We start from the raw sequence: 51,855 nt of genomic DNA, 5'->3' as shown, positions 1-51,855 counted from the left end.
TGAAGGACTATATGCTTCGCACGAGCCAGCGTAATGCGCCAAGAACATGAACCAACACAAATAGTCTTGTTTTATTTAACCTCTTTTTTTCTCTTCGTGACATCAGAGGTTATTTCTGTTGTATGGCTTCCCTTCAGGTCCCAGGCTTATTTTTAGCTTGAAAGCTCTCATGCTGGCTTTCCTTTTTCAATGATAGCTTCTTTTCCTATATACCTGTGTGCAGTCGTACTCTATATACTGTGTTATAATAAGACTGTCAGGGTCAACAAATTATGAATTTTAAAATAACTGTACAGAGTACATAATGAACACTTGTGGACATGTGAGTCAAAGTTACTACAAGACTATATAAGTGCAGCAATGCATATTAATGTGATAGACAACCACAAAGCTACATATAGGGGGGCCGGGGATTTGCAGCTCTGCTTTTTGTGAATAATGTTTTCCTTATAGCACTAAGGGCCTCCAGGGGTCTCAGTTTGCAGCTGAGTGTTATGTGGATGGAATTCAGATTAGCGCTTCAAAATCTGAAGCCGTGGTTCTCTCCTGGAAATAGATGACATTCTGCCTTCAGGTGAAGATGGAAAGTCTGAAAGGAACCATGAGACCAACGATAGATTGGTTACAGGTTCTGCAATGAACCAGTTGCTGTCAAGTTTCCGATTTACGAGTCAGCATACACCCCTACCCTGAGTGTGGTCATGAATTTTGAGTTGCAAGAACAAGATCATGGATAAAAGAAGCTGATTTCTTCACAAGCTAGCTTGACTTACTCTCCAAAATCAAGGTAGAAATTTGGAGATTCAGGAAGGTAGTAGGCTGTATACAAAAGATGAAGGTAGCTACAGTGGTGTCACCCATTGTTTGAAGACTTAAGTTGGCAATTTGGCCATCAACACCTCAGTCTTTTGAAACCAGACATAAAGAGCAAGGGGTGGACTTGACTAAGAATACATACAGTAGTGGCCTGTCAATCACTGGTAACCCCACCAAAAATCTAAATTTGCTTCATCATCTATTTGACTCTTAGCATAACTTACAACAGAAACATCATGCTGTATTCAAAAACTCATCTAACTACTTATTGACACCGTAAACTCACTAGGAAGCTCTTTACTTAAATAACAGATGAACAGAGAAGTACAGCCATTTCCTCATGACTTCAATACAATCGGACTTATCTTCCCAATCAGAGGAGTCGCCCCCTGCTGGCTGTTATAAAGAATGCCAGTTTTACATACCTTTGCATTGGCTTCACTTACCAGTTTCAGCGATTTTTTCTATTTTATTTGCAGTATATGGAATAGACCCCCTGCACTTCCACTTTGAGCAGAGCCAGATGTGTCAGTTCAGGCACCTGATAAGGAAGCCCCCTAGGCACCTCCCTTTGATGATATACCAGATGTAGTCAGCCAGGCAGAGACCCTGTGGCTGACCCAGGAGGTATTACATCTACCAGATAGCCTGGAAGCAGCTGGACATCTGTCAGGAGGAGCTGGAGGAAGCTGCTGAAGACAGGAACGCCTGGGCACACATGCATGATGGCATTAAAACGGTTAAAAAAAAAAAAAAAGATTAAGTTCAAACTTTAGCGAGATAAAACATACCTTTATGAAAAAAGAGGGACAATCTATTGAAATAATGGAATTTCATCATCTGATATGCGATGATAGCAGCGTGGCTCCAGTAGTGCATGAATCACCATGAAACTTGATGCAATCGATGATGTCTTTTAATGACTTTGGTCATTCTTTTAGCGTTTCTTTTGAAGCCACCATCAGGCTGATATGCCAGGATACTTGACACACACTGATGACGTTTGTTTCTCTTTTGTACAGTAGCCACACTCTTATGTCTTAATTTCTAAGCTACTGTAAAGAGCTAATGCTGCAAAAAGTCTCTGTATGAGCAAACATGCTTCTTTCCTTTCAGATATATGAGAAAGAGCAGCCTTTGTGCTGGAAGAGGCAATTGATTGAGTCATCAGAAAAAAAATAAGGCTAAAATTTTCTCTAACTAGCAGGATTTGAAACAGATCTGACCTTTACATCAAGAGAGTGATATATTCATCCAGCACACCATGAAAAACTAAAGGATCCCTACAATGTGATTTCTATCTAGGTAAGGTCCAGAGTCTTTCAGTCTTCCTAATTAATCCCAGACTACCTCCATGTGTCAGGATGCACACTGAAGAGGAAATGGATGATAATAAATGAAAGTAACAAATTATTTACAAGTAGGATAAACTGTTCCTCTACATCTGGGAAAATAGAGGATTAAGTGGAGACACTCATATTTAGACATTTCTTGTCACTTCCTAATTTTAATATAAGACATGTGCGTGAATGGAAATGTGCTCATTATAGTTGGCAAGTTACTTCCAGCTAACTTTAGCAGCCTAATCTTTAACAGCTACTTTAAGATTAGTGTCACTTGTAGCCGTAGTAGCTACTTCTCAGCAAACGTAACATAGTTTTACTTTAAAGTTATCACTATCATCATCATTATCTTTAATGCAATGATCTTTATCTTTGATCGAAAAGAATCTTTTATTGCTTTTATCCACAACGGCTTCTCATCACAAGTGATTCTACTGTACAATGAAGAGTTTTTAAGTGCCATATGTATACAAAAGCTGCATTTCCACCAGAAATATTTGGATCTTTTAGTCTAAGCAATTCTTTTTAAAGAACTAAATGTCATGGTCCTGGCTGCACCTACTCCAAGCCTCCCTCAACTTTCTTTCAAGACGGTTGCAATAAATTGTCCCCAACGATTGTTGATGGGTTGGGAACAAAGGTTCCTTTAGACTGCTGGTTTCCTGCATTTCAGGATTGAGTAGATTAGTCCAGTGTCGTATGTTTTATTTGCCATTTTTGCACACACTATACTTCGTTGTCAGTGTATCTGTTGTATGCTTTCTTCTATAACAGAATATTAGTGTTATGGCAGGTTCAAAAAGGCTCAGCAGCAGGAAATGAAACAGCAGACAAACATTTACCAATGCAAGAAGATATTTACAGGAACCGGAAATAGAACTCCTAACCCAGAAACCAAACTAAACTATGAAACCAGAAACCATCTAGCGGTATGGAGGACAACTACACGAGAATGACAAACTGAAACTACAGTTAACCCACGTATGGCATTAGTAAGGCAGAAGAACAACTGAAAACACAAAATCTAAACCCAGCCTAAACCCAAACTAATCCTGAACAGAAATCCCCAGACTAAAAGTATTTTATGCAAAGCATAAAAACAGAACTATATTAAGTATGGAACAGAGGGTGTAATAATTCAACGTACAAAACAATATACAAATAGTCTGGTGATACCAGGGCTTGGAAACTTAGCTGACTAATAGGGAAACAGTCCCTGGCCTGGCTTTATCTGGCTCTCTCCCTCTTTGGAACTCAATGCGTGGAGGGTAAGTTGGCATTCATGAGTTCAATGGAGGTATGCATTTCTCCCAGGGTGTTTCATCCAAGATGCAGCCTGTGGGTTCCAGGAGGAAGCTGGCAAAAGGTGGAATCCTCCGTTAGAAACAGAATCCAAGGCGGAGCGGAGGACCAGCAGACTTGAGGATCCCGGAACACAACAGGCAGGAGTCAGCGTTCACTAAACACAGAAAACAGGATTATTAAAAGTCCAAAGGCTGGTGGCAAAGACAGTTCTATTCCCCGTACTGACTGGAGATAAGATGACGGTCCAGCTTCGAATGATGGGTGCAGTCTGCTTTTATGGAGACGCCCAGAGACCAATCACTCAGCTCCCACCTGCAGCTCATCTGCTGATTAACATGCAACACACCTGCTGCCAGCTTCACCATGAACACACCTAGGAGAGAGAGAGAGAGAGAGCGAGAGAGAGAGAGAGAGAGAGAGAGAGAGAGAGAGCACTACCACAGCCTCAAGCTGTGACTGTGACAATTAGTTCCTGGTTGGACTGTAGTACTTTCAAAACAGACAAGCGTTTTGAAAGTGAGGCTTGAATTTGTAATTCTAATTTTTCAGCTGCATTTAATACACACGTTTAAAAATCTGTAGCTGTGTGTACAATTAGTTTTTCATCCATTGTGCTATGACACAACAACATGCCGTTATAGAAGAAAGCATACAACAGATATACTGACAACGAAGTATAGTGAGTGTGGAAAAATGGCAAATAAAACATACGACACTGGACTAATCTACTCAATCCTGAAATGCAGGAAACCAGCGGTCTAAAGGAACCTTTGTTCCCAGCCCATCAACAATCGTTAGGGACAATTTATTGCGACCGTCTTGAAAGAAAGTTGAGGGAGGCTTGGAGTAGGTGCAGCCAGGACCATGACATTTAATTCTTTAAAAAGCATTGCTTAGACTAAAAGTTAGGTCACATAAATCACAGTATCTTATACAACAAAACAAGTCTGATCCACTGCGAGCACAGACAGTTGACAGCTAATTTCAATGGTCAAAGTTTAAGGAGCAACATTAAGACCCAGTTGTATGCATACTACATAAAATGGTGCATATTTTGTAGAGGAGCTGCAATACATACTTAAGTATAAAGAAAAAGTATGTGATTTGTGGTCTGTTGAAAGTTATGGAGTGAAGTTTTTTTTTTTTGTAAATCCTTTGCACCATAATCTTGATTCTGTGTTCTCTTTATTCTCATTTTGTCTTTATCTGCCAGTTACTCCCTGAACAATGTGAGGGTGATTTTTTTTGTTTTTGTTTTTGTTTTTTTGTTTTTGGAAGAGCAGCGTGATATTTAAACCAAATGTAATATAAAACATGAATAATTGCGTTTAGGGTTTTGTCCTCAAGCAGATCCACATTTCATTTGTTCACGTTTAACAATTGCACACTAAAATTAACAGTCATCATCATAATCCAGGCTGTTATGAACACAGTATTCATCCTCCCACCGCCACACTGGCTGCTGTTCATTGATGCACCAGGAAACGTCTCTTTTCTGTCACTAATATAAAAAAAAGAGCCTTGAACCAAGGTGAAGGTGAGACCATTAGTGTAGTGCATGAGCATGGGCAGGTTGTGACTCAAACACACATGCAGGCGTCACTTCAGTCAGCTGAGTTTGACCAGTGAGAGGAAATTGGAAACGAGTTTCTACACCTGCTTTTTTTGGCCAACACAAAGGTGTGTTATATTTAGAAACATCCCTTTATTATTTGTGAACAATGGGAGAATAATGAGTACGACCTTGTTCATTCAGACCAAGTTCATGCCACTCAATTGAGAATGTAAAACTGAATTGAAAACAAAAGGATTTGAATGAATGAAAGACTGGATGGGAAATCTGCAGCTAGTTTTGCATCAGTTTTTCAGACAAAAGAGGAGAGCAATGAGCTGTAAGTCAAATCGATACAGTCTCAGCTATGTCTCAGTCTTTTCTTTTCTTCAAGTTTGGTGCTTCTCTGAATTGCAACAAATAGCACATATTAAGAGGAAACTTTTTCTGTCATTTATGTCTTTTTTCTCTCAGTCACTGCAAATCTAAAATTTTACAGAAGGCAAAAAAATAAACGATTCATACAGAGCTAATGGCCCTCGTGTTTTTTACATGCCACCAAGCCAAAGATCAGGGAAATGCTAAACACAGTTTCCAGCAAATCGTTATATTGGTATGATTATAGCCGATCTGCTCCGATCAGTGGTTAAACTGAGCTTCCACCTCCTGCACCCTTTCAAATTAAAGCAATCACCAAAATACCACAGTTAGCAGAGAAGGCATTTGCGATGATAACTATAATTTTGCTCCAGTGGCCAGGCTGTTTTCCCAGCCAAAAGACCAGTCTGGTGAGACACAAAGTAACAAATGCGGCACCATTTGTGAAAGAAAAATAGCTTATGTACACCAGCGATACACCTGGGGGCCACTTTTGCAAAACGACAGGTGGCCAGCAAGAAAATACGCCCATAACTCATTTTTCTTTGAAATGACTTATATTATAATTACCTTAGTATCCGCTAAACAGAAAAATCCCAGTGTGAATCCGTTTATTTTTACTTTCATTTAGAAATAGGCTGTGTACCAGCCAGAACCCTATCACCAGCCCGCCGGCCGTAAGTTGAGCATCACTGGCTTACATAAAAGCATTTTCTCATGGCTGTTCTGTCATCTTCCAGCTTTTGTTTGGTTTCCAGGAGATACATTTCCATACACATGAATTGGCATTGAGGCGAGTGCAGCAACTGATTGGCTGAAATGATTTACCTCAGGAGGCTGTTTGCATTTTAGAAATGGAAGCATCCGTTTACATGTGTCTGCCAAACTTCAACTTCCAGCATTCCACGTGGTCTGGTGGCTGAGGATAAGCTCTCTTTGCTTAAAGGCTTACCACTTCTTAAGGGATAGTTTGCACTTTAGCTTGGCTGCCACACAGTAAGCAGCAGTGAAATGTGAAAATGCAATGTGTGTTGTGCATCATAATGAAGATACATTGTGGTGACAGCAATCACATTGACAGCCAACTTGATTTTCTCTCCACTGAGGTCTGAGAGAGCAGTCTGCCAGCTGTGGTGCAGCCACTCAGGTGTCATCTTTTATACTTTATAGCTGCACATTCTCATCTATGTCTTCCAGATAATATGATGCGAAATAGCAGGAAAAGGTTCCACCTTGACCAACTGTGACATTAAAGTGGTCTTTTTATAACTCCTGCAGACAAGCCACTTCCCAAGATTCTCTGCAGTCAGTTGCTTAAACATTTTCAATTAGTGTGAAAGTACATTCTTGACACTGAAAATTTGATCTTTTTCATTTTTCATTTAAAGAATGCAACTTTCTTATGTAGCCTTAATGATATTTTTTCTGACACTTTAAGCCATTTCGTATAGTCTTCCTCAACAGAAGGAAAATATTTGCCTCCTATAGTTCTGTTTGATGGTTATGCTTGAGGGCTCTGAGAAAAGCTACTCAGTGGATCCTGAATTAAAGTTGCCCAAGGTATAAATCTGGAAAAGTCAAAACAATCATAAGAATGTTAACTAATGCCAGAATTAAACGTCACCACTTTTCTGTGGCTTCACCAAGGATTCAAACTCCACTCTCCAAAGTCAAAGTCCTCTGTCTATCCTACTGTCTAACACACTACCTGTTCTCGGTGAAAAGCTCTGTGACTGTGATTTCTAAAGTCTGAGGAGTTAAAATGAGGTGCAGAAGGGTAGCTTCCTGTCAGACAACTTGAATTACAATGAAAAACTGCCTACTACAGCTTTAGGGCAGTTTTTTCTACATTGTTTATTGTCCACGAAGGAACGCGGCGGAATTATGTGACAATCAGCGTACATTTGTCCTTCTGTTAATCTGTCGTTCCGTCTGTGCACAACATTACTCAAAGGTGGACAAACGGATATGGATGAAATTTTCAGGGAAGGTCAGAAATGACTCAAAGACCAAGTGATTAGACTTTGGCAGTGATGTGGCTTATGGTCTGGATCCACAGATTTGTTAAAGATTTCTGTATCACTGCGAGATAGCGGCACGGTGTCACTGTAGCTATGACAACAATTGAACAATTTGTTAGCTGTCTGCTGCTCCAAATCGACTGTTGTGGACTTATCGGGACTTATCCATTGGAAATCATACAATGACTGAGCAGCCTTGGTGGAGCACTGTGCTTTCTGAGTGCTTTTCTTGTTTGTAATAAAACTACTGAATTGAATATCTCTCTTTTAGCTCCTTTTTGGTCTCCTGGGGGTATCGTCTGTCTTTTCAGTTCTAAAATGCTCCACTGTGTTCACTCACTAGTTGCTAACTGTGTTGGCTTTCATTTGATGCTGAGCAAGTACAGTGAACAGTAGATTTTTAAAAATTATTTTCTCAGAAAATGGCACCAATGATGCCAATAGTGGGTTGAGAGTCAACCAAAACAATAACGGTAAGAAGATACAGATTCACAGTTTTCACTTGTAATTCTATACATTATTATCTAAAAATTAATCTATAGCTGCTTAAAGTAAAGGATCTGAACACTTCTTCCGCCACTGGTGAGAACAACTCTCTTTGTTTTCAGAGGTGACTTTTGCATTACTGGCAAAGTGACAAAGCACACAATTACACACAGCAGTGGCTTGATAAGCAGGATCAGGCTGGATGATGGTATGACTGCATTCTCTCTTCAAGGACAAACAGCGAGGCTCCTTTTTCTTGACTGAATGTACTGTAAGAGTGCAGTCAAGAAACCATTATGATAAACAAAGCACCGACGATGCAGAGAAAGCTCTGCAAGCTTTTCTATTCCTGATGTGAGCTGACGAAAGCGAGACAGCGTGAGATTGAGCTCCAGTCAGTACACGAGGTTTTTAACTGCCCTGATCAGATCATCTGACACTTAGCAGAAGGACTGAAAGTGATGCTTCATAGTGGGAACAATGCGACTGTACCAGAGTCAGTGTCAGCATCTCCTCTTCCACTGAAACTCATCAGAGCCTCCAGGTACTGCATGTGGATTAGAGCTGCAGCTGAGAAAAGTGGTGTCCATCTGTGACAGAGAGCTGCTCCTCAGTCACACCTCCCAGAGGTAAAATTAGCTCAGCTGAATGCTATTTCACAGTGAGACTTCACCTTTCGTCCCAATACAATCTTGTTTCCGGAGTGTAAAATGGTTATAGCCATCAAACATATGTAATTGAAGGCTCTGACATTTTACACAGTCTGAAAAAAAAAGAAAAGTGGACAGAAGAACTTTGAAACTTTGGTTTCAGTATCATGGGACTTGATGTCTTGCTTGTATGGAAGGCTTCTCACGGCTCAACATTCGTGAGTCATGCGTGAATGAAAAGTGAACATACTGTACTTGAAAAATGAGGGTTCATTTTCAAACCTGGCAATTGGTGTTGCAGCTACAGGCCTTTAATAGCTGTATTTTTAAGATAGATTGAACCACGACCATCAGACCAGTTTGCCAGTTTGTCCATCCATCCATCCATCCATCCATCCATCCATCCATCCATCCATCCATCCATCCATCCATCCATCCATCCATCCATCCATCCATCCATCCATTCATTCTCTACTGCTTATTCTGGTCTAGGTTGTGTTGGTGGTAGGAAAAGTCACATCCTCCTGCATCTTCAAGGCAGTCCCAAAGAATTAAAGTCCACCTGGGACACATAAACCTTCCCATGTGTCTACTTCCAGTTGGTGCTTGGAGTACTGTCTGGAATACCTCCAAAGGGAAGCATCCAAGACCAGGAGACACCCTAACCAGATCCAAAGATTGTCACCAGTCCTCTGAATGAGCTCCTCATTCAATCAAATGTTCCTCCTCCACTGACATTTTAAAGAAAAGTTTCAAGACATAGATTTATTTAATGGCTATTTTTTTTTTTTGCTCTTAGTGGTCCTAATGTTATAGCATTATTATTTACATTATATTAGAAATAATCTTGCCTTGTCTTGGTATTTTGTTCTTGTCTTGGTATTTTGTTCTGTTTTATTTTGTGTTTACGAGTTGATTTTGCAAATGTTTTTTGCACGTATTTTTGTTGCTCACTGAGAACATTGGTCAGATCAAGTTGTTAAAATGCATTTATATACCTAATATAAATAAATCAGATTTTATTTGATTTGGCTCCATGCAGACTAATAAGAGGTATAATAACTACAACTATGTATTCATGGCATTAGCAGCTGTCCTTGTACACTTCTGCAGAGGAGTATAATCAAGGTTTTATTAAGACAGGAATTTGTACTGATATGTGGGAATATGAAAGGTTCATTGTTATATTGTTAACCGAATATTATATATATTTCATAACCATGCATCTCAGGAGGTGTTACACAAAGTAGTGCAATGAGTTGTGTGACAATTCATTTTCTACAGGGACTAACAAAATAAAATAATGCATTACTCTTTATAAACATTGTGCATAATGTGTAATACACTCATTTTGACCATTGCAAAAGTCAGTAGATGCTTTATTTGAACTCATCAAAGCCATGCATTTAAAAATTCACAGTGTTTTATGTACAAAACTACATTTGTACAATAAAACGTTTCACTTTAATAATCCCCAACATTGTCAATAACCTGCTTCAGATTCTCCTGAAAACCTGCTATCGCAAAAACTGTCACCAAAATGTATTCTCATATTCATATACATTCTAATAATAATAATAAAAACTATAATAGCAGCACAGCATGTGTTTCTGTGTCCATGCATTAAAAGTCAGAAGGTTGGCCCAGTTGAAAACATACTGCCAAGTTTAATAGAGTAAATATCTCACCAGTGTACAATCAGATAATCTCCCTGATAAAATGAAATGTGACACCTGTTTGCTGTAGGTTAAGCCCACTGCTGAGTTGTTTTTTTTTTAAACTGCAGGAAGTCATCAGACACGTTCACGAGCAGCAGGCTAGCAGAGGATTGAGACGAGAAGAAAAATGACTCGCCAGAGGATTCGTAAAATAGAAAGTTAATAAACCTGGGTCTGGATGTTTGGCCTTGCACAATAACTGATGATGGACTTGCAGTTTAGGGGCTGCTTTGGGACACGAGTATTGGGATTCTAAAACCATCTCAATGAGTCACTGTTGCCCAGTTGGAATACAGTTGTTGTTTTTTTACCTGCTGTACTTTGACAGTGATTGTCTGATTTTTTTGTGTGCATGTTGTTCTTTCTCCCTCAGCTAAATGTCTGCAAATGTCCTTTAAAATCAGATTATTCTTGCTCATTACTCTTAAACAAAATCCATCTGACTCAACTGGGAAGCATTAACATAATTCTGCTCACCATAATAGTGGGTTGTGGACGTATCCTTTTCCTTCAAGACATGTTGAAAACAGAGGATCCTAAAATATCTACTGGAGTCTTTTCCTCTCTCTCTTAGTCATGCACAGCCTCCAGAAGCAAATCATCAGCATGAACATTTTCTTTTTCATGGACTTATAGACTCTAACAGAAACTGTGATGGTTCAGAAGTGGAAACACTGCTTTTGTAGTTTCCAGCTGGAACTTTGTGACTGTGCTTGCTGCTGCTTTGCAGCCACTTCAGAGTCTGCAGAGAGAATCACCTCCAGCACTGCGAATCCAAGCCCATAAGAGCAGCATGAGCAGAACGCTATGTTACATTATACTGGATGATACTGGATCATTTTTAAAGTCCCAAGTTTTCCTGTTTTGAAGAGAGATGACACAATATGCTTATGGGATTGTCTGGTGTAATTACATCACTGGTCTCTCTGTCCGTGGAAACAAACAGATCTGACTGCAGGCATGCTGAGGCCCAGCCACGGACAGCTGGTGCAAGCCAAAGGCACACTGAATAGATTTATAGAGAGACACTTATATTCCCTGAACTGAAAATGAACTTTGCCTTGTTTTGCCTATAGCTTCGGTGCTGTCAGTCACAGTTGCGATCCTGAGAATCGGTGGAGTTCACAGGCAGTAGCTGGTTAACTGAAAAAAACTACATTTATTTAGATTCAGTAACTATACAGGACACAGTGAAGCTGTGTGGTGCAAGTTCCAAAATGGAAAGGCAGGCTGGAAAATCAGTACATGAATGTATGAAGAGAGAAACTGTTCCATAATGAAACTATAGATGTTTTTCCTTTTGGAATGTTTTATTGTACTCATCCACCAAAAGCTACAGTAAGTGGACCGTGGGAATAATTGTTTTAGGTGTTTACTTGCTCTTTATTGATACATTTCAACATACTACTCTGTTTTCAACAAATGGTGTATAATAAGCTACCTGAGTTCTTGTGTTTAACCAGCATACACAAATACAGGTAATGGAAAAGGAATTCTCCAGTTTTTGTGGCGTTTTTTCAAGTGAAAATTACTAATCAGTGTAATATCAAATGTAAAGAAAAAAGCATAGGACTGCAAAATACAAATTTGTTATTGTTGTAACAAGTAACATAGTGTGCTAGTTTTGCAGTTCAGTAATCAGCTATTTTGGTACAATTTCAAATATACATTCCATTACTGTTGCCGCAAAAATGAAATAAATAAAAATCCCAGATGACCAGATGAATTCACATTGTTTCTGTTTCTTTCATACTCCCTGGATAGTAGCTGTGCACTAATGAACTGGTTCATTTGTTGCATTTCGAAATATGATCTACTGTTGCCCATATGAGCCCAGGTTGGCAGCTGAGGCCAATACTATATGCCTTCATACAGTCACTGGAAGCCAAAAACCTATCAGATATCCTCAACCTCTATTTAATCTCATGTACTTCAGATAATTACACTTCCTTTTTTGCAGTTAGATTGCAAAGAAGTTACATGCTGTAAGAGCTTGTTAGGTTGTCTGCATTGAGCCACATCTTCTTGCTTTTATGTAGTAGTAAAACATAATACCATAACTGTTAACAAAAAGCTGCAAAGAGGACACTGTGTTTGTGATTCATGTTGCTACCCTGTAGTTTCAGATTCTGGGCTGTACATTATGTAATGAGACAGAAGCACTTAAAGGCAGATGTAGGCCACATGCTCTCTGGACAATCTGTGAGCAGGAATCTTATAATGTAATAAATTACTTTTTAAAGTAACATTACACAACGCTGCTAACAAATTATTTTCTTACTGTTAACTATTTGGGCTGTAAAGTCTAAAGAAAAGGATACTCTTTGTACTGTTTTTCTATTTGCTGCTAATCTATCTATCTATCTATCTATCTATCTATCTATCTATCTATCTATCTATCTATCTATCTATCTATCTATCTATCTATCTATCTATCTATCTATCTATCTATCTATCTATCTATCTATCTATCTATCTATCTATCTATCTATCTATCTATCTATCTATCTATCTATCAAATGCCTTGTTTTGTTTAACCAGTTCATCCAAAACTTCAGAATAGACAGACTATCTTAGGAACAGTATCGCTGCTGCCACAACCAAGAGTTACAGAGAGTAGCAGACACCATCTGCATTGGCATCAGGTACAGCAAGCAGCAACATCCAAGGAAATACACAAAAGCTGAGTGTTTACTGGCAGCTCCTGGTTTACTCAGGGAGACAACAGAGGTTTTCAGACATCACATTTACACCAGACATGGTCCTGTACCAATGGTTCCCTGGAAACACCAGATTGAGGAGTCACAAGAAAGGAAAAGGGCCAAGAATGCTAACCTGGTAGCTGGCTGTGTGCAGAATGGCTGGAATGTCCACTGTGAGCCTTTCAAAGTAGGCTGCAGGAGCTTTGGAGTTAAGTCCCTACACAGGGTCTAAGGACTTTGGGATCTGTGACCTGCAGATGAAAGGAATCAGAAAGAGCACATTAGAAGCCACTGGAAAGGCTCCTCAATATCAGAATTGGAATATCTGTTGTTATCAGACCAAAATTCTGTTAATGCACATTTCCCTTCATTGGAGAAAGTTAAGATTCACCTGGGAGCAATTTACCAATTCGGGACAGATTTAGAAAAAAAGTCTAATGGAAATGTATAGAAATGTATTCAACAGAGACCCAGTATAATACATTTTGATCAACATGACATAAGCAATTATATACATTACAATGCAGGAAACAGCAGAGAATTGTACATAAAGATTTGAACAAGCAGTTTGGAGAATTTCATTTCTGATCTAAGAAATGTACCAAAGCGACTGAGAAAAACTGTAATAAAACCAACTGGGGTACTTCAGAAAGTCTTTTGGCATTACCAGATAAAGGGACAAGGCAAAGCTTGTTCTTGCCTGTGTGGAGAGACAAATTATTCTTATTCTTGCTTCCTCAGTTGTCATAATTCTGATGCATAGTAGTCCCTATTAAGAGTTTGATCCTTTTGCAAGAAGTCAATCATGAACAATCCCTTACTGTCCCAAAATACAAAATCCATCATTTTGCCAACAGATGCCACTTTAGAAAACTATTAGTTAGGTGGACAACTGTTATGTTTCCATTGTTTGCCTTTGAGATGTTGTGATAGACAATGATACAAGGCTCAGATGTGCCCCAAATTGGGAGCTGTGCCCCTTCTTTGCTAGTAAGGCAAAAAATCCTTCGAAGTTCCCTCATAAATGACAATGAAAACCTGCAGATCCTCACGTTTTTAAAGCTGGAGCCAGAAGACTTCCAATGACTTTGCTTGAAATATGATTAATATCGTCATAGTAATCTTGCCTGCTCAAATGATCTGCTCAGCCCCAGTCAGTGTGTTTCATTTAAATTAGCTGTGTTAATCAAAGGGCAGAAGTCACAGCGATAATTGTTGTGTGCCTATCGCTGCATCTTAAAGCAAACACTAACAAATTAATGGGGTAATGCCAAGATTTTATCATACGTCTGTCAGCTGAGCGTATTGAATTTATGCCTGCAGAGTTGGTGACTGGCTGGTCTCTGCTATAGAAGCTTGTTAGCTTAATTAAAGAGACCAGATTAAAGGGTTTATCAGATCCAGTGGATAAACTCACCTCTAAATTACTCCGAGACAGCCTGAAAACAGCACGCCTCACCTCATCGCTCTAACTCCAGCCAAGAGAAATTCAATGTTAAAAAAAAATAAAAAATTGACTGCAAGACGACAGCACTCAGCTTTGCTTGCTGAGTTTTTCACATTTGTATGATTTTCTGAAAATTTTACAGCAGGTTTGAAAAGAAATCTAAGATAAAGACAGCACAGTTGACAGCGTCTATTCCACATTGGCATCTTCACTAATGGAAAGACATTGTTTGGTGCTGTGCTGCCCCACTGCTCTTCCATCTTCACATCAATTGGATTAGCCCGATTACATCATAGATCAACATTGTTTTTTGGTGCCAGAGAACAGACTCAGTAGACCATTTAGATATTTTAATATCCTTCTGGGTCTTGTCCAGACAAACACTGTGCTACTTTCAAGTCTTCTTCCCTGCTCATCCATCACGCTCTATTCATTATCTTGAATTAACTCTCTAATCATTTTACCAAGTAAAAAACTCTATCAAAAAATGCCACTGTGGTGCATCTTTTGCTGGATTCCAATCCAACAAAACTTTCATTTTCCAAAAACCATCTGCAAGCCAGTTTACTTTAATTGAATTCCAAACCTGTCAGTCAGGCTCTGCATTTCTATCCTCCACAGCAGGAACGGCATCGGAATCAAAAATACCAGAGACATTGCTTTACCATTGGCCGGCCCACAGCCAAACCTTCACAGAATATCAAAGCAAACTGACAATGCCATGCAGGTGAATCCACGAGGTATGACTGTGTATTTTTTCTTTCTTTTACAACACTATCTCCTCTCGTCCATTTAGTTTATATTGTCACCTCACATTACACAGCCCAGCTCACGGAGAGGGACAGAATAATAACTTGCACAGTCTTTGATGTCAGCTCTCAGTGAAACTCCTTATCAGCACAACCAGAACTCAGGAATTTGCATGCACACCTTTGCACAGCACCGTGAAGATTGTAAAATAAATTTCACCCAGCGTCTTTTAACAGCTTCCTGCTTATAGAACAGGTGTCCAGCAAGACTGAGCTTCCCAAAGAACACGGAGATAGTCGGACAAAATACATTATGAACACTCCCCTTTGTGCACATATACAGTCATGGACCTGGTTGCTGAATGAACACACGCCTGCCACTCCTCACCCATCACTAGCAGCCATCTCACCCCTGACACTCGCACCCCTCCGGAAGACTGCTCGAGCTACCTGTCACTTCGATTGTGGTCACACAAGCAGATTTGCACTTGCTGTTTCTGGATCACTGTATATGTTGCCTGCTTCCCTTAGCAATGTGCAAATGGTGATTGTAATTTGAAGGGTTAAAAATAAGTGGCCTGGAAATACTTTGAAATGATTGAATAGTTAAATCTGTTTTCTCATTGTGCTGATGGCACTGTTTGGTATGCATTACCTGTATATTCACTGTTTTCAGCGCAAAGATAAGAGAACTGAATGAATGGCCAAATCCTTAAAACAACACGCAGTTCAGTTATCCTGCCAAAGAACCTCCTGTGATTCTGTAATTAATTGTGCTAGTCAGAAGCAAAGGCACAACATAATGCACAACAAAAGAACAGTGTGTCCGAATTTGACAGTTGAGCCTGTTCTATCCCATCTTCTACCAACGGTCATTTTTTTAAACATGACCATAATTTTTACTACAATCAGTAATTGTAGTTACCCAAAATTAAGGCTGCACTTGTCACTATTTCTATGAGGAAATTATAAAGTTTAATGTGAATACTGTCACCCCAGAAACATATCACCAGCTGCTGTAGTTCCTTCTAACAATAGGAAGCATTTAAGCAGCTTTCAGCTCATTATTTCAGTTTTACAGCTCACAGCTTTATTGTTTTATTTCATTCGTAATAATAATTTAAGCTTTTGCATCTATGTGTCTGTAAGAATCTGCAGGAGTTTCCCTCTGTGGACTGTCCGCACTGCAAGCCTGCTGACTGTGCATGTGCCAGGAAAACAAATGAGGCACAAAACATCCATCCATCCATCCATCCATCATCTATACACCGCTCAATCCTCATTAGGCGGGGAGACTGGAGTCTATCCCAGCTGACTTGGGGTGAAGGCAGGGGCTTCCCTGGACAGATCGCCAGTCTACCGCAGGGCCACATATACAGACAAACAATCACACTCGCACTTACACCTACGGGCAATTTAGAATAATCATTTAACCTCAGCATATTTTTGGACTGTGGGAGGAAGCTGGAGTACCTGGAGAAAACCCACGCATGCACAGGGAGAACATGCAAACTCCAAGCAGAAAGATCCTGGGAAGGCCGGGACGCAAACCGGGAGATCTTCTAGCTACAAGGCAACACTGCTAACCACTACACCACAGTGCAGCCTAGGCTCAAAACAAATGTTTGTTAAAGGCAAAGACATCCACACAATTTAGAGTTCATAAGTAGAAGAGTCACTGTCGGAGTTTTGTGCTTCGGTTTGTACATGTTTTTCATTAATGGTGCCCAAACACAGCTGGAGATTCTAAATTCTCCAGAAGTCCTGTGCTCTGTCTACACAATTTGCACGACACAGCTGAGGAATAATGATTGACTTGGTGCTATACAGCCCACTCCATAAACAGCTGGTGTATTCTGTAAAAGTTACATAAAGAAACATCCAGGGAAACACAGTTTCTGTGTTTGATAAGAGGGGCAATGTGACAGCCTGCAGCAGATGACTCATAGCTATTATAGTGTGAGTACAACCATGTCCACTTTCAATGTCTGCATATATCATGCAAACAACCATGAAATAACCTTGTTTTCCAGCTGCAGTCATACTTCCTTGGCACCAAATGACAGACAGACATAGCAACTTGTTGGTGGAGCATATAGTAACTGCAAAACTGTGAATAAAAGTAGAGTGACTATTGAACTTCAATCCACAAGTGCGTGTAAGTGAATCCTAATGCTGGTCTTTGTCTTTTGGATGGAGGCACTTTTTGCTGGTTTGTTGGCCATGTCATCATAAGCTAATAATGTCAGTGCTGAAGCTTGTTGTGTTGCTCCCCGGTGATAGTAAAGTCAGTTCATGCAGGTTTAATCAACGAAACGGTCGATAAAGACAAATGTCTACACAAAATGTGAAATTTTAGTTGATTTCTCTGGTAATTGCCTTGAGATCAAAACCAGTAATATAACACAAAAATAATATCCCACATTATGTTTTGCAGCTACAAATTATTTTCTAGAGAGCAAAAGATCATCCGGCAGCTTCAGCTATAACAATGATTTCCAATAACACAACAGAGAATACAAATTTGTGCCTTTACCTCAGGATATACTCCACAGTATACAGTGATCGTTATGTTAGACATCTTAGAGCACCCAGGGGAGAAGCATCCTATACAATTACTGCTTATTGTGTCATTTGCTCTACACTGAAGCCCTCACATCAAACATATAAGTCATTTAATGGCCTACAGATTACAACAGGGTCACATAATTGCACCTCTGAAGCAAGTAATGTCTCAAAGACAGTTTTTCTAAAAATATAATGTTGTGACTTGAATGTAGATGAAAGTTATCAGGAAATGAGAAATCCAGCCACTGCTGATGTGTGAAGTCTGGTTTTGGGAATGTCACACAAACAATACAATTTCCTGCCTCATTATCTGGAGATGTTCTCTTCGCCGTTACAGAAAAAGTGTCCACAGCACACACAGTACGACAAATAAGTACCAATTTGAAGATATAATCACCGTAAATATGTTATAAAGCAGCAAGGTACAGCATGCCTTTTGTAAACTCATGCTTATTTTACAACACATTTCCATCACACTTTAAAAAATAAGATTGAAAAAGAAATATTTTCAGCTGTCTATGATGTCTAGTTAAAGACAGGTATTGTAGTCAGTCTCAGAATTAAAAGGCACAGAAAAAAAATCAATGTCTCCCGTGACGGCAGCATCAACAGACCATAATGCAACACAGTCAGAGGACATGGGGCATTATGAGTAAGAAATGTCACTACTTTGCTCTCGCCCCTTGAGCTAAAGTCTGTAACACACAGCTGAAGACACAAGTTGACATCCTTTATTGGGCGCTGTCAGAAGTAATTTTGAGGAAGTTGCCACACCTGAAGAAGATGAAGATAAGGCAGGCTGGGAGAAGGTGGGAAAAAATTACAACACTGTACCATAAAACAATGATTATACATAGATAATTATAGGGAGCAGTGTGTACATTAGTGTTGGATTGTTTTTTTCAGAATTTATTCTGTCAAACATTGTGCTTTTATCAATAACCATTAAAAGGTGTGGGTGGAGTGTTTCCTTGCTCTACAACAAATACATCTTCATACAATTTTTAATCTCTGACTCTTAAATCAGTATGTAGAAGGTACCTGAGAAGGCTGAGTCAGTATCTGTTGTAGATTAATTTATTCAGTCAGACCACAGATGGATTTCAGAGGCAGCTGGCTGCTTCTCAACACCATTATATCTGGCTCAAAATGTCACATTCACAAGGTGAAAGAGGGAAGATCCACAGAGCTTTTACTCTAATTGGTGGCTTTATGAGTGCAACAGACAGAGCAGGCAGCACCTCCTTTAACAGCCTCCTGACACAGCAACCCTCCACAGGGGCGCCAGCTGCCCAACTTTGATTGTAGCCAGAAATAAACTTAAACGTGACTTTCGTGTCCTCACTTTCCTAAAGTGAGCATCCTGTCTGAAAGCACAAGCTTGAGGCAGAGAGCTGCAAAAATCCAGAAACCACATATTTGATTGAGGTTTTTCTACTGCCATTACCAAAAAGACCAAAATCAACAACGGGCTAGTTTGACTGTCAAGACTTTTCAGCTTCCCTACCTGATCTAGGGCACCACAGATTCTCACAAAGCTTTGAAAAACTGGCCTAGAATATATACTTTTATATCTGAAAAAGATTAAATAGTTTCCTAAAACCGCTGGTCATTGTCGTGTTGAGCAAAAGTTCCTCAAACATTAGTAGTAGCACTTTTGTTAGGGACTATTTTCAGCTACAGACTGATACATATTTCTTGCCTGAGTAAGTGTTTGCCAATTCTTTTGTCAGCGAAAAGCATTGATATTGGATGATTCTGAAAACTCCTCATAGCACTGAATTATGTATTTATTATTAGACTTGAGCAATTAAAAACTTCAGGTAAGAGAAAGATTATGACTGTGGGTAAAAAAAATAATAAAGGCAACCACAAACACAAAGTGAAGATGGACAAGATCCAGAGGTAGTTAACTCCTTTGCTTAGGGCAGCAATTTATCCTCAATCCAGAGGAAGCAATCCTCTGGTTAAAGATCAGGAAAGGAGCTTGGACATCCAGAGAGAGTTCAGAGTAGAGATGCTGCTCCTTTGCATTGAAAAGAACCAGGTTTGAGCATCTATCTGGGATTCCTCCTTCCTTTGGAGGTTTTCTGGACACGTGCCACTGAGTCGCCACTGGGATTGCATATCTTATCTGGCCTGGGAATGCTTTTGAATCTGCAAGGAGGAACTGGAAAATATTGGTGGTGAGAGGAATATCTGGAATGCCCTGCTTCACCTGCTGCCACTGCGACCCATCCTCCATAAGCAGAAGAAAATGGATATATGGATGGATGGACAAACACAAAGCCTCACTGACGTCTCACTATAAAGAACACACTGCTTCCTGTATTGAGTTGCTGTATGTTGGCATTAATTCAAAACAAGCAACAGCACCTTTTTTATAGCCATGAAGCAACAGGTTAGCCAGTGCAACTGTGCTCCTCACTGTTTGTTGAAGAACAATGAAATTCTGTGGCTGTTAGAGGGTTTGGATACATAAGCAGTAGTTGTTATTAGGATTTCTTCATTGCCGGTTTCAATATTGTCATTGGATTTGTTCACAATAAGATAAATATATAATAATGCAAGTCAAAGTTTTCAAATTGAAAACTCAATTTTTCTTCGAAGTTTGTGAGCTCAAGTTTGATTGAACTTGCCTTGAAATGTATTATAACTGAATAGAGTCAAAGTTTTGATTTGGCCAATAAATGAAATTGAAAAGCATCAATGCCCACAGAAAATAAGTTTTCTTCTTCATAAATAGGAATTCAAATACAAAAGCTTTTCATTCATGTATTGCTGTAAATGAACTGCATTCAGAAATAGAATATTGCTCTCTGGTCACAGCTTTTGTCCTCCGTGTGCCATTGTTATGATTGTGAGTGTTGTGTCATATTTCTCTGAGGTATTTGTCACTGGAGATATCTATTGACAGCTTATATCTGACATTTTGAAAATGCTAAGCTCTATAGCATGATAGATTGCATTTCTGGATTTACAGCCAAGGTGTCAGAGGCAGTACCTCGCCCTGCTGGGATCCACGTTCTCCCATGATCCTTCATCCCCCTGCTGTGAATTTACAGATGAATCAGGCCTGTCTCGGTGGAAGATAAACAGTGGGATGTGGGAGGCAGGCACATCAGGGGATCATGCCCACTGCTAGCATGATTATTCACTAAATCACTGTGGATTGATATCGTCACTTTTCAAGTCACCATGCATGTTAAAAGGAACATCACAGATAGGCGTTGCTGCAGCAGAATAAGCAACAAATAGCAGCAGTGTTTCAAATAAATTAGACTGTTTTAGACCGACTAGGATCAAGAAAGACGTCATATTATTTTCATACAGAGGCATGAGGGAGGTAAAAGGGAGAAATGTGTTGTTGCAATGGGAGTATTACAGAGAAAAAGAAGACATGGAAACTTTTCAAAGGTCGCTTTTGGGGAATTTTAACCGGATCATGACAGCAAAGAGGAACAGGACCACTAAAAAGGACTGAGGTGCTGACATGCAGCTCAGCTCAGAGGCTGATCTGAACCTGGGATGTCATGACAACACGCCACCAGAACATCCCTCTTTAATTGGTTTAATTGTAAGAAATAGACAGTCCAGACTCAGACAGCACTTCTTCTCAACCGGTAGACAGTCACTCAGCTTGTTTTTGGTTCGGCTGAAATGTCGTCAGTAGCACATGGTTGAGAACTGATGCCGCAGAAAAACACCAATTAATCCCTTTCTTTTCATCGCTCTTTCTGTGACGAAAGCTCTGACGCAGCCTCAGATCTTGCTTTTGAAAGCTTTTTGAGAGACTTTTCTTTTCTTTTGGTGCTCCCAGAAAGCACAGATAGAGAAAGAGAGAAAGATTGTTCCGGTGTTGAATTGCAATGAAATCACCAGAAAGATCTGACTGCAGGGTTATAAAGGCGGCGAGACAATAGAGAATGTAAATCGCTGCCGCCGCTGATAGGAAGCTATTGGAAATCAACAACCAATTTTCGTTTATCCGAGAAGGCACGGGAAAAGTTCAAACCCCCGTGTCACGTTTTATATGCATGTAGATCACAGTGGAAGGATGTCGAAACTCAAGTGAAATCAACTGCTGCCGTGAAGATATGGCATGTTTTGAAAATGACTCATTCACCTTGACATTTTGTTGATGCCAATTTGATTAGATTAGTAATAGGAAAGGGACTGAGAATGGATTCTATTTTCTAATAGTTTGCATGATGTCGCACAAGGTGAAGCTGTCGAGGACACTTCAGATGTGGTTTATTGTCACTCAGTGAATCCCTGGCACCAGAGAAGGCTTTAAAAATGAATTTATAAGCCTTTGTGTAGGAAAATAAGACTTATCAAAAGTAACAATCAATTGATTAAATAACATACGTATATGTTTTGTGATCTAATTCACAAAATTTGTGAATGACTTTGTGCAGTTATGTTTTGCTTGTTATTTTATTAGTTCAGAAAGATCATTTTTGAATTTTGGGAGGACTTGAATGCAGTATTTCAGATTAATTCTTTATTGTTTAATTTTTCTGTGGCATATCTTTTGTATTTTTGTCTCATTTATGCATGTATTTTTTAACAGGAATGTCATTTTTTCCATACATTTTTTGGTTGTTGTTTGTCCATAATAAAAATAATAAAAAATATCTTAGCTGTAGAGCACTTTAGTCAAAGTGCTTGTGAATAAATTGACTTGACTTGACATTTCTAAAAGAAAATGTATGTGGGATATTTATTAAAAAATAATAGAAAATCTCTTCTTTTGACTACTATCTACTTTTATCTTGTCATCTTTTCTACATTTCACTTTATTTCTGAGAGGATGGCAGGTGCATGTGGATGGAGTTGCGGCTGTCATCATCCATTTGCAGTTCTGAAAGTGTTCAGTGGAAGCAGATTGAATTCAAGGCTGGAGAGCTCTGAATGAGCGGTCCATAGAGGATTCTTAAAGTGTGTGTAATGTTTCAGCACACTCATGAAAAATGACTTTGCTCTAAATCAACCTTTTGTCATTTAACCGGGAGAGGAAAATTACTCGTGTTCATCGATTCCGTTTTGCCAAAGATTATTCTTACTAAATGTGTTATGCTGACATGGGACCATACTTGGTTGAAGCTGTCAAAAGGAAACTGGAATTTTAGATACAAAGGCTTTTTTCAAGGCTTTTTGCTCCCAGAAGCCTCATCAAGATGGCAACCCAGAACATGATTCCCTGTTGTACTTTGTAAAATCCATTTTGTTTCATCCTCTGATCCAACATAGATCTAACATGGACTTTTCCTCTGAGAATACTTCTTTTGTCTAATCAAAAGATTAGACAAGACTGTAGGTGAATGTGATGAGAATAAGCTGGATGTTGGTCATTAGGGTGAAATGTCTACATGTACTTAAAATACTCAAGTGAGACAAAAATATCTCATTGATCTTATTATTTATAGGGAAATAGTTGAATTCTAAAAGGAGTGATGTTTGAATTCTTCAGAATATATGATTTTTGTCATCAATAATGACATAAAAACATTTGTCTGTATTTCTGAGTTGAATCAAATGACTTTTGGATTTCATAAACTGTAAAGTAAAAGTTACTGTTTCTACAAATTACCGACGCATCAAACACTTTCTTCCTTTCTATCTTTTTAAAAATATTTTTACAGTAAACTGGTCAGTGCTGCTACACACTGCTTTTGCCCATACTAGGTAAATATTGCTGTACTGGATGACAAATACAAACTGCACAATTTTTCCAGCACAGACTCTTTTCAACAAATTTGAATGAACAAGGACAAGACTGGTCACTCCAATTAATGCCATCTCTCTCCTGGGCTCAAATTTCATTTGTAGGTAAAATTGTTATTCGCTGCATGCATCTAAAAAAGTACAATGCTTTTATTTTCAGTGATGGTTAAGCTCACTTCATTCTTCTTTCTTTGTGAACTCAAATAAAATACCCTGCCTCCTGCCCAGAGTGGCTCTTTCACAGCTGAAGGCAATAATTTCACAGGTTTTTACTTCAGTCTGTTCCCCAGAAAAGCGTGTACAGAATAGCACTCAAAAAGGGTTCGTATAGGTTGTTTTTTCCTACTCTGTGGTTTCACCAATTGAGCAGGATCTACAAGACATATAACCCAGCTGAAAATGACTGTTAAAAATACAAAAACTAACCAACAACCCTTTTGTAATTTAACAATACTATGGTACATTTGTGGTAAGGTTTTGGGACAAAAAAGAAACTTGGTTAAGTCTTAAAATAAACCTTTTGTTGGAGTTAGAGCTCCGTCACTGACATGATTATCATTAAAGGAATGCAGCTCATGTTTTGAGCCAGTCATGTTTAAAAGAAACAACATTGATTGGTCGGTTTGAAACAGAAAGGAACTATGACCCATCCATCCACCCCAACCTCCTTCGTTTTACTTTGTAGCTCTGTAACTTTGTCACTTCTGGTTACTAAATGCGAAGTAATTTAAAACCTGTTCATATATTTTTCAAGTCAGTCATTTCATTCACTGGTGATGTGGAAGTAGGTGTTTCCGCTGCTCCAGTTGGACATCTTGGTGAAGGGATGAGTGGTCAAGATGCCCTTGTTCTTCAGGTCGATGAGACTGACTCCATGTTTGTTGATGACATCAGCAAGATCTCTGGAAAGTCTGGTTCTGTGGTTTGCTAGACCGGAAAGAAGGCGGAGCCAAAGGTCGGCCATTTGTAGATGATCTTCAGGAACATGAGTTTGGCCTCTTCTCTGGATTTACCGGCCTGCTTGTTGAAGTATGGGACCACAGACCTTTTCCAGTCATCCGGTGACATCTGGCGGATCGGGTCCTGGGGAACCAGCTCCCGAAGCATCTTGGGAATTGTAGGAAAGTGGGATTTGTCGTCCTCAAACTTGACGCGGTATATGAGCGCCGCAAGTTGGAAAACCTCTTCTCGTGAGCACTTGTGGTAGCCATGTAGGTATCTACGCAGCTCCAGGACCAACTACAACACTATCCTGTTTTCCTAACCTTTGACAAAATTCCTCACCTTTTCCTTGCTTGAATGCCACCATAAAAATTATTCCTATGCAGTAATAAATCTACTAAATCATAAAATAGTCCGTACTTACCTGCTCCAAGGCCAGATTTACTCTTTAAGGCAGTCAAGGGGGGAACTGAACGGTGTATCTAGCCTCCACACACACATTCTCCTCAGCTTTCTGGAGACACCATCCTGAACAGATGCAACTTCATGTGCTTGAGAATGTTTGAAAAAGGTGAAGTTTCCGGGTCTGATGCTAAGCAAACTCAAAGTTCAATACATAAAGCATGTAAACAATATGACAACATGGAAACAGTCTCTCAAAATGTCATACAGTAAACAGAATTTTTTTTTTTTTTTGGACACGAATGGTGTCATTGTGTTGCACAATGGACGTGTATATCATTTATTGTCCCGATGTCTTAAACACTGACTCCTGTGGATAATTTGTCAACGAAAGTGACTCAAAGTCCTGCTGTAACTGTGCCATATGTGTCAGTATCTTCTGTCAACAAGGGTGTAAACAGGATGTAAAACACACTGGAGGTACAGCAGCTGCATGGGAGCAGGGAGAGGTGGGGAAGGAAAGTTTATCCTCTGGTATGCAGCTCTGTCTGCTGTTTGTTGTTTAATTCAGGATACATATTTATCCACCAAAACACTCCCCTCAGAAAGTATTAAAAGCCTTTAATTCCCCTGCCCGATCAATTGAGTCTTTGTGTGAAAAATTCAAATGAGCATTAAAAAATAATTTGAACCAAAACCTGAAAGAATTCCCCGACTCTCAGAGGATGATCCATGGTACAACACAACAGCTTTATTGTCACTGAGTTTATATATTAGCGAAAGTGCAGCCCCCAAATAAACGCTCAGAGCCAGTTTGAACAAAGGAAGGAAATCATACTGAATGCTTGAAGTCTGTTCCAAGAACTGAGACTCAGACTAATCACAGAAAACCTGTATAGCCTTTGTTCAAACAAATGAATCCATGGCATGCAAAGCTGAGTGAAGGCAAATACTGTGTGATTTATATACATGCAGCCAGGTTTCTCAATGACGCCGTTTCTTCCTGCTGCTTTAATGCAGACTTACAATGCAGCCAGTCAAATTTGTTATTGAGAAATGTAAACACTGGCTTATATTGATTTGTGCTGCCTTTTGGACTTAAGCTACATCAGAAATGCACTCTGCTCATTTCACCCATAAATCACCTCTTTGCAGAAGAAATTGCACAACAACTGCTCACATCAAAACATTTATGTCTAGAGGGAGTAAAAATAAAAGGCTGTTTGTATCTGGCTTGAAGCAGAATACCTCTGATTTACACTTGCAACTGAATTTTTAGTGTTGAGTTCGATCTTACAAAAGTTTTACTCATGATCCAGGAGTGATATCTCTGCGGATTAAAACAAAAACCATCTTTTCACTTTTGCAACTCGACATCTGGGAGGAAACTGTATCAAAATGCTCATCGATCCTCTTCAAAAACAGACCAGAGAAATAAGTGTGCTATCTGTCGTGGTTAAATGAGACATTACTGTTTCAGATACCCTTATGTCAGATGCACTAAGGAATAACAGAGTGAGGAAGAGAGTGCATTTTGTCGGTGAGGGCTAAGATTAAGCTCTGTGTTAGGCAGACTCTCGGGAACACATTATTCAGTGCCTGTCTTACTACTTTAAACCGACTTATCCGAGGATAGGATTCTGCCTTCACCTCAAGGCAGATGCACAGCCCTTTTATTTCCTTCCGTTACTGATTAGGCGAGTTCTATATCCAGGCTTGCAGCATAGTACTTGATTTTGGGGACTGAAATATCTCTAACTATTGAATGAAGTGCGATATTTAGATGTTTCCTGTGGGCGATGTTGAGGCTAATGCATCGCAAAGTAGCACATCGCTGTAATCCAGTTACATTTTGTCTGTAATGCAGTTATGTAATGCATTTTTTAAGCAACCATATCGCATTACTGGGTTTAAAAAAAAATAAATCACTAATCAAGTTAATAATCAGGTCAAATGTTGGGTGTGGTTTTGTTTTTTTTTTTTAACAACTTTGTTCTCAGCTTTGAGGCACAACTTCATAAAAGAACATAAAATGCAAAGCTTGTAAAAAAAGTAATGTAGTGATTTAAAAAAATAGGTAATGTGTGATAGTCATTTGAGTTGAGCATCTTGATTAACATTTGGTAATTAAATACAAATTAAAGCTGAATACTGTTTGTTTTGCAGACAACTAGTCAAAAACAACAAATCAAATTTTGACCTGATAATAGTGCAACAAAAAAGAAGTTAAGTTGAAGAATCGCCCAAGGTATTAAAATTCATCAACCCAATAAACAGTTGCACAGACAGCTCACTCACAACCACCAAGCTGATGGTGGCGCTAGGAAAGGTCAGGGCATCAACTAAATCATTAGAAAAATTAGAAGCCATAGAAAGCATTCACTCATTTTAGTTGGCATCAGCCGTCAACTGTTTTGCTCTGTGCTGTCAATCGCAGACACAGAGAGTCTTCTTCCTGAAGTGGGTGTGGACAGCGGCTACATTTAAAGCTAACCTCACATTGGCAATGACTGAATTCCTACAGTTTAATAATCCTCTTCACTTTTCTTGGCGAGACAAAACCTAGCTAGTCCTCAACAGACTCTGAGCGTAGTCATAGAAACGGTGTTTTCTGCATCATGTGACTTTGCTTCTGTACAAAGTAGACCAAAAGTGAAGCATGTACTTCAGTCAAGAAAACTAAGTTATCACAATAAAGAACTATAAAGAATATAAATAGTTTCTACTGGAAAAAAGCACTGCTATTACAAATTAGGCAAGAGAGGAATGTTGTTAGTGGTATAAGAGTACATGTTTATCTTAGCCCTCGTAATGCGCATTAGTGCTCTGAAACATTAAAGATCAAACATTTAGGCCTACAAAAAAACTGCATGTTCTAAAGGAAAGACAGAGGCCTAATCATTTTTGGCTGAAAACTCATTAACTTCTTTGTGAATGCATGCTATGTTCAAAAATAATGCCTCATTTACTCCCAGGAAATCTGAAAAACGCTGCACTCACACTTCTGTGGGATTCCTCACACTTGGATTTTTGGGCCGACTGAGGGCTGTAAAATTTAGATGCTGTCTCCAAATGCATCCACTGTGATCCCATTAATGTTAACATTTATACTGAATCAAGTCAAACTTTTCTTCATGTCAAAAACTGAATTGATAGAGAAAAAGACAAGTGTTAATCTATCCAAGAACATCTTAAATCAATTGCTAAAGGAACATTTTGAGAATTTCCAATAAACACAGTTTGACTTAGTAAAACCAAAAAAAAAACTTGGTTTCTCCTTTGCTCTCCAGCATATGAGCAAGCATTGTTTTAACTCATCTTAGATTGCTCACTCCCCATGTTTCTAGTATCACTACAACACACTGAACAAGTGGAAGTTGTGCCACAATCCAACACAACCATTTTATAATCGTCATTCTGAACATGAAACCTTTCACAAACAATTCACTTCAAACCTTCTTTTTTTCCACAAGAGCAGAGCTGCTGTATCTCAGACATTTCTCTGCACAGATGTTGCAGCACAGGCAGCATATTTGGTCATAGACATGGTTTATAATTAAAGACCTGGGAGGCCATTCCAGTGTATACTCTGGTGGTCCGAGCAGCATCTACTCTTCTGAAGGAGATCCTGCCCTGAGGCGAGCCGGGCCGCTGGTGCACCATGCGCAGCTAAAACTAGACATTCAGAAGTGCTAAATTATCAAACCGGCTTGCTGCTGTCCTACTGTGGATTCTTTTTTCTGTATTCAAAGCATGGACGTTGATTACTTTAATTCAAATGGCTCTATTGGGGTGTCCACTTTAGTGATGGGCATTTTGTAGCCTGCAGAAACAGACAAAGCATTTCTAATAGATAACACAATGATGTTTTCAGAACAATGCTGCATGTGTGTTACATTATGAAGTAACGGCTACATGACTGTGTGACGAGTATTCAAACATGAGAGCACAAACTCAAGGTTATGGTTTAAGAAACATGTGAGTATCAGTGTATCATAAACTATTCAAGAGTAAAGTGGGGGAGAAAAAAATTAGATTCTCTTACAGAAGCATAATTTGGTGTTCGTGAAGTAGGTTAGTAAATGTTTCATGACAGAGCAGGTCAGACTGACTGCCCTGATTTTAGTGCGAGCCACGACCTCTGCCTCATATATAGCCAACATACATTACCGTTTACCATAGTTAATGATTTTTCCCCCTTCATGCCAGCTTTGTGCAGACTTACTGCACCTTGATCAATGAAAACGTGTTATTTCTGAACTGAAATCCATTTTCCGATTGTGTGACCTGATCAAGAATTTCTGCAGTACGTCAGTGGTTAACACTATTCATCTCTTCATAGCCGTTACCATTATACTCACAGCAAGGTGCAATCTCAGATATGGAAAGCTGTTTCTGTACGGAAACTCATCATTCTGAAGTATCAGATATCAGGTGAAGCGTTATACACTAAGCTATATGCTGTCACAGGTATCAAAATCTGTCTCTCTTCCAATAATCCCTGAACATAAAGGGATCAGTGTTTCACCGACAGATACCAAAATTTGTCTAAAAATTATGGGGGGCATCATTTTGTTAATACCTTACAGATAAATGATGACAGGGACATTTTAAAGAAGCCTGAACAAAGTGGGATAAAGGCCCTTGTTATTTCTTCTGAGATGCCACATACTTATAAATGCTTGTCATAAATTCTTAAGGCTACAGTTGTTTCTCTGACTGTAAATTTCTAGTCTCTCTAACACCAGTCGAATAGCAACCCTCAGCGCATGCACAACTGAGAAATCTACTCGTCTAAACTGCCCGTTGTAGTGAAGAGCCACTTCTTGTGACAACACAAAAACACTGCATGTTCATGTTAAAATTGCTTCCAATTTTCAAGTACTCGCAGTTGAGGTTTTTCTATTTTTTTTTGCTACTTCGTACTTCACTACATGTCAAAGCAAAATACTGCACTTTTTTCCCCAATGCGCATATTTGATTACTAGAAAACTAGATACTTTGCAGATTAAGCACTACCTATAAACATGATGACCTTGTGTTTAAGATTAAATGACCAAACAAGATGTCAATTTCTGTAAAATTACCTTTCCCTGAACATCTACAGCTTTAAAATAATACTTAGATATGAATTGACCTGTAGTAATAATATATAAGACATTTTACTTATGCAGTAATTCTAATGTTTTTGTTTTTACAGTGCAGTACTATTAATCTGCTTCAGTAAAAAATCCATTCCCTTCTTCCACTACTGCCTCTTTGGCACATTTGATAGTTTCAGACTTCTAATCAAAACTAATTCCACATATGTAAATACCGTTTCAAACTATAACTACATCTGACAACTCAGTGTTATACTGGTGTATGATGATTAACACACAACTTACTGCAGAGTGCATGAACTGGGCTGAAAACCTACATATGCAGTCATGAGAAATGGTCAGATAAAGTTCAATGAAAATAACACAGCAGGACATTTTATTTCCACGAATCTTATAAATCTGCAGCATAGCTTAGGATCAAAAACATTTTGTTGCAAAATTACAACCCATTTTCTATTTACATTCTATATTTGAATAGTGAAAGTAAGACCATTTAAATCATTACTCTTTCAGACTAAACTCTCTGCTAATATCTGGGTGAAGTACAGCACTGCAGGCTGAGCTGTTGCATTTTGGATACTGTAGGCATGTCCTGGGAGAAAAGAAGAAATCAAGAAATGCAATTATTTTTCTAAGTATACATCAAAACTTGTACAGTTACAATGACAATAGATGGAAATATGTGGTCACAATTAATAAAATAACCAACTGTAACTATGATATCATATTCTTACCACACTCCACCATAAAGGATTGTCCTGGGCTGAGGTGGGACTCACTGCCATCAATGATCACATTCACAGAACTTGTTAATAAGTTAAAGACCTTTGAAAAGACAGTAATGAAAGAAATGAATAAAAGACATAAAAGAAAGTGAACAATTAACAGTTCTTAGGAACAGAATGATATGTGAAAATCAGAATAATTAGTATACGGACTGTTGTAGCGCTGTGATCGACCCAGAGAGGCTTCTTGGCGTGGGAGCCCAGCAGGATCTTTCCATTGCAGATGGAACCACTGTTCAGGTCTGCCTGGAAGCCGATAACTCTGTCCTGATAGAAGTACCAGTCAAACAGGTCTGGAGTGATGTCAGCACTGTCTGCAACAACAATAAACAATACAAAATAATCAGTGGCAGTGTGGCCAGTAATTACTTAGTTCAAAACACAGAATAGAATATTTTATTAGAATGTTTACATTACAGATAAAAAAGCAACTATCTACTTCCTTTTAACTTTAAGGTACAAGAATCATAACATATATTTTGATGCTTTGTGGCAAAAGTTAATTCATACACAGTATTCATAGTTGCTTTCCTACTTTCTAAGATTTCACCTGAAGGTTTCATTTGTTTGTAATGAACAAATCCAAAGTGATAACTGTTATTGTCACAGTGATAAATACCTAATTTGGGACTTTTTCAGGACACAAAGCATCTCTGAAAGATTTCTCCTTCCACGGGATGCCAGTTAACAGACATACAAAAACTAATCTGCTCAGCTCAGTAAAGTGTGCCAATGACTCTCGGCAAATGCTGGACAATGAAAAATGAACAACTGCTTTTACAACCTGCTGTGAGATACAATATTCCACCTTAACAAAATCCAATCCTCCAAACACCAGCTGATTAAAGATGTTTGCTAAGAAACAGCATTCTGTAAAGTCAGTGCAAATTCAAATACATGTTGCTTAAAACAGTGGCTTTTTCAGACTTTATATGTTCTTACTGTCAGCAACGGTGGACCAGAGACTCTTAAACCACTCAGTAAGGTTGGCCTTATCCTTCCTCTGTAACACTAGAGGTTTGAGAGGAGGACCACAGAGATCTGATACAGAGAGAACAGCCTGGACTCTGGACGACGGCGAAGCTGAAACACAGTAAAGATAAATGCAGACATTAAAAATTATTTCTAAAAAAAGGACCGGTGAAGATGTTTCCGTTTTCACCAATCCAGACATGCACACAAGTAAAGGTTATATATTCCGATGATTATTATTCACATTCAAGTCGACAGTTAAGGAAATCATTTGGACTCGAAGGAGTTGAAAGATTCAAATAAATAAATATCTCAGTGTTGATGCCAACATTTAGAACCTCATAGAACTGTCACTTGTGACCTTTTCATTTGACCGCTTCTCAAATCCCCTATTGAATTTTCCTGGGTAGTTTGGAAAACGAGGACATTCGTTGGCAAATAAAATACACCGGTTTTATTCACGCAGTATCATACCTAAACTGAAATTCTTATTTTTCCACTGCTCTGTGACATTTATTACCCAAGTCAGGACTAATTTTTCCTTTTGCTGTGAAGCAAAATGGCACTTGCTCCTTGCTGGGAGGCTGTGCTGCAGAAGCTGCAGAGGCTGAAGTAAAAATAACAGAAACAGAACCCTCATTTAGTGAATATCAATTATATGAATCACCTAATTTTCATTATATCATTGATCACGACTTACATCACACAAAACTTGCAAGTTGTTATTTGGTTTCATAGATTTTGCTGAAGTGCATCTACACTTGAAAACATTTAAAGGTTCTATGTGCAACATTCAGAACTACTGGATGTTGCTCGAGCAGCAGCATCTCGGACAAAATCAACCTGCCACATCGGCAGCACCTCCTTCCTCCCTTCACTTATATTTACACAACAGTCAACGAAATATTACTCCACACACTACCACTGTTAAATACACAGAGTGGCTGTAACGGGTTGTTGCAGTTTGTGAAACTTTGGAATACATTTTTCTGGGTTCTTTCAAAACTGTAAAAGCAAAAAAAGCCCTATTTCATGTCCAGCTTGGAAAACAGCATAAATAGCAAAACACTACAGCTTTTCACACCTCTAACCATATGTGAAGACACCATAAGAATGAATTAAAGTGTTTTCGACTAACAGAGTATGCTTTTAATCAGGACTGTGCTTCGGTATGATGAATAACACAAAATACTAAAATAACACATTTATGAAACCGAATCGCTGCTGTGGTCTCGTTGGCTGTACCTCCGTCTTTTGCTACAGGTTCATAAAGCTGAAGTTTTGCTTTGTGATCTTTGTTTTCCTCTTTTAGACGTGTACACCTCTGCCTCAGGCCAATCACCTCCTGCTGCAGCGCCTCAGCGTCTGTAGCCAGGTCTCCCTTGTAAAAGAGATCTCTTCTGTCAATAGGACTTCCTGGTTAAATAAAGGTAAATAAATAAGTAAATGGACCATAGTGGGCATGTATGGAAACACAAACACAAAGAGTGGAGGGCAAAAGGATATTTCTTAACATAGCAGATAGTTATTTGCTGCTATATTAATGCTATGTTTATATTCAAAATGTTGCACCTTTATTCAGTCAGTTCTTTTAACAGCTGGTGTCTGTAGTGCCAGAAAGAGACTAAAAGAGACTGTGAATGAAAGAACTGATGACTGTGAAACTGAACAGATCAAAGTATTTCACCAATTTGAAACTAAATCCAAAACGTGCCTGGATTTCAAAACATATCTCTTGGTAAGTTCTTAACTACAAAAAAATGTCTTTCATTTATTACCCAAATCCTTACAGCTGCTGTGCTTTGAAATCAATGACTTGACTTTTGAATTCGTGATTATTCTGCTAAACAACCCTTTAAATGAGTGCAGCTTATACTGTGCAAATACAGTGATTATTTCTGACTTGTGCTTTTCCATCCTGTTCAAGGCTCAAAATGCAAGCAATATCATTTACATTAATAACTGATCTATAGAAGCATGCTAGTAGACAAGATAACTATTATTATTTTGTTTAATCAAAATATTTTTAGACGAAATGTGGAAAATTGTGCTTTATTATTATAAAGAGTATTTCTGGGGGGGTAAGTGTGATTAGTGTAGGGTATAATGGTGTGATCAAATTTGATAATATGCAGGAAATCTAGTTGTAAGTCTATTTTGATGTAATTTAGGACGTACTCATGTCGTCATTCTCTTCATACTGTTCCAGCTCAATCCTGGAGGATGGCCCACTGCTGAGGACTTTCAACCTGCAAAAACAAGTTGAAAATAGTTAAAAATAAATAAAAACATGCACTTACATGCAATAAGAGACAGACGTTGAGAGTATTTAGACTTTTTCTTACGTGTTGTCTGGCTGACACGCTCTACTTTGTGGGTTCTCATCGTTGTGGCGGCTGCGTTGGGATCTTCTGCCATCGTCAGCATCAGTATCGAGTGCATCTGTATCAGTGGTTCTGTGTGGCGTATCGTCAGTAGCAGAGGCGTCCCCGCCAGGATGTGAACTGACATTACGTTTGTTCTTCTGACGTGCATTTCTGTTGCTGACCACAGTCGGAGTCTCTGTCACTGAAGTGAAAATGTCCTTAAATGTTGCCAGAGAGCGTGTGACAGTCTTCGGAGCCGAAAGTGGCGTCGTATTCAGAGGAGGCACAGCAGCTCCACCCAGTGGTTTTGGTGAGGCTACCGTATTGCCATCTTTGGGAACACCAAGTCCAGGATATTTGCTCGCCTTAGACTCTTTTTTTCTTTCCTTGCGAGGTTTGAGCTGCTTGGGATGAAGCTGCTGAGGCTGTGATGCTGAGACGCTCTCCACATCTTCAGCCGTGACGTCAGCCATCCACCAATTACCAGGTGGTTTCCTCCTACGTTTCGTCGGTTCTGCTTCTCTGAGCTGATCCTTCGATCGACTTGGAGAAACTGGTGCTGGTGGTGTGACGTATAGCTTTTTATTAGGGGTGTGATGATATACTCTCTGAAATGACTGATCTCCTGTAAGAAAAGGGCACTTATTTCAGTTGAGAGGTACTTAACTTCACTGTTTACATTATATTTCTGCTCCAATACATTTTAGGTAGGAAAAGTGCTTTTAACTCTACTATCTTTATTGAACACTGATAGCTACTACGTACTTTGCAGATTAAGATATTTTTAAGAATTTGTGTGGCAGAAGTTTTATTTTATTTTCTTTCCCACCCCATTAATTATATCATAGTCCATCAAGATTTACCTCCTGACTATGTTAGAGAGGGCCAACCCTTTTTGTTGGAGGCTAAAACTACCAAACAGTATGGAAAGTTGTTTAAACTAGCTCCAACTCAACCAGCTACATAAAATGCTACATACATAATTATGCAGCAGTATTAACACTTTGAATCCCCAAACCTGCCGTCAAGTTTAAAAGGCGTGTTATCTTAAAAACACAGCAACAAAACAAATCAATCGTTTATCACAGAACCTGTAAAGAGAAAGAATCACATTTTCAACCTTCCAACAGTCTTTGAACTACTTATCTGTGACAAACTGTTTTACCAGAAAACTTAAAGCTTAAATTTGGAAAAATTAGATTTTTCAAAGTCAGTGCATTAAGAGATAGGAAACAAGTATGGAAACAATATAAAAGAGTAAACATTAAAATATCTGTAGCATGTAAAGCTAACATTTTTTCCAAGTATTGATTACACGTGGGCTTCCAGTTTTTTTTTTTTCAATTTTTATATAATAAATTTTGAAGTTCAGTATTCTTTTTTCTTTTTTATATGATTCATGGCATTCTTACTGTGTTATACTGCACAAAGGATATTTCTGACTTCTACTTCTCACCATGATTGTGTTGGTTCCATAGAGATGCAGGACTTAATATTGCAGTAAAAAATTTGCCTACAGTGAGTAAAACTGACAGGAGCAAAGGCGGAGGGTTGAGACGGTTAACAATCTAACATCATCACATGCAACAATACATTAGCTATAGGGAGATCTCAGTGGAGTATTATTGTGCTACTGGTACTTTTACTAACATAAAGGACCGGAGTGCTTCCTTTACTAGTGATCTTACCTGAGTTAAGGCTGTGGTCTCTGTGAGCAAAGACCAGAGGGCTGGACAGCTCCGGATCCAGGTCTTGATCAGGAAGCTCCTGCTGCTCCTGTTCTTCAGTCTGCTCTGCCTCAGTCGTGCTCAATACTTCAGCTCTTGTTTTCTTATCTGGCTTGTCTACTCTTGCATTTCTTTTTTTGTTCTGTTTGGTTTTCTTTTCTTTAGCTTTATTCATGTTCGGACTGGACAACGGCGCAGGCTCTTTCTGATTTCTTTTTTTATAAACCTTCTTGACCTTTACAGGTGAAGGTACAACTGAGTTGGGCTCTTTCTTATTCTGTTTAGTCTTCTTGAGCGTAGGCTGCTGGTTCTCTGTCTCATCTGTTGTCTGAGGGCAACTCAGCCACCACTGTCCCATCTGCCTTCTTTTCCTTTTCCCAAGAACCTGACTGTCTTCAGAGGAGCTCTCTGTAGACACAACCGGCTGTTTGGTTTGTTTACTCTTTCCATCTGCTTCAGATGTCAGGATTTCTTTGTCTGTGGGACATCAGGAAAACATCTGTTAGGTAAATATATATATGTGTGTGTGTGTGTGTGTGTGTGTGTGTGTGTGTGTGTGTGTGTGTGTGTGTGTGTGTGTGTGTGTGTGTGTGTGTGTGTGTGTGTGTGTTCAATGAGTTTTTAAATTAACATCTACAAGAGCAGGAGAAACTAAATAAAATCCATACTGTAATACTGAAAATCATCTGATACATTGTTTTTTCTTGATGTTCATTGAAGATTTCTGTTGTTTACCAGCTCATATGTAAAAAAAAGTACTTAATTTATTGAAAAAGACTTAAATAATTAACATAATTGTTTCACAGTCACACCACTAACTATGAAAGTGATGGAGAACCACGAATGGAAATATGTTTTACAATAGATATTTTATGTCATATATTTTCAGTGCTTCCATTGCTATATACATGTACACGTCTTAATGTGACCTCAAACACCACAAGACTGCTGCCTTAACCAATAAATACTTAGTAATTAACTTTTTCTACATTTACATTTGCCCATTATGAGATAGAGCTATCTACAGGTATTATAGCCAGCAATAACAGACTGAAAATCTACAAGAAAGAGCAGAACAGCCTCCCACAGCACAATCGGTTTGACTTCTAAAATCTCTGCAGGTGAGAGAAAACATTCATAACCTCTATAAATAAAAGATTTTGTATACTTTCTAAGGCCTTTTTGAAGAATGAGAAGTCAATGCTTTTTAAAACTTTTCAGACCATAAAATACTGTGGGTTTTTTTTTCTAGTGATAGTGAAATTGTTGTTTGGTTTGGATGCCAGTAGGAAAAGCAACTTTGTGAAGGCTGAAGAGGAGTCACGGACGAATAAGTCAAGGATAACAAAACATTAAAAACCTGTCAATACTTCATCAAAAAACATTTCTGGATGGATATTTTTTCTACACTGTAATGGCGAACTTTCCTCACTGTGGGATCAATAAAGTTTTTCTTATCTTACCTGTGTCTGAAGCTACAACAACAAAAAAAATTCATCAAATATTCACAACCTAAGTGCAACTGGAGTTGGCGATGATTTAGCTTCAAGCTTTACAGCAATTGTTCCATTCACAAATATTGATGTTAGATAGCAACACTTGGGGGGTGACAAAATTAAAACATGGACAAACATTTACACAAGATTAGCAGTAAATAACCTAAGACAATAACTAGCAGAAAGGTTCAATGCCAACACACAGGATATTTAAAGGAGGAAGAACTTACCTATAGGAGAACCCAGATCTTCAATCTCTGCATGATCCATTCTGTTCTGCTCCTGATTTTGTTCCTCAGCAACATCAACCTGCATCATTTCCTGTGCATCAACAGAATCCTGTCGCTCTTTTCTGGTCCCCTTTAATGACTTAGCCCTGTTTGTCTTGGTATTTTGTTTACCATCTTTTGAAGACTTTGTGTTCTTCACTTCAGAAGACGTTTGTTTTGTTTTCACTTTCTGGGAAGGCTTTTCTTTTTCTATTTCCCTGCTGGCTGCGTCTTTAGGCTGATCCACTGCCTTTTCACTGTCTTTCGATGGAACTTTCGTGGGTTGTTGTTTCTTTTTGTTTGGTTCCTCTTGTTCCATCAAGTCGGCTGCAGGAAGATCCTGAGGACTGGGCAAATCACCCTCATCATTTCCAGGTTCAGTCTCTTCACTGTTCTTCTCTTTCCTTATATTCTTCCTCCTTTTTTGATTAACGGTCTGACTTCCTAGTTTGTCGTTCGCCTTTTCCGATTCCTGCAGCTTTTGCAACGTCTCTGGTGAGCTATCTTTCTTTGTTTTGTCTGTTGAGCTGTCTTTCTCTGTGCTGGAGGTCCTGCTGTGCCCGTGTCTCTTACTGGCAGCATTTTTACGTGGAATAGCAACCCAAAGAGGTGTATCATCCTCCATAATCAAAAAATCATCCTCTGGCTCAGGAGGAGGAGTGAGTGCTTTAGCTGGAGACTTCTTAGAACTTTAAAAAAACACAATGAAATGCTTATACATTGTTTAGTGAAGAAGGACACCACAATTAATACTGGGTCTCTGACTGTGTTAACATGTGCAAGTTGTAGTCACTTGGAAACGGAGACAGATTCAAAATATTAAAGGTGCACTCTTGTGTCAACTCACCATGAAGCTTTTGACCGTCCAGCATCTTTAACCCTCTGCAGAAAAGCAGTCATGTCTTTGCCCACACGTGTGGAAACCTCCACGACTGACTGCTTGTGAACAGTTTTGGGGTTTTTTTCAAGAGCTGCAACTTCAGACTCCTGTTCTACTGTCAGAACAGCTGGCCCTGCGTTATCTTGCCTGCTAATAAACATAAAGAAAAAGCTACAACTGAAACACAACTGATAAAAACAGAAGAGCGTTTAACAGCTGTACTAAAAATGACACAAAATGCTGCAACACTTTTCTAACTAAAGATGTGGATAGAAATAAAGGTGATATTGGCTTATCACTGATGCTGTATATTGGAAATGTAACATGTTTTATAAGTTTAATTTTATGTCTACCGGTTGCTTATCTTTGATTATTGTCATACATTTGATGTATTTATAGTTACATATAACAACGTAATTTAATGCAATCCTGTATTACTGCTACTGCTATTGTATATTATGGCCTGACTGTTTAAAATATAAAACCGAGCACAACAAGAAGCATCACCAAGATGCATAGTAAGTGCTGTGTTTTACAAACATCTTTTTTTCTGTGCTATGTGGCAGAGAACTAGTGACACTGTTTCTAAATTAATGCACACCTACTTTGGTATTTCTGGAGTGAAATCAAACTGAAGCTCATAAATCAAATTATCTGTCTGCTGTAGGTCAGTATAGTGTTTTGCTTGATGCACTTTAATTGACATACATGTTTTAAAATATTAACTCATCATTTAAAAACTGCATTTTGTGTTTACTTGAGTTATCTTTGTCTAATATTTAAATATGTTTGATGGTCTTAAACATTTAAGTGGGGGAAATATTCAAAAAATTAAAAATTTGAGAAGGGGACGAATACTTTTTCACGGCACTGTAAATCTGAAACTAAAAACTATTTTTGGAAAGTATTCTCACTTCACTAAAGTCACTACAACTTTTGCACAGTATTGAATATGTTTACTGCCACACGGAATAATGTTCAGTGATTTAAATATGTTTATTGATTGTGATATTTTACCACACTATGCCAGCTCTTTCAAAAATGAAGGAATCCTACACAAAGAGTATGTGCTATGATTTTTGTAAAACAAATTCCAGCCCCAAATAATAATATCAGTTTGTTCTTTTACTGTCATATATTAATACTTTCAATGTGGATCATCTTAAGGGGACTGAAGTTAAAGAGAAAGCACAAAATTTATGATAACTGAACATCAAAAACTCAGCACTTCATACCTCTGCATTTTTCTTTTGCTTTTCAAAACAGGTGTTCGAGGTTTCACGGGTGTTTTTTCTTTGGCTGCAGGGCGTTCGTTGCTGCATATGAAAGTAAATATACATATGCATATTAACCAAAGTTAAAAAAGAGAAAGCGTTGAACAGAGGCACCAAACAGTTTAACTTCAAGCATTAGCAAACCAACACAGCCTGCACACTACAATGGTTCCACATAGTCCTATTTAGAGCGTGAGCATCACTGGCTCTGGAAAACAAACAAAACACAATGCTGAGTATTAAAAAAACAAAAAAAACAAAAAACCTTACCATGTTTCTGCCTTGCTTTTATTAGATGTCTTGGTGAAAGCAACCTTGCTTGGAGGAGACTCCAATTCAGTGTCATCATACCTATGGAGAATTATTGAAACATTTAGAAAAACACAATATTCAGAGACAAAAGCAAGCATGTGCAGGATTAATTCATTCCCACATTTTCATTTGTAAAATAAAGGAAATATTGAACGAATTTACATACTCCTCTGTGATATGTCCATTGCCCTGGGGTTTCTGGATGGGTAGAGGCTTTGTTTTAACTTCTTCTTCTCCCTCATCTTCACAGGGAAAGAGAACTGCAGACACAACTTCGTGTTTTTCATCATCCTGCTTTTCTTCTTCACCTTTGGTGCCCATATTCTGTTCAATAGGGCTGGATGTCTTTACTGGCCCATGTGCTTTAAATGGTATGTCACAATCTGCAGCAAGAAACAATTACTCTTCAACACGGGAAATATTTTTACACAACACCAAAAAGAATAAGAGGCTGAATATGTAATGTGTCTAATTTCTGAAAGACCACATATTTCCTGAGTAAAATACAGGCTTAGGGTCTCTTACCAGTGTCCAATTTAGGAGTGGATGATCGTTTTGCAAGATGAAGGACTTCTTCAGGACCCTAAAGAGTTTTAAAACATACATTTAATTCCTCAACACATCTAAAGGCAAACCAAAAAATGGGCCAAACATTGTTACAAACAAGCAGATAATTAGAAAATGGAAGACCATCACTTGCAACACATACACAATTTCTAACACAGCAAGATTGGACAGTTTTTGACTATATATATTTGTAATATCCGCAGAAGTCCCTGTACTGATTGACTGTACATTACCATGGGGTATTCTACAACTTCTTCCACTATGTGTCCCTCGTGTGGGACTGGAGAAGCTACTCCCGTATTCTCATTTGTCTCAGCATCAAAAGTTTGGAGCAGAGGAGATGTTGAAAGAAGATCATCATTTGAGGATGAATCTGAAAAACAATAGTTCAGCACAGGTTGACATAACAAAAAAATGCAAAACTAACGGCACAAAATTAAGGCAAGTGAATCGCACTCACCAATGTCATCGAAGATTTTGTCCACATCCTCCAACGTCAGCGGTGCTGGCCATTTGGTATATTGGCTGAAACAAAAAAGTGAGTTTAAAATGAGCAGCAATTCATAATTCCTCCACCAATGCTGAGATATCCAATAACAATGAATCTGCATTAAAATGAAGTATCTATACCTCCCAAAAAGGCAGTGTTGAATAAAGTCATTTTACAAACAATATATAAACTATTTGTGACTAATGTCTACAATCAGTGGTGTATAAAAAGTAAAAGCAGGCATAAAATTAGACTACTTACTATTTAATATTTGAACTCTGTAGTTCACAACAGGTTAGGGATAATCAAGAGCACATGGAAACTGCAAAAAGTACAAATTATAAAGCTACAAGGTACTCTATTTGAAACATTTTTTAAAAGAGATTTTTGAACATACTTTTCCTTGTTTGCCAGGTAGCACAGCTTCCTGTTGGGTCTCCTCTGTGAACAAACAGAAAATATTAACTGAGATTTAAACTGCAGCTACTGTGATGTGACCACATTACAAATTAGGATTAGGAATAGTAAATATCAACAACATCAACAGCACTGAAATCATAAACTTGGCTGCTAGGTTATATTATTTAAACTTAAAAAACAAAATTAAGTCTGTTATATAAGACAGCCCTCCTTCATGTTCTTTAGGCAGACAAAAAAAATCTTTCTGTATTATGTAATATCATTTAACAGCATCAGCAGCTGAAGTTCTCAAAGTTCTCATAATCTTAGCATTTACTGATGTAGTATTTATTGCAGTGCGGTTGTAATTCGACCATGTTACAGTAGTTTAAAATGAGTGTACTGGCAAATGACTGTAAATAAATCTTTGTACTGGTGGGATCAGCCAGCTTCCTCATTTCTGATTATCGTTATCCTCAGTTTAGACCGCTACTGTATCAACAAAAATGATTTTAAAAAAATAAATATTTTAACCTATTTCCCAGTTTTCGTCTGCATTTCCCGATCAAAACAAAGATGGCAGCCTACAGTTATGTGGGTAAAAAACCGAGTCGTAACTTAAGAAACTGAACAACAACCTTTATGGTGCTAAATATGGTTTCGTCTTGTTGATTACCAAAGTCATTCAGGATTATGGAAATCAAGTACGAACAACTTTAATTGTTTTCAAAACGACTCTGAGTTGTAAACATCAATAAAACACCCATTACCTTATAGAAACATCAACTATGTGACTTGACCGTATGTTAACAACAGTAGAGATGGAAACCTAGGCTCAGCTAAAGGCCAATTTTTCAGTTCTCCCTTTTCAGGAGCACAACTGGGAGAAAAATCAACAACACAGAAGATTTTAACGTACCAAGGTAGGATATTTTGTCTCCATTTGGGTTAGCTCGTTGTCTTTCCACAATAACACTACTGTTACCGTCAGCGATGCCCAAGTTAACAGTTAGCCAACGTTAGCATTCATTCCTTTTCCAATAACTTCTTTTTCGGTTACCAGCCGAATGCATTAATGTGAATCCGCTTTGTAACAAATATTTCGGAATAACTATATATCGATATGAAAAAAGGCGAACGAACGAATTTCTTCAACTGCTAACCAACAGTTAGCGTTAGCAAAACAATGGCGCTGTTGACAATTTGTAAGTTACCCGCGCACTCCTGAGCGACGAGATGTTTTAATGCCCTGCGTATTGACTCACAGGCAGAAGCGACGCTAAACTGGCCGATACTAACCCACAGTCTCTGCCCACGACAACATGAACGTGAGTGTAATAAGAGTACATTTAAATGTCTGACTGGTTGAACATGTTAATGTCGAATGAAGTAAAGGCTTGTCACGGACATGATGCCTGAAAGATGAAGCGCAGGGATTTATCAAACCCCTTGCAGTTTCTTCTACGTTTTAATTTCAGACTGGACCGCCTCTGAAATTGACGCTTGCTTTGTCGCCCCCTGCAGTTTATTGATATCAACTCCACACACAAAAGCGAAAAAATCACTTGTGGCATACAAAATGTTGACAGAACTGGGGTTCTTATAAATGCTTGAAAATATACACTAACATAACATTTTTAAATTATGCTCATTTTGGTAAATTTTTTACTTGTTGCATAGTTTGTTTCAATTACTTCAATCACTTGATAGCAGTAACAACTTAACTTACAAATTGGCAAAAGGTCTTAATCCAGAAAATATATCTGATATTGCTGATAAAACTTGTACTTGAACAGAAACCGATATTTGTTGTTGTTACATTCTTGCTAGTCTGGCACATTAGAGTAAAAAACAAAGTCCACATTGCGAAATCTTCACAGCAGTTGATAAGTAAGATGTGCACTTTATTTCAAAAAATATATATACCAAGATGACACAAATACAGTTTATTTTGGAATGTAAGTTAGAAAATAAAGCAAAAACAACTCTTGCAAATGATTAAATCATTCAGTCAGTCATGTGAGGTAAATTACTGTAATATTTCTGCCACTTTGTACTGTTATATGTAATAGGCTTCTTATCTGAGCCTAATGCATGTTTTAGTAATCTGTTTCTTAGAAAAAAGTCATAGAAGGTTCATAGATCAGTCGGTCAAAATTGAGGAAATTGTTGTTGATAAAATCTGAGAAAATTATGCCAGTTACCCATTTTAACGTATCACCATTTACAAAATAAAACACTTTCTTTCATGACTATCTACAAAACACTGGGGGGAAAAAAATTCATCAAATTTAGCATCAATTTCTATAATGAACCTTTATACATGAGTTGTGCGATGCATTAAAAATGCTTAGCGAAATATCTTTTTCTGCTTCTTAGCAATCTCCTTTGGTTCCATGGCTTCAGGATCGACATCTTCATAGAGCGGCTGTTTGACGTGTCTCCACATCACCAGAATGAGCCGGATGACAAAGAGCACACAGCTTAAACTCAGCAGCACGGCTAAGAGCAGAAACGGAAGTTAGTACAGCATTTATACTGATTTTTCTAGTCACCAAACTTAGTGTTGCAGGAGTCATCATAGGCTCAAGTAATTCCTCATGCTATGGGTGGTAAAGTAAACATTTGACTTAATTCTTTAATGTTGTTGATGTGTTTTCTATATGGGGAATTCACATATATTATTCAATTCTAACTTAAGCAAAGTTTTCCTCTTTGTCTTACCGATGAAGATGCCATTGCGACTGGGTGACTGAGCATCAAAGTTTTTATCCAGGTTTCCAGACAGCGCCCAGATCAGAACAGGGTAGACTATGAGGATGTACCGCACATGCTTGTCAAGAACCAAGTTTTCCAAAACAAACCTACAAGACACCAAATGCACCACTTCAGAATCTCACTTATCATATTCTATATCACCTTTTAAAGAAGCGCTTTTCAAATGAAGTGCCCTCACCACACAAGCAACACAGCACATAAAACAGAGTATGAGATAGTGGCAGCGTCTGTTGGGGACATCTTTGCATTGTAAGTAAGCACAATGGTCACGTTGATGAGTGTTGCGATGGTTGTCCATGTCGTGTAGATCATCACACCGTTCTGAACCTGCAAATGTATTGTTAAAGAGTTGTTTTGCACATTTAAACCACATTGTATGAATTGTGCATGACCACAATAGGTCTTTATAACTTGACACATGCAAGACTAACACCTTAGCATATAGGCCTCACTTATGAATGTAAATGTCATACTAACCAAAATACGGAGGCACCACAGGTCTGCTTTGTGGTATTTTTTGAGCCAGGGTCCATAAAGATGAAGTCCATGGCAGATGTAGAACACCATGGAGTAGTTTGTGGCGATGACCAGGATGAGAAAAATCAGTGCAGGAATCATCTGTCTTCATAAGGGGAAAAAAACAGCAGAAAAACACACTTTTCAATTTATCTCTTAAACTGCTTGTTTTATTTCTTATTACAATAGTTCACTGGAAACTACTTAGTGGCATAAACAGAGCAAATAAATCATCACAGCTGCTCTTTAAAACTTCCATTCATTGGAGACTCTTACCCTCTGTCCCAAACAAGCAGCCAGCCAATGTTGAAACACAGATTGACACACCAGCTAGCGAAGAATCCATAAGGCAGCACTGCAGGGCTGCAGTAAACATATCCATATCCATTCCTGTAAGACAAAAGAACCATATGTCATCAGTCAGAATGTGGGAACAGTGTTTAATTTACTTCTAATGCCATACTTGTACATTATCTGCATCTGATACAATACATAGTGTCTGATAGCTCGAACAAGTATAGCCTAAAATTTCTGTTTCCAGATATCCTTGCTTAATAGAAACACAAATCACTGTTCAGTTATAAGCTTTATTTATGTCCCTTTGAGCACAATATTTTAGCTTTAAACAAGAAAATATAAAAATTGGTCCTAACTTTCTGCAAAGACTCGTCACGATGTAGATGATCATCAACGTGAGCCAGACGTAGATGACACTCCAGATGTTAAAGGTCCATCCTGAAGGTGTGAGCTGGGTGTCAAACACAGCAGACACGTTTGCTGTAGTGGTATAATAAGGACCTACAGGGAGAAAAAACGTAAGTATTGAATCAGTATATCAGTGATATGTGTGACTTTTCAGCATTCCTGCAGTGCTTGTTCACTATGTTTCAGCATATCCTCTACAAGGCAAACTAAACTCAGCACAGAGATGATTAATAAAACCTGAACTTACCAATTCCAACTACAGACAGTCCATTGAGCACCAAACTTACTGCAAAACCAGCAACAGACACGAGTATTGCAGCAAGACGCCCCGGATTGTGTTTTGCCATCGTGGTCTACTGTGATAAATGAAAATAATTCAAAGATGTAATTTTTTTTTACATCACACAGAGAATATTTATGTTGAACGAAGGGGGAAAAAGGGATTACAGTTGTTATTTCAGACGGATAGGATACGTTTACTGAAATGTGCTGAGGTGTCCTTGAGCAAGACAGTGATGAGCTGTATCTGAACTCATCCTGTGACCTCCCAGAGGAGCAAGATATGTGATAATAATCAAACACCTTATATAACTCACAAAGAACCTATTAAATCAGTCATCAGTCAACTTTTTCCATCAATCACCAGCTTTCTAATAGTTTTTATTTAACCTTAAAAAAGCCAAACAAATCAGACATTCTTATAAAAGACTGAAAACTCAAGTTTCAAAGCTACTTTTGTAACATCACATGCGCCATCCACAAGCCGCAACTGAGTTTCATCCAAGACGATGAAACATAAGCAACATAATATAAACAGCATCTGGAAGTTTCGATTAGAATAAAAAAAGACGTACCTTGTTTTGCTCGTCTTTATGCAATCCAGCATCAAGTAAAAGAGTAACTGTGCAAAGGACAGGGGTCTGGGCCCTGTTATATACAACAACTAGTTGTGCAACAGGAATGCTTTACGACCATTCAAAGCCTCACGTGCATCTCTTATCTTGTATGCATTTCTCCCCCAGTGCAGTAGATCATAAAACCCTGGAAAAAACACGTCTCCCCATGCGTTTCATGATTAGAAAATGCACGGATAGGCATAGTTTCATTATGTTATATCATCGTATAATTATGTAGCTTCATTTTGTTACATGGGTTTATTAATTTATTACCTTGTTGGTTCAGTGACTTATTATTTCTTTAGATATGACAATCAAAGCAAAAGCGTACATGAAATATACAGTAGACACGTTATTATGCAGTACTTTCTGAATCTGAAAATGAGTTCTCGGTTCACTTACTTTGAACCACACAGAAAGTACAAAAAAAACTAGTTATTCTCAAGGTCAGCTGAAGCGTAGGAGTCGTGTATTTTCATAAATACAGCTCCCATTCCCCACCGCATGCATCACAGAATCTCTCTTATCAGCCTGTGTGAGCAAGTTACTGCATTCGATTCTCCCCTTGTCAGCCACTGTGTGTTTGCCTTCCTGTAAACTATCCTACAGGTTGTGTTTCTGTATGTCCTGCGTTTTTTTTTTGTTTGTTTTGTTTTGGGGGTTTTTTTGCGAGTCATGTAAACGGTTATGCATTTGATCATGTAACTCCCACACTGTGTAACTGATGACATAATGTTACCAGTGGGTGGAGGCGTCCAAGGTCTTTGGATCAGAGTTTATTTGTAATTCTTTGCTTCACGCTTGGTAAAACTTTGGGAAAAACCTGAGCAGACACCTACAAAACTGCAAAAACCACACAAAAAAAATATGTTTCTTTAAAATTGCTGAGATTTTTATAGTCACTGACAATCAAGACGTAGTATAAACCACATAGATGTTCAAATAATGTTAAATAATGCTAAATCCACACGGGAAACAGAATTGGGAGAGGAAATAACTGGAGAGCAATGGGAAGAGGCACTTAAAAGAGTACATACTCCCTCTATTTGTGACTGCCATGGACTCTTACAATGTAAAACCATTTATAGGGTACGCAGGACCAGGGCAAGATTATCTAAAGTGTATCAAGACGTGGAACCTAATTGTATAAGATCTAACCCATGCAGTATGTAGTTTTATTTACATGTGCTGAAGCTATTAATATTGAGAAAGTCAGTGAAGGATAGATCATTTAGCCAAGAATGACTGATCAAATTAGGAGAAGAAGCAGAGAGGGAGAAGGACAAGATTGGAATCAAAGAAAGTCATATTCATACATCATCATATTGTCATTACTCTCAACAGTGTTCTGCTTGTTTACTGTGAAATTATTCCACAAAAGCATACAAGTAAGTAACACCAATCTTTATTTTTAACAGTTTTACATTTTACATATAAACCAAACACAAAAGTCAAATTGTATAAACAAAAATATACAAATGACAGTAGATAAACTGACACATGAAATGTACATTAAGCAAATTTTTATCAACTCAGATCTATCAGTGAACACATGATTATACAGTGTGGTAACTGGTAAAGTGTATTAACTTAAAACATACAAAGCATTTAGAGGTGCATGTCATACAGAAAGCATGTCATCTTGTTACTCAAAAGGTTTATTAGAAATATATATGATCGCTATGCTCATTTGTATATTATTTTCAGGTTCTCAGCGATCTCCATTGGAGACATTGCATCTGGGTTTACATCTCTGTAAAACGGCCTTTTCATTTGCCTCCAGACGACCAGGAGTATCCGTGCAGCAAACAAGACACAGGCTATAGCCAGCAGTGCAGCTGTAGGGGAGAGGATTTTTAAGTATTTTTCAGCATATGCAGTCGGTGCAGTAGTTTAATTGAGACTGATTAAGACACTTTTCCTCACCGATGAAGATGTTGTTGCGAGTTGGAGCTGCAGCGTTGTAGTTTTTTGTATACACCCCAGTCAGCGCCCAAATCACAGCAGGGTAAATGGAGAGAATGAACCTCACGTATTTGTCGAGCAGGAGGTTTTCCACGACGAACCTGTGAAACACATTTTCTTCAGATGTTTGCTTTATTTCATTCACTAAAGTTGCTACAGTTTGTCTACTTGTTTGCACTTACCAAGCAATCAGCACTACAGTCAGAATAGACAGTGAGAGAGTGGCAGCATCTGGAGGGGACATGTTTCCATCATAACTAACCACAATAGCCAAGTTAACTAGGGTGGCAATGGTTGTCCATGTTGCGTATATGGCAACACCGTTCTGAATCTGCAACACAGACAACAGAAAACACTCAGAAATGCAGAAATGTATGCAGCGCATCTTTTAAAAGAAGACAGAGTATAGAATAGTGCTGGCAGGTTGCAGAATTTGTAATCCAGCTGCTGTACTGACCAACACACGGTGAAGCCACAGGTCCACTTTGTGGTACTTGTTGAGCCAGGCTCCATATTTATGGAGACCATAGCAGGAGAAGAATATCACACCGTAGTTAGTCGAGGCAACTAAGATGAGGAAAATCAGTGAAGCAGCTATGAACCTTTGAAAGAGAAAAAAAAGAATACATTAATAGAATGCATGAAAGGACATTTTATGACACAACTAAACTACATGCTAGCAAATGGTTTTACATGCTTCTTATATTCTGATATTTTATGCTATTTCATGAAGGCAGGTCGCATACAGCCCAAAATCACACACAACAAATCTATCATAGGTCTTGGCAATCTGTATCACGTCTATCTGCAAGCACTTGGTTGAAACTGGGGGGAAAAAGCACTTTTAAAGAAGCCAGTAAAGAAGATATCCTTCTCGCAATGAATGTGATGTGTACTTAGGAAACAGTAAAATCCCAATATGAAAAATGCAATGTTGTGTCTGAAATATACTATACAATATCCCTCCAATGCTTATTCACTTCGTTACCCAGCTTCTCCTCTATGCATTCATTTATTCTCAATAAACATAATCAAATTTTTGTGATAGTTTGCATTTAGAGTTTCACATTTCCTCCTATATTACATACACATGCATTTTAGGTTGTCTAAGTGTCAGCCATGGGGTGAACTAAATGCAGTAGTCATTTTTTTCTTTTCTTTTTAACACATTAAAATGATGTAGAAACAGCATCTCCTTAAATGTGCGGTGCTTCTAACACATTTATGGTCAAATGTTTGCCTGTAGCAAGTAACTAAACATGGTTTCTCAAAAATATTGCACATGAAGAAAAGTTCCCATCTCACTTTCTGTCCCAAAGAAGAAGCCATCCGATGTTGAGGATCAGATTAAGGCACCAGAGAACAAAAAATCCATGTGACAGAACAGCAGGGCTGCAGTAGACGTAACCATACTCATTCCTATAGAGAGGGAATCACAGAGAGAGCAAAGTACACATAAGCCATCCAAAAACAGTGTATGAGACTGGTTAAAAGAAAACTTCATTTGTGCCCGTTCTTACTTCCTAAAGAAGCCTGAGAGGATGTACACCAACACTAAGGCCAGAAAGGTGTAGATGATTCCCCAGATGGAGAAGGTCCATCCTGAGGGTGTGATCTCTGTCACAAACTCATCTGAAATATTCCCAGTGCTCACCAAAAATGGCTCTGGGGTCAGAAATTCAACAGTTACAGAGCAGAAGAGACACAGTGCAGATACAGAGATACTGAATTTTTAGACACCTTAATTCTTATAATACAAAATAATGCAGATAAACAGAGCGTTAAAAGTCAGACTTACGTTTTCCTGCCGCTGCCAAAGCACTGAACACCATCGTGATGATGAAGACAACCAGTGCCAGCACTATGGCAGTGGCGAGAGTAATGCTGTGTTTTGCCATTATTGATGAGTCAGCTTATCTAAAAACACAAGTATTAGAAATCAGCACACCTTAGAATAAAAGAAACTAACAAGTTCTACTGTAGTTTTGGAAGCACGATGTTGCAATTTAGCCTTAAAAAGAAAGTGCATGAATAAAATCAATATAAGCCTGCATGAGGACGCCTCAGACTTACCTTACAGTGTGTGTGCCTGAGTAAATGCAGTGAACACAAACAATGCTGTCTGGGAGCGGTTTTCTTTCTTTTAAAGCGGCTGCTTGTGTAATGGTCGGCTTTTATGACACGTGCACATGTGCTTGTTTGAAGCTTATATCATCAAAGTATAGAGACTTCCTGTATTCATCCTTCACTGTGAAAATGGTGGACTTATTGTAAACCAGTTCTGTCACCTAAACTGACTCTGTTTTATAGCTGGGTATCATATCACGGAGCCAGACTTTGCCCCGGTGGTTCTGTTTGGTAACAGGTCACATTAGGTCTGAGGCCTGCATGTGGGAGCAGCAACACAAGCTCTAGGTTATGAAAAGTTGACTTGTTGCCAGAAGAAAGGAATGCTTTGTGGTTTGTCATCTTCTGTGAGTGAGTAAAAACAGCCAATGACGGGTTTGTTACTGGGTGACATAACAAAATGATTGGATTAAAGCTCCATAAAGACAGAGTAAATATAAAAGCATGAGGTCATGGATCGGTTGTAAGACAATGGCCCCACTGGGCACAAATATGTGGAAGGACTCACACCCTTTTTACACCAGAACAAGATTCAGCATGTGAGGAAAAAAAAGGAAGCAAAAAAACAGCAACTGACTCGCTGCATTAGCTTATTTTTGAAATGAATGAAAGTTTGTGATCATTTAAAATATATTTTGGGTCTGTTTGTGGTAATTTTGCATTTCTTTCTGGTTTTGGTGACTTATGCCACTTGGAGTCTATTTGTAATTGTTTTATGTCTCTTTTTTTAAATTAATTAATTGATTCATTTTTCCAACAAGATATCAAATTATTTCATGTGTGAGGCCCCTGCTGGGTGTTAGACTCCTCAATCAGTTTCTGTTTCTATGTCTGTCTTTAATTGTGTCTCATCTTTTCAACTCAGTTCTTCAGTTTCCTCACATTTCAACTCCATCTTCAGGAAATATTACAGTGTATAATCTACTATAGTTTTGTGTAGTTACTCTAGAGATAATTTTACACAATGTACTTGATGAACATCTAAGCACTAAAAACAAATGTCCCCCTCTTTTTTAAAGTAATTTTAGTGTGGTATTGTGGTTTTAACAATGTCAAAATCTCTCAGTGTGCTAACAATATTTATAGCTGTTTTCAGCAACCGTATTTATTGTTATTTCTACATTTTAAAATTGTTTTAACAAGTTGATTTGCAGATAAACTAGCCGGATTTGGCTGACCTTTTCTTGTAATGGAGTACTTTTGTAGTGAGGTATTTTCACTTTTTCTGAAATAAAGGATCTGAACACTTCTTCTACTGCATCTCAGCTCATTTTTAAATTTTATTTTATTTTATTTTTTACTGGGTTTTTTATTGTCCTGAATATGATCTTTGCTTTTTTCTTTTAAATTTGCTTAAATAAGTACAATATGAATGAACATTTATTTCTTCACCTCTCTCTGCACTTTTTCTGCATGAGGC

General features: G+C 38.4%; 3 protein-coding genes across 5 annotated transcripts; all 3 read right to left on the bottom strand.

The window, feature by feature from the left end:
• Positions 1–30,259: 30,259 nt before the first annotated feature.
• On the bottom strand, positions 30,260–42,684 carry si:ch211-161h7.4 (uncharacterized). Of its 3 annotated transcripts, none has more exons than XM_055007331.1 (18): positions 42,368–42,684; positions 41,447–41,490; positions 41,020–41,084; positions 40,793–40,932; positions 40,518–40,575; positions 40,159–40,375; positions 39,951–40,031; positions 39,642–39,722; positions 38,374–38,553; positions 37,488–38,215; positions 35,723–36,238; positions 34,014–34,659; positions 33,847–33,917; positions 32,914–33,084; positions 31,639–31,779; positions 30,850–31,010; positions 30,646–30,736; positions 30,260–30,503 (listed from the first exon to the last, which is right to left on the bottom strand). In XM_055007331.1, the coding sequence occupies exons 1-18, from the start codon at positions 42,389–42,391 to the stop codon at positions 30,421–30,423; spliced, it is 3,498 nt and encodes a 1,165-aa protein (XP_054863306.1). In that variant the 5' UTR covers positions 42,392–42,684; the 3' UTR covers positions 30,260–30,420. The 3 variants fall into 3 exon arrangements, with proteins under 3 accessions (XP_054863306.1, XP_023122063.2, XP_023122064.2); XM_023266295.3 differs by having other exon boundaries at positions 38,374–38,556; positions 42,368–42,682; XM_023266296.3 differs by lacking the exon at positions 32,914–33,084 and having other exon boundaries at positions 38,374–38,556; positions 42,368–42,679.
• A 637-nt stretch (positions 42,685–43,321) lies between these two features.
• LOC111565976 (uncharacterized) lies at positions 43,322–46,412 on the bottom strand. Its single transcript, XM_023266316.3, has 8 exons — positions 46,302–46,412; positions 45,695–45,803; positions 45,396–45,540; positions 45,019–45,132; positions 44,704–44,848; positions 44,405–44,553; positions 44,173–44,312; positions 43,322–43,950 (listed from the first exon to the last, which is right to left on the bottom strand). Exons 2-8 carry the CDS (start codon positions 45,792–45,794, stop codon positions 43,799–43,801), a joined length of 945 nt encoding a protein of 314 aa, XP_023122084.1. The 5' UTR covers positions 45,795–45,803; positions 46,302–46,412; the 3' UTR covers positions 43,322–43,798.
• A 1,320-nt stretch (positions 46,413–47,732) lies between these two features.
• Positions 47,733–50,537, bottom strand: si:ch211-161h7.5 (uncharacterized). The gene is made up of 8 exons (XM_023266315.3): positions 50,382–50,537; positions 50,107–50,225; positions 49,829–49,973; positions 49,614–49,727; positions 48,766–48,910; positions 48,491–48,639; positions 48,270–48,409; positions 47,733–48,181 (listed from the first exon to the last, which is right to left on the bottom strand). The coding sequence occupies exons 2-8, from the start codon at positions 50,204–50,206 to the stop codon at positions 48,030–48,032; spliced, it is 945 nt and encodes a 314-aa protein (XP_023122083.1). The 5' UTR covers positions 50,207–50,225; positions 50,382–50,537; the 3' UTR covers positions 47,733–48,029.
• Between the last annotated feature and the right edge of the window lie 1,318 nt (positions 50,538–51,855).

The sequence above is a fragment of the Amphiprion ocellaris genome, chromosome 22 (assembly GCF_022539595.1).
Source record: "Amphiprion ocellaris isolate individual 3 ecotype Okinawa chromosome 22, ASM2253959v1, whole genome shotgun sequence".
In the NCBI taxonomy this organism is placed as follows: domain Eukaryota; kingdom Metazoa; phylum Chordata; class Actinopteri; family Pomacentridae; genus Amphiprion; species Amphiprion ocellaris.
The sequence above is the reverse complement of the archived record's forward strand: the minus strand, read 5'-3'. Positions and strand labels throughout refer to the sequence as shown.

Coding starts and splice junctions, on each gene's coding strand:
- LOC111565976 (XM_023266316.3), bottom strand. CDS start 45,794: ATGGCAAAACACAATCCGGGGCGTCTTGCTGCAATACTCGTGTCTGTT. Junction 44,313..44,404: donor TGTGCTGTGTTGCTTGTGTG/GTGAGGGCACTT, acceptor GGTGTCTTGTAG/GTTTGTTTTGGAAAACTTGG. Junction 43,951..44,172: donor TCGCAATGGCATCTTCATCG/GTAAGACAAAGA, acceptor TTCTGCTCTTAG/CCGTGCTGCTGAGTTTAAGC.
- si:ch211-161h7.5 (XM_023266315.3), bottom strand. CDS start 50,206: ATGGCAAAACACAGCATTACTCTCGCCACTGCCATAGTGCTGGCACTG. Junction 49,974..50,106: donor TTTGGCAGCGGCAGGAAAAC/GTAAGTCTGACT, acceptor TTCTGACCCCAG/AGCCATTTTTGGTGAGCACT. Junction 48,640..48,765: donor TGTGGCTTCACCGTGTGTTG/GTCAGTACAGCA, acceptor TCTGTGTTGCAG/ATTCAGAACGGTGTTGCCAT.
- si:ch211-161h7.4 (XM_023266295.3), bottom strand. CDS start 42,391: ATGGAGACAAAATATCCTACCTTG. Junction 41,491..42,367: donor AGACAAAATATCCTACCTTG/GTACGTTAAAAT, acceptor GTTTGTTCACAG/AGGAGACCCAACAGGAAGCT. Junction 30,737..30,849: donor TCGATCACAGCGCTACAACA/GTCCGTATACTA, acceptor GTCTTTTCAAAG/GTCTTTAACTTATTAACAAG.